The sequence below is a fragment of the Lycium barbarum genome, chromosome 6, assembly GCF_019175385.1.
Source record: "Lycium barbarum isolate Lr01 chromosome 6, ASM1917538v2, whole genome shotgun sequence".
Lineage (NCBI taxonomy): Eukaryota > Viridiplantae > Streptophyta > Magnoliopsida > Solanales > Solanaceae > Lycium > Lycium barbarum.
This window is the reverse complement of record NC_083342.1, coordinates 30,456,501-30,528,589: the sequence shown is the minus strand read 5'-3', so window position 1 is coordinate 30,528,589 and position 72,089 is coordinate 30,456,501. Positions and strand designations below refer to the sequence as shown.

Genomic DNA, 72,089 nt, shown 5'->3' with positions numbered 1-72,089 from the left:
ATGCTTTATGATCAGCATCTTTGCTAATCTGGATATTCCGTTCATTTTTTGTATCTTCTGCTTCGATTATGACTTTGTTTACTACGTTCCATGCTTTACATACTCAGTACATATTTCGTACTGACCCCCTTTCTTCGGGGGCTGCGTTTTCATGCCGCGCAGGTACAGACTACAGATTTGTTGATCCGCATGTTTAGGACTATATTCTGCCATCTTGGAGTGCTCTGTTGTTCGGAGCCTATGTTTGGTACAGTCCTTGCTATGGTACATTTGTATGTTGTTCAGGGGTATGACGGGGCCCTGTCCCGTCTTATGATTCTGATGTGTTCTGTAGAGGTCTGTAGACATACATGTGGGTTATGCATATGATTTGGGTTGGTATGATCTGTGACAGCCTGATCGGCTTCCTTGTGCTTTATCCGTTAATCTGTGATAATTAATAACGCCAATTGACTTTTACATTTAAATATTCTGCTTATATGCTGGTTTGGGTTATTGGGTAAGTTCAGGTGTCCAGCACGGACACTAGTCGCGGCCTACGGGGTTGGGTCGTGACAATATAAGGCATGGAAACAGCATATACGTAAGAATCATGAAAGGAATCTGAGACATAAGAGTTCATCTATACATATCTAAATGTATCTGTGTAACTGTATATCTGGAAGTGTCTGTATAACTCTGTATAACTGAAAGTGCCTCTGAGGGCATATGTTATGCATGCTTTCTTTCAAAAATCATAGATAATTGTAACTGTTAGTGCTGAGGAACATACAGCCCGATCCATAAATGTTAGTGTTGCGGAACGTGCAGTCCAATCCATATATCATATCAAGTCGGCCCCTCTGTGGGCATCATCATCATCATCGTATACCAGCTGATCAGGTGGTGATGCGTATATAATGTCTATCCCTTTCCCCATACCCCATATACATATAATATACGTGTATTGTTATAGCCCATATTTTGTACGTTCGGATAATTCAAGATAATTGCGAGAAGTTAAAGGCAAGACTATTTTCCAAAATTATTTTAATGAACAAGTTGTTCATAAAAATGTTTGATGTGGAAATATTAAGAAAGGCTAGGGGTAAGAAGGGAAATTCGCAAGATGACTCATAGAAATATGGAGGAAGGCTAAGGGCAAATTTGGAATTCGGAAAATAAATTTTCATGAATTACAAAACACACAAAAAAAAAAAGTGGGCTTGACTAATTTGGGCCAAGGTGGCCGGTCATGTGGAGTGGCCCAAGGCCCACATGGAGGCCTAATATATATTCATAAAAGATGACCATTTAGTCACATTTTTCATTCTCTCCACTTGGAATTTTCAAGAACCTTGAGGAAGGCCAAAAATACAAGACCATTCGGCCAAGAGGGAGGGAAAATTGGAGCCTTCAATTTGATCACAAAAAATATTTTCTTCTAGCAATCCCACTAATTCAAAGGTCCTCTTTAACGTGGTATAATTGTTGGAGCAAGAAAACCTCTTTTTGTTGCAAGTTCATAATTCTAGACAAAAGGGAAATCAAGGGGAAAATGTAAGAATTAATCTTCTTTTATATGTTATGAATGGTTTGGGTATGTTGTAGTATGTAGAAATGAATGAAAATCATGAATTTAGTGTGTTGGAGTGGTGGTCGTGTGGTGTGGAGTTTGGCCGTGTGTGTGTGTTGTGTTGTATAGGGATGATGAACTAATTTTATCTAGTATTTTGGTTGTTTTTGTAATGAATTCTATGATGAAAATGAAGGTGTAATGATTCTAGTGAAGTTGTAATGGTTGGAGAGTTGTTTTAGAAGTTAATGTGATTTGAACATAGTCTTCTTGTATTTATGGAAAATAATGTTGTTAGTGTGTGAATTGTAGGTATAATTCATGAACTTGAAAGAAGGAAATGTGTCGCTATTGTTCTTGTTGAATGTGGAAGGTTTCGGGTGAAATAATATGTTGATTGGGTTGTTGGAATATTATGTGAATTGTTAGAAGTATTCTTGAATCATGTTAGAAAGATTTTGGATTAATACTTGAATGTGGGATCATTGGTGTTAGCTTGAATATATGTGATTAAATTGGATATAAATGAAATGCCGTGAATTGTGTGACAAGAGTTGTTGATGTTAGAATATGTTTTGGGATTGATTGTTGAAGTTGTTAGTATGATTGTTGGTAATGTTGTCAATAATTTGGCCGAGTTGAATTCTCGGATTGTTGATTTGGCCGAGTTAGATTCTCGGGGATGGTGTATTTATAGGGGAAATGCTGCCGAAATTTCGGCAGATTATAAGTGAGTTTACTTGAAAGATTAAGAAAAGTGTGTGACTGTCACGACCCGTCTAGGGGCCGTGACGAGTACCCGATACTTGTACCGAGCACCCCTTGTCTATCGTTTTACCTTTACCTCTTAGCAAGCCATGTAAACAGAGCCATTTTTTTTTTTTGAACATTAACATTAACGGCGTCATTCTGAACATAGACTAATAAACTTCGTTATCACTTATACATCAACATTAACATGCCAAAACACCATATATCTAACTGTACTTAACTGACTGTACATAACTGTCTACGAGCCTCTAGACGTAGTACACTTATACATAGAAAGGGCTGAGTACTGCCGTGCCCGAATATATATACACAAAATAGTACCAAGGAAGTGAGGCTCCGGAATAACTGGAGCACTGTCAACACTGCTGGTAGAGCTTCTAAGTATCAAATCCGCCTGTCTGCTGACCTGCGCGGCATGAAACGCAGCGTCCACAAGAAGGGACGTCAGTACGAATAGTGTACCGAGTATGTAAGGCATGAATAGTAATATACAGAAAATATGAATCATGTATAATGACATAAGAGAGTTACAACACATGTCCTGGGATAGAAACATAACCTGTATATATATATATATATACCCTTGGCAGGTGCTATGCGTACTTAGCTTTCCTTTAAGAATCTTTCCTTGTTCATATACATATACATATAAAATAGGACATCTCATATTGCCGAGGCGTCGGCAGCCGATCCATTTAACCATAAATATACACATCCCGCGTCCGGGCATCCCGCGTCCGGGACAATATCATATCATGTAATGCCAACTGATCAGGTGGATATGCGTTCATAACGCTCTGCCCTTACCTCCATTTCCCCCGTATACATATGTACATATATCAACGTCTATAGCTTTCTAGCTCTTTTATCATATACATATACGTGTGTCATGTAGGTACATCAGCGTCTATAGCGCTCTGGTGCTTTTATCATATACATATACGTGTGTCATGTAGGTACATCAGCGTCTATAGCGCTCTAGCTCTTTCGTCATGTGCATATTTTAAAAATATATACGCATATCCTACATACATTTACATGTCTTATATGCATTTACGTATCCTATAAACATATATCTCATATGCACGCAGGAGAGCCCAAAGAAGTATCATGTAGTCATCGGAGTGACGTAAAGTCAGTAACCTCCGATTACATTATAGAATACTCGTGATCGCTTTGTCTCACCTTGAAGGAACGAGTATTTTAAGGTGAGACTATCAACGGAGAATAATATTAAAGTAAACGTAGAATGAAATCGGGGCATCATAGATGACAGTTCATAGACTTTGAAATCTTTTAGAAAATAAAGTCATAGCTAGGAAATATAAATAATATTCAAAAATTAGTTTATCATTTTCATGTTTACATAAGATACTTAGCTTAGTCATCTTAGTCATAGAGTCATTCCGGTAGTACGTATCATAGGCATATTCTCTTATCTAACATCATTGTTATCATTATCGTCATGGAAGTGCCCTCGTTAGAGGAGTCATAGTATTTATCATTTGGTAACGAAATCGGGATCAAAGGTTCCCTTTGGATTCACTTCAAGTAAGTCAAGCAAGACTGTAAGGAAAAATCCGAGAGTAGCGGGCCCACCTCGGGTCGGATGGGGTGACGTATATGATTTACATATATTACGTGTCATGTCATTACTTGTGAGGGTCCTAGGGTAATCGGGTCCCACTTATGCAAGTTCTAGGGGTTTAAGAGGTCTTTCCATCATTTGCACACTTTCTAGTTCAATTCTATTGAACAAAAAGTGGAAAACTTTAGGTGCGGATTCCGGGGAACCGAGTTGTCCCCGAGGCTCTTACCCAACTTATTTCAACTAAGACATGCCATAGAAAGAAGGGTGAAGCCTTACATACCTCTTTCCGCTTCTTTTGCTATTCCGAATTCACGTTGCAATCTCGTCAAAATCTGCAAATTGGTCACATTTACCCAAACTTTCATTAGGGTACTTAGAGTTAGAATCTTAAGGAACCACTTGGCTACCGAAATTTCGGCAGAACTTCCTCTGTAAATATACCATCCTCAACATTCAACATAGCCAAATTCTCATCAATCACAATCCGGGAATTCAAACCCGGCCAAACTTTTAACATAATTCAACAATCACACTAAAAATTCACATATTCCATTCAAGGTGCATTCCAACACTTCAATTAACATTCTACCTCCTTCAATACTCTCCAATTCCAATGAAACAACAATAACCTTATAATACATTTATTCCAACAACATCATAGTAATACCATTACATGTCTTCCATACAAAAACATTATTTTCAATTTACACAAACTTCCAATTGCCAATACTTCACCAAACTTATCAAGTCTTTATTTGCGATATAACATCTACAACACAACGATTAAGATATTAATTACAACTCGCTCATTATTCTTTCACAACTCACCAATATACACGACTATACATCAAGTATACACGGCCACATATACCATGCACACTCACACGGCTCCAACATGTATACACCACTACAATCTCTTCAAACTCAATCAACTTCCATTTTCCACATATCATTCACAACAATAACAACTAAACACTAATTAAAATAATTGAATCATGACTCCTACACACATATATATATACACGCCCATATACTATATTTCTCTCCTTCATGAATTTCATCCATTTTAGCATACTACAACACATATAAACCATATATAACACATAAAACAAGATCAAAACTCACCTTTCTTCTTCAACTTCTCACTTGACTACAACTTGACAACTTGTATGATTTTGAATTTTTCTTGCTCCAACAACAACTCCACCTTGTTAATCACCCTTTACTTGGTAGAAAATGATTTTTGGAGAATTTTTGCAAATTTTTCTTGTGAAAATTGCTCTTGGCCGAAATGGCCTTAAGTTTTTCTCCTCTCTCTTGTTCTTGCTTTTCTTGAAATTTCTAGAACATTATGTGGAATAAGATGACTTAGTCATCTTATTTATTGACCAAATTTTATTTAATATGGGCTTGGGCCATAACCATGGCCGGTTGGGCCTCACAAATTTTGGGCCTTATTATTTTTTTTGATTTTTTTGGGCCAACTCGGTTTGGTCCCGAGTTGGGCCTAGCCCACTGACCTTTCGACCTTAAAACGTTCATATCTCCTTGTACAGAAGTCACCTGGGCACCCACGACCTATGGTTGGAAAGCTAATTCAATTATCTACAACTTCTATATCTTGATACTTTTCTAAATTCCAAACTTATAATACCGTTTTTTCCCCTTGAAGTCAGATCACCCGAAAACGTTTTCTTAAAAATATTCGTTTGGAGGACTTCCACTTTGATTTGGCCCAAGGGTCCTTCTTGAGTTGTGTTTAACTTCTCATATGTGATTCATATGAATTTTCAGATGTCCCAAAAAAATCTCGATGTGTGGGTCCCACCTCAGCAATTAATCTGACGTTCAAAAATACGGGATATAACAGTGACAATATGTCTGATGATTATGTAAATCTCCTTGAATGTAGACTAACGAGCTTGGACGAATAAACGTAGCTAATAGGACGTGGAGCAGGTATGTAAGGCTTACCTTTTCTTTCTTTTGGCATGATCTTTATGAAACGAACAAATGACGTATATGTATGATTTCAAAGAAATTCCAATTCTTAGAGCCATTAGGGTGGCTAATATCCTTGATTTCAATAAGCTGTTTCATATGATTTTGATGCGTATCTATGATGTCCGAAGATCTATTTGATATGTTTCCGGATTGGCATTCGAAAGATAATGTCACACCCCGACCTTACTAGGGTGTGATGGGCACCCGACCCTTACTTAGGGCCGAGCGAACCCTCAGACTCTTGCTGCACGTAAGTTACGCCAATCTGTTAAATCAAATCAGATAAAATACATAGCAAATTCTTTTTTTTTTGTTTTGAAATATTCTTTTCAGAAATTTTCCTTCTCGAATCTTCCAAGCGAACAAATCTGTAGTCATACACAATTCAATATACAACACAGACCAACATATCGGCTGATGGAGCCGCTTACAGACTGACACACCATACCCATGACGCTGTCTTCAAAGTCTCTAACATCATACAGAAACCATAACACGTATACCAAGCCTGACTTGGCAGTCCTCCAGGAGCAATTGGAGTTCGCCACCATTGCTGAAATATCTTTTATAGTGTCCTTATCTCGCCTGGGAGTACCTGCGCGGCATGAAACGCAGCCCCCAAAGAACAGGGGGTCAGTACGGAATATGTACTGAGTATGTAAGGCATGGAATACAGAAAGCAGAACCATAACCGAAACCAACAGTACCAAGAGTAAGCATATTATCCAGATTACCAAATTACTTGCTTCTCAGACACAGTTCATACAGACCAATACTGATCATACAGACCGACACAGACTATACCGACCAATACAGATCATACAAGTCGTACAAATCATACAAAGCATAACAAAATCATACAGAGCATACAGAATGCCGACATACTTACTTTCCAGACACAGATCACACATACCGATACCAGATGTCAGAAGGAGTGTGGCACGTACAGAACGCACGGATAAGGTCATACGTCAAACGGAGTACAGAACGTACTGAATACTCAGATGATGTCATATATCGGACGGTATACAGAACGTACAGATTACTCAGATGGTGTCATATATCGGACGGAATACAGAACGTACAGATTACTCAGATGGTGTCATATATCGGACGGAATACAGAACGTACAGATTACTCAGATAATGTCATATATCGGACTGAATACAGAATGTACAGATTACTCAGATGATGTCAGAACATACAGAATACTCAGAATCGTATGTCACATATGCGTATAACAGAACTCGGCCCTGTGATAAGGGACGCGGTAAACAGAATCATCATATATCAAATTCATGTATCATATATGTATATATCAGAACCCGACCCTCCAGTGAGGGGTGCGGTAACAGAGCCCGGCCATCTAGTACGGGACGCGGTGAACAGACAGATCATATGCCATCCTGGCCACCACCCCATATCATCATATCATCATACCATATAACAGAGCCCGGCCCACCTATGAGGGACGCGGTGAACAATGCAGAGGAATGCGCACAATAACAGAACCTGGCCCGGGACGCAGTGAATCATATCGTAGCGGACACACGAGGACATAACAGAACCTGGCCCGGGACACAGTGAAAGATACATTGAGTCATGCACGAGCAGAGTCGTGAGAAACCACATGCATAGGAATCAAGACTCGACAGACCAGTATACTTACCGATACCTGGGGGCTCGGAACAGATTTCAGGTCAATCCGACGTAGTATGGGAAAGTTACGTGCGTTCGAAGTACAGAACGCTTTATAAGCGTTTCAGAAGCCTTTTTCGGGGAATCAGAGTCATAGTCATATCAGACACCTTCAGATGTCCTTACGAATCAGATCAAATAGAGATTTTGGAACCATACTTACGTATAAGAAAATTATAGACGTCTTGATACAGAAACCTCTTCGAACATTTCAGAGCAATCCGAGATCGTATACGGAAGTTAGGGACATTAAATCTTACAAAAGTTCTCGAACCAGAATAAACATATCAGAATGCTCTTATCAGGATACTGATTTTGGAATTCTCATATCAGGATGCTTATATCGGAATACTTATATCAGCATGCTTACATCAGAATACTTATATCAAAATACTCATATCGACACACTTATATCAGAAGACTGATATCAAAATGCTTATATCAAGACACTTATATCAAAATACTTATATCAACATACGTATATCAGAATACTTGTACCAAAAATACTTATATCAAAATACTTATATCAAATACTTATATCAAGGGATGAACTAGGATCACAAACTCAGATCAAGAAGTGAATTAGAATCATAATCAGACTCAGCATCACAGAACAGAGTTACCCCAAGGCAGCATATCACATTATACCTTACTTGGCTCTAGGACATGCCAAAGAAAGAAAGGGTAAGCCTTACATACCTGCGCCGTGACCAACTAGTTACGCTTGTGCCTCCAACTTGTTAATCTACATTCAAGAGGATTCATCCATTCATTAGATTCGTTGTCACATACTTGCCCTAATCTTTCAAACACATTCATTTATATTCTGCCGGAATTTCGGCAGCATCTCCCCTGTAAATGTACCAACCCCGAGAATATGGCTCGGCCCAATTCAGCAACAACAATCCGGGAATTCAACCCGGCCAAACCAACAACAATACCAACAACATCAATAAGAGGTTCAAAACACATTCTAACATTAGTAGCTCTTTTATATACAATTCGACAATATTCCGTTTTCATTCAAATCAACCGCATACGATCGAACCCACATCAATATTCGTACACTCAAGTACTAATCCAAAACACTTAAACAAGATTCAAAAACACTTCGGACAACCCACAAAATGTTCAAATCAGCCCATCCAATACACAAGCAAATCCGAAATCTTCCAAGTCCAAGAAAACATCAACAATACATTTCTTTTCTTCCAAATTCATCAACTACACTAACAATCCATAATTTAACAACATTAGTCTTACAAATACAAGAAACCATATTAAGATCACATCAGGTACCAAAACAGCCCACATGATTTCAACTTCACTTTGAACCATTAAGCCTTCATTTTACAACATAGAATCTACAACACAACAACCCAAACATACTAAAAAAAATTAATTCATTCCTTGACACACAAAACAGTCCATTTTCGACCAGCCCTTCAACACACAATTCCCATGGTTGTTCATTCATTCCTTCACACTACAACACATTCAAACATGCTAAATACAATTCATTCTTCATTCCTACACACTACTACATACATACGGCCAACACTTCCACATGCATAATTTCATTAATTGCTTTCATTTCCACATACCACAACATGTGCAAACCATCCATAAAACACATAAAGAAAATCAAACCTCACCTTTTTCCTTCAACCTTTCTAATCGGCTAGACTTGTTCATAACCACAACGAACGATTTTTTTGCTCCAACAACCGCTCCACGTTGATGAGGACCTTCTAATTGATATGAGATCTAGAAGGAACAATTTTTTCATGACCATTTTATGGGGCTGGTTCGGCCACCCCCCCCCCCCCCTCCTAGCCGTTTTCTCCTCTCTTTTTTTCTTTTCTTTCATATTTCTTGAAACTTCTAGGAAATGAAATGGTGAAGTGTCTTGCCCTTCATGACTTGCATATATATATATAGAATAGGCACATGGTGGTCACATGCCACTTAATCTTCCACCAAACTTTCTCAATTTTTCTAGATTATGCCCAAGAGATGAAAATAATAGAGATGACTTAAGCTTTCATCCTTTGTGTCCATATAGAGTTTTCACATGTGGCCCTATGGCCCACACCTCACACATGGCCACATATGGCCATTTTCATGAATTTAAGTTTCCATAATTTCACTTCTAGCCCTTAATTTTTCATAAAATGCCTAACTTTCCATAATTCACTTTTGACCCCAAATTTTTCTTATTCCAATTTTATCCTTAACACTCCATGCCAATGAAAAGATGAATATGCAACTTATGCATTTTTAACAAAAATCGAAAAAATTTACAACCTTATCCTTAGCTTGTCGCAATCGACTTAGAATATTCCAACGTACCAAGTACGGGATATAACAGATAAGTGGTATGATTAATGTCTTGATTTTTAAATGATAGCACGTCTGATATTCCGTTAAGTCTTTGATACATTTTGATATGTACATATGATTCCAAAAGCTCTATTTGATTTGATCCATAACGATATCCGAAAGATACTTGACATGATTATGGCTTTGATTTTCCAAAAATGACTTCTGAAACGCTTGTAGAGCGTTCTGTACTTCAAACGCTCATAACTTTCTTATACTAAGTCGGATTGACCCGAAACTTGTTTCTGAGCCTTCAGGGGTCGGTAAGTATACTTATTCATTGAGTCTTGATTTGTGTGCATATGGTTTCTCACTACTCTGCTCGTGCATACTACTATTATATCGTTCGCCGAGTCCCGGGCCGGTATATATCGTGCGCATGGTTCGCCGCGTCCCTTGCTTGAGGGTCGGGTGCCATATATGTATTCCGGAGTATGATGTGTTACGGTGTTATGATGTGTTCATGGTTCGCCGAACCATATATGTGTATATGTATATTTTGATCTTATGATGTGATATTATGATGTGTGACGGAGATTACGGAGCAAATCTTCTGGAGTATGATGTGTGTGGCGCCAAAGGCAGGGTGGCGCCACGTTCCCCGGGTCCCGTAAGGGACCGGATACCGTTCCTGGCATGCCTGATTCGTGTTTCCAGTAAGTTGTTTTTGTTATTCTGCATATTGTGCTTACTGTCTGTACTAACCTTCTGCACGTGCCACAACAATATAATATGTGTATATGGATCGGGTTGCACGTTCCGCAGCAAATACATTTGTGGATCGGGCCGAACGTTCCTCAGCACTAATATGTTATATATATGGATCGGGCCGTACATTCCTCGGCACTATTATGTTACATATGAATCAGTTATGTGTGCATGTATATGATGACATACGATGTTGGCACGCACGGTCTGTGTTTGGAAAGTAAGCATTTTGGCACTTTGGATGATCCACTTATTTTCTGTACTTCTTCTGACGTATGACATCGGTATACACGATTTGCATTCTGGAAAATAAGCATTTTGGTATTCTGAAAATGTACTTACTTTTGTACTGTTTGTTTCGATTATGGTTCTGTTTTCTGTATTCCATGCTTTACATACTCAGTACATATTTCGTACTGACCCCCTTTTCTTCGGGGGCTGCATTTCATGCCACGCAGGTACACCCAGATGCGTAAAGGACATTGCTAGAAGATGCTTCAGCTGGATTGGCAACTCCATTTGCTCCTGGAGTGTTGCCGAGTCAGAGTATATGTGCTATGATGTTTTGTTCGAAGTTAGAGACTTTGCAGACAGAGTCGTGGGTATAGGATGTCATTTTTGTAAGTGGCTCCATCAGCCGATGTGTCATTTTATGTTATGTTACAAATTCCGTGTGATTACAGATTTGACTTGTTTCTGAAAGTTTCCAAAAGCATTTATTATGTTTGTCATTTTCACTGATTAACAGAATCAAACGATAAAAGAAAGATTTTGAAAGCTTACTATGTATTTCACTTTTATTTGATTTTAGAGTCCGAAGAGATTATGTATGTAATAAGAGTCTGTGGGTTCGCTCGGCTCCGAATATGGGGTTGGGTGCCCATCACACCCTAGGGAGATTAGGGTGTGACACGTATATAACGCCTTCTGGTCATGGGTCAATGTGCATATGTATAAATGAATGCAATGCATAAATAAGATGAATAAATGAAGCTCTCGGAGTGACATAAAGTCGTGTTGCCTCTGATAAACATCTTTGAGCTAATATCATCAATATACGTACAATCAAGACCCATGAACAGAAGGAGTAATCATAAAAATTGTACAGGAACATCAAAGATTAGAGCACTCCTAATGCTTCTAAGAATAGAGTGATATGGAAGTTCGTTCATTCGTCCGTTCGTTCATATCATAAGGATCATGCCAAAATGAAAGGAAGGATAGCCTTAACATACCTATCACTTGTTCGGCAACTCAAAGAGCTCAACTCGAGCAGCACTTTAATCTACAACAATAATAACGACGCTATCGTTAAACTACGAACGAGTCCATTTTCATATATCGAAAATTAAACTTAAACGGGAAGCATTTCCCCTGTTTCTTCAACATTCTTCCTGTTCGGCCAACAAACAACAATAACCTCATCAAGTTTAACAATCTTAGGCATCAACAATTTAGAACAGCTACCAAACAACCCATATGCCAACAAAAACACAAAATACGATTTCTGACATATTCTCCATACTTTCTAATTTAGCAACTGCGTTATTATCTAGATTGACCCAAATTCATGTAGAGAAGGAGTGTTCTTACCTTGCATCACTTCGAATAGTGCCCGAATTCAACAACACGATAAAAGCAAATAACGAGCTTGAAGCGGTGAGCGAAACCCATAACAAAATTGAATAATGTTGCTTCATCTTGATCTGTTGGTTCACCTAAAACATTCGTATCAATTCTTCCAAAATACTTTTTGCTGCTGACGAACTTGTTTCTTAAGAAAATCCATCTAACTAATAGCAAAATAAGGACTCCATTTATGTTGATAGCTCACGTTGCTACCACTACGTATAGAAATTAACTTGCTGCATAAGTTTCTGTAAAGTACGTTTAATAAGGTAACCCCAATTCAAAGATATGACTTGAAGAATTATCTTTACTAAGTAATGTGGGCAACCAATTTAAGTCTTAATGTAATGACTTGGCTTAATAAGAAGCCACCAAGCTGCATATAATTTGATAAGGCCCAAAACTTGTTTCTTTGCAAATTGGCCACGTCGATCCACCTTGTCCACATAGTACTTATCCCCTAACTCATTATTTAATCCTTATCTTACACAAATTCCAGCATTTAATCACTTTCCTGGATAATTAATATCGTACCTGGCCATACTTGATTTGCATGCTTGAATATGACTGAATCTTCCGAGCTCGGGTAAATTTATTCATGTTGGACGGTTCAATTTCCTAGTCCAAAAATACGGGGTATTATAGCTTGGACTGTATTTCATTCAAATAAATGTTGAACCTCGACGAAACTTATTTTATCCGATTCATTTAATTTCTAATCCTTTCAATGCTTACAATACATAAACTTAGCAACTCATATACAAGGGTTAAACATGTCCGACATCCCATAACTTAGAAGACGAACCTCAAAACTCAAGGCCAAAATGATTAATGTACCATAAACTAAAGACGTACCGAAATGAGAGATGTAACAGTGTAGGTCGTGGTTTTTATCGCTCTTGTGAGCCAGGTGGTTTCCACGAAAAAACCATTGTGTCCTTTACTTTCCTGTTCATTATTATTGTGCAAACATGTACGTAGAACAGGTCGAGAAACGTGTTCTACCCTTAGACGAAAGTCAGGTATTGATCAGGACAAACATTTAGGTCGTGCAACTCTAACAAAAATATACAAGAAGTTCCCGCCCTCTGTTTTGTGACATTGTGAAAGATTCTTGAATTATCTTATTTACGATATATAAGTAACTTAGCAGTTTACCTTAAGATTTTCCTCGGGAACCTCTTAACAGTTAAAACGCCTTTTCTTTTGATCTATATGCTTTGTTGTAATTCATCCTTATTCCGTACAGATTTCTCATGTCTTCCGTGATTTTTGCTGAAGTGTATGTTGATTTCAGACTGGCAAACTTATTCTTCACAATTTTGCAATGGTTAATGAAGTAGTATAACATTCTGAAAACATTTTATACAACAGCGATATATTTTTCATACATTAAATATAGGAACCATAAACTAAAATCTATGAACCATAAACTAAAATCTCTCTTGTATTGCATAGTCACTCGTTCCACTAGTTATTATGTCTTTATTCCAATACAATTGATCTTCTGCAATTTCTTTATGAGGTGGATCCTTTATTATACAGTTTTCCTCCATTGTTATGTCCTGAAAATCATATTTTTTCTGTAATCAACCATAACAACATCAACAATTTCTTTTTTTTTTTCTATAGCCATTGGAGGAATCTGAATTTCCTTTATTACATTGTATAATAGTTGAAGTTGTTGCCAGCAAGCTACAATTTGAACATTCACCAGTTGTACATGCAAATTTCAACGCTATGCATAATGGATATTCATTGATATCTAGGTCTTTTTCTTCATCTCCATATGCAATCAGACACTCATATCATTGTATATAGGCATTGCTTGACATCCAGCCCTAACCATATACTTTATCTCGATCACAGTTGTAGTTGAAGCCCTACCTAATTGCTTACATATTTCATAAACAAAATACACATAACTATAGTCCGAATTGGACAACACTCCATTAATACTGAAATTATCAAATTTACTATTGCTTACCCATTGACTGCCATGTTGTATCAAAATCGAAACAAAAATTGGAATCACATTAGCAACAAAAGACATGATTTTGCATCAATTTCGCAATTTCAGAACGAAATCAACTCTATGTACCTGATTGTGGACCACAATTTGCGTGAAAATCTTTCCAGATCCGTACTTTTCGTGGAGTTCTACACTGATTTTACTCCTCAGAAACCCTACGTTTGCAAATTGAATTTTCGGGCGTGGTTTATGCGTTTTATAGGTTGAAGTTCCCATTCTCAAAGTGTGATTGCACGAATTTGAAGTTGTGTAGAACTTTCAGCTGAGAGTTTTTCGCGCGTTTAGTTTGAGTTTAAGTGTGCTTGTAATGTGGGTTAACAGTTGGAATCAGCTTATACATGCTACAAAATGTATATTGATTTTATCTGGCCATCCAGTTATAAATATTTTCACCCGAGTGACTAGTTATGTACTTGTCCCTACTAAAAAAAATTCAAATTAATTTTTTTGGTTATAATACATAGGAAGATAAAGTGTTTGATCATCTATTGACTTCGAATGGGTCTCTTTGGAACAACTAGAACTGTCAGTATTGGAGCAAAATAGTATGCTTTTGTCGATGTTCATCATTACTCAAGATTCAGCAGTCTGTCGTTTTGGGTCACAATGATGAAGCTCTACCATAGTGTCAACCAACTCATATTTTACTTGTGGTTACCCCTTTTTCCACAGGTTTAATATGGATTGAGCCCATATTTGACCTGTTGTTAAATATCACTGACCCAACGTAAAATTATGTGTGCTAATCGCTTGTTGGAACAGTATTCGAAGTATAACCACAGTTTGAAATATAATTTTAAAAAGTAGCCATTTTTTCATGTAGAAATAAAATTTGGACAAAAATACCCCTAGCCAAAACACAGAAAAACTCAAGTTAATGTTCTATTGTTCTAAAACTTCTCCTTCGTGTGAAACGATAGAGTTTCAGATTTTTACATGTGGAAATCCAAGACACCGTGATGGAGTTCGAAAACTCCCTTTATGCGAACTCCATTACAGTGTAATGTAGGTTCAAACTTTAACATGTAAAATATCAGCACACTCTGCCAGTTTGAGCAGTCGCTTTATGTGAAACTCCAACAACGTGATGGTGCTTCGAACTTTTACATGTGATTCTCTATCAAGTATGATGGAGATTCGAAAAATTTTACAAGTGAAACTCCAGCACACTTTACTGAAGTTCTATGATTTTACCTTTTATTTTTTATTTTCTATCTACGATTATGACCTAATGCGCAATCTTGGATGACATAGTCATTTATAGTAATTACCCGGAGGAGCACATGGAGCATCTACGTAATGTCTTCCAACTACTCAATTTTACACCAAGAAAGAGAAGTGCCCGTTCATCAAGGAGGAGGTAGACTTCTTGGGGCATGTCATAAGCCAAATCAAGATGGACGAGGCCAAGGTGTCTTCCATAAGGGAGTGTGAGGTACCTACTTCCGTGACGGAGTTGATGTCATTTCTGGGGTTCTTGAACTACTATCACCGATTTAGAAAGGGGTATTCCGCCATTGCTGCAACTGAAGAAGAACCGTCCTTGGGAGTGGACAAAGAGCCTTTGAAGAGTTGAAGGCCGCCTCTATGTGCCAAAAGTTCGGTAATTTTTCTAAATTTTTATTCAACATACAAGTATAAACCAATACACAATACTGAATAACCTAAAAGATTTCAGCAAAATAACCAAGTTATTCGGTATAAAATCGGAATTTAAATTGAGCCAGAGTAATATTTAGAACAAACAGATAAAAAGATACCGTTTAAAAATGAGAGTTTCTTAGCAGGCTGTGAGCAAAGGAATGGAAGTGATGAAGGTTTTAGAAGCTGAACTTGAGATTATAGGTGGGGAAATGGACAAATAAAGACAGGCAGGTGAGATTTGTGAAGTTGATGCTGGTGAAGATTATCAAGATTGAATAATCAATGTTTGTCACGAAACCAAAACTTTACACTAGGTATTTCAAATAACTGCATGACTCCACTGTGGTTGCTGGGCAGTCTTCTGGCCTTTAAAGTAATACTCTTAAGGATGGTGATTATGTTTCTAGGATAATTTTCTCTTCCTGATGTTAGCAAGATTCTCCTCAAAAAGGAATTTAGCTCTCACTGAGATTTGAAGGTAACAGGTAGAGCATGGGTGTCCAGGTCAAGAAGACGAGAAGGGGGATGGGGCTAGAGTAGCCAAACTTGGAACCGATTAAAAGAGACCTCAAATTGGGGCAAAAACAGAGACCTCAAGTTACATCACTGTTTGAAGAAGAATTTGACAAAAAATAATCTTCATCTTTTATTCTTTGAATAAACCGATGACTTTTCTTGTTTTCAGATGCGACTATAAAAATCTAACTGAATTTATCTTCTTTTTTGGATAGGTGAATAAAATCTAGCTAACGCCCAGTCCCATAAACTCGACTATGTACAATATATGATCACTAAGAAATCTTCAATTTTTATGCCAATTTCCTATCATGCTCGTGTCTCGTCCTTAGTCAAACATCAATAATGCAACCGTCAAAAATTTGAATCAAGAAAAGGATGGCAGTCTTAAGCCAGGACCTGTAGCAGAACCAGCTGAGCACCCTAAGTTTGCTGAGAGATCTCGTCTGTATCACTTTTCAAGTTAGCTGGAAATGCATTCTCCATATCAGCCTCCTCAAACAGTTGTTCTCCATTTTCTAGAGCATGAGATGGATGGCTCTCGTCATCATCAGATGACTGATCAGCTGCAGCCAAACTGCAACTTTTACCCCTTAAATCCTGTGTTGTGTCATTTATTCTGGTTGGCAGCGTGGGTGTCCCATTCTGGACAAAGTCTGCAACTCTTACCTAATAAAAATGTTATCCAACTTCGTTAATAGCCATATTTTATGCAGCTTAAGCATCTGAGAATAATCAGCAATAGAATAAAGAACTTATAGCAGCTCGATCGGAATTGTAAGCATAATCAATGGAAACAAATAAGCTTATGTCCCAACTCCCAACTCCTTCAACTGTGAAGCCAGCAGAAGCCTTTTACTTTCACGAACTCTTGTGTGTCTGTCCCATTTTACACGACCAAGTGAAGTTGTTTAGGAAAATAGACAAATTAGAACCCGTTTTGGACATTGACTAATTCATCCTTTAACTGATATGGTATAGGTTTAGAAACAATTAAAAGATATACATTACATGTGAGATTTAGAATATAAAAAGTCCTGTCAAATATTTACCCCTGAAATGGTGGTAAAGTTAAAGTAGGGTTGACGTGCCAAGGAGTTAAAAGACTATCATCTTTAGAAACTACTACAAGTTTAGAAGAGCCTTCTCTATTGAGCAAAAAACAAATTTTGAGCATTAAACCTACTGAGCAGATATTTGGAATCAATTGATCAGCCATCTTTCTCATGCAATTTCAGAAAGAACAAAAAGATAAAAAGGGAAAAGGCTCAATCTAGCAACCCCTTTACAGTGAAAAGTTCAGTCAACACATATGCTCTCCTCAGTTTGTGTGTCTTAACACTTCCCCCGTTTCACATATTAGTTTAAATTAAAATTATTTGATAGAGAATTAATTTTAAAAAATATCTACTTTTTGTTCTTTTCCCTTTGTTTAACACTTCAAATTTGAACTTGAAGAGTTCTAATCTCTTAACTTATAATTCCTGAGAAGCAAGTGATAGAGTGCCAATATGTTTATTTGAACCAGAAACTTTTAGAAGCGGTTCTAGAAATGTGTACAAAAGAGAGAGAGCATTCTAAAATATGCTCTTTCTTTGTTTCATAGAGAATATACTTTTTGTTTTTATCTTTTATCAAGGACTCTTCTTAGTTTGTCAAATATGTCTATATCACTACCTGTCTCACTAAGTTCCCTTTGTCTTAATTTATTGAGCATAGCGGTTATGTGATAGTATTATTGTTGAATTGACAGTTGACTTCACAGGTCGGAGCCCTTGTATGCAACAAGTAGAGCCAACCTAAAACGTGACCTGGTTGTGGTAATTATCAAGTAAAATGGATCAGCAATGAAAGGAGGGAAGCTTGAGAAAGATTAACACCAAATCTCTCTGGATGCTTATGGAAAGAAATATACAGTTGTTCCACAATAATGAGAATGATGTAGAAGGTATTAAAAGATCTATCTTATATCAGTTGGAAAATTTCAATATGCTAGTGGATGACTCGTTTTAGTGACATGTAGTACGTACTTTGAGACTTTTGGTATTTATTAATGAAAATTTGACTTCAAGAAAACTCCCTTGTGTGTTTATGACTGAATCTTCCACTAGAAATTAGGCATCTTTTGCATTTAGAGTGTGAGTTGTAGAAGACGCTTTGAGCATGAAGTTTACAAGCAGTTTTTGGATAACTGTTGTACTAGTTGTGCGACTAGTAGACGTTAAGGTTCAAATTTTAGTTAACCGGCGTGGCAATGTTGAAGGAGACATGCCTGGCAAGGCACTAGTTTGTGTAACTTCACAGTCATTCTTAAATGAGCACGTTAAGGTTCACCAGTACGAGAATCCTAACATTCATGGGATCAGAGATCATATTTAGAGGCAGGACTACCTCTTCTTATGGTGGACAATGACGAAGTGTTACTGGCTAAATAGCTGATTGTGTATGCCAGCCACGGGTGACCTGAGAAAGCTTGTGCCTGACGAGGCACGTAGTTTGCAGTACGCAACACGTGAAATCTACTATAGTAAGATATCTCCCTTGGGGATTCTGTGGTGTAGGAGTGTGAAAAGGAGGTAATAGGCCTTGTTTCTTAGTGTTTGAACTACCAACGGGTTAAGTAAGAACATCAAAGACTCAACGGAAGTATTCGGTGTATCCGAGTTCCACGAAATTGTATCAGGTCTTGTGTAACTTGTGTTGATGGTGGAACTTGACAGGACGTGTTACAAGATATTGTTCCTCGGTACTTGCCCCATAATCGCATATACACCGCTATGCTATCTTATTCACATTGGTGACTCATAGAGGGAGGATCCATTCCATACGCATAATTGGAACATGTCTAGCACACCCAAATATAATCTCAAATTGGCATTATCAATCTCAATAACAGGAACGTGAATCCACACACCCTAAATAGATCCCACATATCATAATGTGATTGAAGGGGAGCCTAGGAGCATTGATAAAGTTGTTTCTGTGTGACATATAGGCTACGGGTTCGAGCCGTGGAAGAAGCCACTAATGCTTGCATTAGGGTAGGCCTGTATACATCACACCTTTTGGGGTGCGGCCCTTCTCCGACCCTGCTAACGCGGGATGCTTTGTACACCGGGCTCCCTTTTTTATATCATAATGTGGTTCATATATGTGAATGAAGTACATGTATATGCACAGTGCATGACAAAACAACTCAAGCATGTAAATCAACCTGCATAAATCCTATAATGATATTCTAGCATATAATGGATTCATATACCATTATACTAGCATTTTAGGAATGCACAAATAATCATATCACAGGTAAATAACGTCTTGCACAGATCAAGTAACAACATATAACCCATATGTGACACCGATATCCACATATATGCTCGTCACATCATGCATACAGTACCACCATATACATAGTATATGATAGATTGTTCTAGTTTGGCAAAATTATCTATCGAGGCCAAAGTCTTTACTTACCTCGGTTCAAACTAAGTTTTAATCTTCAAAATAGCTCACAGCATCCGGAATCCAGCAACCCCAATTTATTCAAAAACAATACTCAATGGTATCAAGCAAAACTATAGAACCCAATTCCACAATTTAAGACCCCATCAAAGCCAAAGTCCCCCACAAACTCAACCTTAAGTCAACTCAGTCAAACCGCGAAACCAATTATAAATCCGGATTACCTATAACCCGCGAGTCCAAATCTATTAGATTTTCATCTGGAGTCCATCTAGACGATTCTAAGGTTTATGTATAAAATAAAAAATAAAATAAAAAATATCAATTTCACTCATCAAATTCCATGTTTAAATGATGAATCTTAAGGTAAATTCATGATATAAACTCAAAACATGTTTAGATCACTTGCACCAAGCTTGTAAATGAAATCCTCGCTCAAAACTTCTCAAAATCGAGATCCTAAGCTCCCAAAATGATGAAGAATGAAACAAGATTACAAAACTAAGCTATTTATTCTTTTCCACTTTTGAGCTTGTCTTGTGAGGCATGCATCGCGCGCCCATTGTTTAGGGACCTTGTGCTATGGGTCGTGTGTCATTCAAGCCTTGGCACAGGGAAATTTTTGAAAGACGAGGTTTCTAAACAGAACTTCGATAAGCGAGAGGGTCAAGCATTGCGAGGTGTGAAGAGATCTCGTGTTAAACGAAACGATAGCTTTTTTGTAATCATATTAATGAGATAGCTTGGTATCTTGATCCTTATTGTGTACATAAAAAGTTAGGTGGGTCTAGGCCATAGGGTATATAACAAAAACGTTTCCTCGGTCATAAAATTAAAAAAAAAAAAAAAAAAAAAAAAAAAAGCAGACGGGGACAGTTTGATTCTTTAAATGAGCAAGTTTTGGCTTCATTTTTTGGCACCCTAATTGTGCTGTTGGCTTTGAGACCATCAAATACAATAGAGAAAAAGATCTTCAAGAAAATGCAACCGTTACTCCATTTTGTGCATTGGCCGTGCCTCCCACAAGCCATGGTACAGGTGATTTTGTTTTGTGTTTAGCGTGCCTCGCATGCAACCGAGCACAAGTCTGCAAATTTCAGAATTTTTCAACTTGGCTCTAATAGTATCGAAACCCACCTGAACCCCCTAGGTCCTGACTAAAACCATATCAACAAGTCCCAAAACATACAACCAACCTATCCAAGGCCTCAAAGCATAAATTGAACCACAAATACTCAAAACAAGAGGTTGGATTGTCACATCCTCCCCACTTGAACCAATGTTCATGTTCGAACGTGCCTAGAACTATACCGGAACTTTTGAACAGCTGAATACACTCGTTACACGTGTCTTTCTAGGACTCTCATGTAACCTTTTCTTCTATCGATAGCCCTGATGTAAAACTTTAACAGAATATTTCAACCTTAGAGCATAAGCGTATAAAATTATCATTAGCACCCAGAAGTATAAGCGTATAAATCTATCGTTAGCACCCAGAACTTTCTCAAAAGCCAGATTCTCGTTTATATGCACTGTCTGAGCTTGAATGACTTGGGTTGGGTCATAAATATACTTCTGAAACATAGTCACTTGATATATAAAATGTCTCTGGTAGCATGGCACGTCTCTTAGCTACGACAACAGTCTGTTGCCAAATCCATACCGGCTATAAGCTACGATTCTAATGTATCGTTCTTCCAAGATCTTACGACACCGCTAATAGTAAAAGAAACCTCTAAACACATAGTCACCCGCCATAACTCTAAGTCAGGGATTTCCTCTTATCCGAAAAGGACCTTCGCCTACACCATGCAGTCTTTAAGAGGTTTTGTTCCAACTCTACCTCATCCAAGGCCTAGTGGGCTAATTCCAAATCTGTTAGCTTCTTTTTTCTTGAGTTCATACTACTCAACTAGAGAACGACACCGATATTCATATAAAATCTCAAATGACACGATCTGCACACTAGACTAGCAATTGTCTCTATGTGCCAACTCTGTTGAAAGTAACCGATCATTCGAATGACTCCTCAGGCCAATGTTATATATTCTCAACAAGTTTTGGAGTATCTATATAACCCACAAAGACTGTCCATTAGGTAGCGGATGGTAAGGTTATTCACAACTCAACCCATATATGCAAAGCATCCAGTACAACTGTCATACTTGCTATATGAGTTGTCACTATCAAATCTGTTGATTGATTGATTGATTTCTTAGCTTAATCATAGGAGTAGAAAAATATTGTATTAAATGTAACTGATTAGTAATTGATTTTGTAATATTGTCTTTCCTTATTTAGTCTTAGGACTCATTCTATAAGTAATCATTCTCACGGGATGTAAATTCATCAAGAAATACAAAGAAGCTTTTTCAACCTTCATGGTATTAGAGCCATTCCTGCCTTTTTGAGGTGGGTTATCTCCCTCTACAACACTAGGATTTCAATATTGTCAAAGAGGTTGAGTTTTCTCACTCATAGTGGTTATCCGCAACACTCTTTCCGTTAAGTTTATTCAAAAAATAACACCACCACAATGTCTCTCTGTTCCCGGTGACCAAAACCTAGGAAACCTCTCTAGCAGACTCATCTCCACACGCCGCCACAGGCCTCCAGAAGCTCTGGCGTCGGCGATGCATCGGATTCACGCACCGGCGAGTGGACAATTTTGTGGCGATTCTTTTGAGATTTATTTGCTTCGCTGGGGTCGCCTGCCTTTACCAAGCCTACCCATACCATTTTTGTCATTTCTCGAGCACCGAAAGTGATATTTCCGGCGTGACAGCCACTGTTCCGGCAAGATCTACAGGTTTCTTCAGTAACTTTTTTCCAGATCTGCACCTTCAGCATTGTTTTGAGGCTCTAGCAACTATTATAGTAAACTTTTGTGTGCTAGAGGCTGGTTGGAAGACACATTTTATCTCTCACGCTAGACCAGACATAGCCTATTCAGTCAGCTTGGTGAATTAGTTCATGCATGATCCCCGAGATCCTCATATACAATCTGTCTTTCGCATTTTGCGGTATCTGAAGTCCGGTCCAGGAAAAGGTCTACTTTTCTCCAAACATGATCACCTCCAAATAGAAGCCTCTACAGACGCGTATTGGGCTAGATCTCTAGATTACAGAGGATTTACATCCGGTTATTGTACACTCGTAAGAGGAAACCTGGTAACTTGGAGAAGCAAGAAGCAAAGTGTAGTTGCTAGATAGTTACCAGTTTCAAAAAAAAAAAAAAAGTGTAGTTGCTAGATCAAGCGCGAAGGCAGAATCTAGAGCTATGGCTCAGGGTGTTTGTGAATTTTTGTGATTACAAAAGTTATTAGAGGGAATTGAGATTGTCTGAAAAAAGAAAAATTTCCTTGTATTGTGACAACAAGGCCGCAACAGTATAGCTCATAATCTAGTCCCGCATGACCGAATAAAGCATGTTGAAATTGATCGACACTTCATCAAAGAAAAAGTTACGAGTGGTGTTTTGAGTTTGTTCCATGTGTCATTAGAAAAGCAACTAGCTGATTTATTTATCAAAGGCCTCAACAAACGGACTTTCCATATACTAGTTTGCAAGTTGGGCATGTGTGACATCTTTACACCAACTTGAGGAGAAGTGTTGATTGATATCGATTTCCTAGCATAATTATAGGAGTAAATAATATAGAAAGATATTGTATTGATTGTAATTGATTGTGTGATATTTTCTTTCCTTATTTAGTCGTCGGACTTATAGTATAAGTACCCATTCTCATGAGATGTAAATCATCAAGAAATACAAAGAAGATTTTTCTTCTTCTTGAAATCTTTAGGTCATCACTAGCATAATGTCTCATCATATAGCTCACCCATCACTTTGGCAGGTACTTGCACAGATTGCTGCTAATCCCTTGATGGAGCATGTCCACAGGGAGAAAAATTGGGTAGCAGCTCAACGTTAACTCCATTATTTTGTTTTAAGACCCTTCACTTTTTGTCAAAGACACATTGCGGGACGACATCAATGGGTAACAATATCTGCGTCAAGGAATAGACAACCCCCAACCTTTTCCCCCATGTAACGACATTTCACAAAGTCGCCCCTCCCATATCCCTTTCTGTACGGACTTGCGTACGAGTCCCCCTATCACATAACGCTCCCTGTACTTTAGGTAGTTAACTAATATAATCTAATCATTGGACCAAATTAGCCAATAAACTCAAAGATTTCGGCCTCCTTACCTGATAGCATCCACGGTGGCATACCTCCGTTAAAGATGGATGGGCTTCAAAGGGAAATCAAGAAGATAATTATCGTAGAAGAAAATCCCAAGAATTGTGGCGACGACGTGGCTAGATGCCACACATATTTTATGGTCCAAGTCCAAACTCAAAAGGAGGATGATTTGGACCCACATGAAGCCCAAAAGAGTTGCACATAGCGGCCCAAAGGATAGTGATAAGAGCTGCCACATGGAAGGACTAAAGGAGCCCAAAAGAGTTGACTCTACAAGCCCCAACAAGGACTGTTTTGCACGTGCAATTAGGCCCAACAAAGGGCTGGTTCTCACGCCCAAATGTGCAGAAAATAGGCGTGTATTTTTGGTGTTATTTGGTCTAACTTCCTTCGATTTTGTTAGCTAATTTTTAGGAAGAATTTTGGTATTATTTTTACATGCTTTCCTAGTTTAATCCTAGTTAGGTTTTATTATTTATTATTTCCATAAGAGTAGAATTCGAATCCCATTCTATTTGGGATAGGTTTTCCCTATATATAGTGTTGGATTTTGTTATTTTCATTAGACAAATATTATTATTGTTGAGAGTTTCTCTACTTTACACCTTTGTGTGTGGCTACTTTGAATTTATCTTGCAACCTTATAAGAACGATTCTTTTTAAGAGGCAAGATTAATTCGTACTTGATATCTTTGGTTCTTATTCGTAAATTAAAGAAGGTAATTAGTCTTATATTAATTATTGTCTCTAATTTCTTCGAAATAGGGGTCTAGATCACCTTTTGATATAAGTTCTTGAATTGACTCTATTAGTATCTTAATTAGTCTTAATCCGCTAATTTTGAATACTAAGACCAATTAGGGTTCTTATCACTTAATCTTGAAATTTGGGGATTTTATTCTTGAATTTCGCCTATCTTTATATTCTTGTCTTTAATCTTCATATTTTCGCTTCCGCATTATAATCTTGTTTTGTTCAAGTAACCCGATTCTTATCACTACCCCACAAAGGTAGGGGTAAGGTCTGCGTACATCCTACCCTCCCCAAACCTGTGGGAATACACTGGGTATGTTTATGTTGTTGTTGTAACTCAAGATTCAGACCATGAAAATCTAGTTCACCTCACCCAAAAGTCAACTAGTGGTAGACCACCAGTACTTGAAGGAATGTCACATACAAGCAAACTTAATGTTCCAACACCAGTAAATTCATAATTAATATTAATTCAATCATGTGGAAATAAAGGTTAGTCGTCCAGCTTACCGAGAAAATGACCTTAGATAGGAGGTTATGGAGGACACGGACTAGGGTAGAAGGTTAGTAGGTAGTTGAGCATTGTCCTACTTATCCTTTCATACTAGTAGTCGTAGTATTTTTCTTGTAGTTTCTTGTCATTCGATTTCTGCTACTATATGATGTTTCTTGTACTTCGATTATCGTATTAATTTGTGGTAGTTACGACTCGTTTTTTTTTAGACATCTTTATCAAACTTTTTATAGTATTTTGCCATGACTTTTTATACTACTTTAAATTGCTTGTCCTTGTGCCAAAGGTCTACCGTAAACAGCCTCTCTACGTCCCAAGATAGGGGTAAGGTCTACGTACACTCCACCCTCCTCAGACCCCCTGGGTATGTTGTTGTATGTTGCAATAAAAGCATGTACTTGTATTCTTTAATGATTAGTACCTGCAATGGTTTCATAACTTTAGATACTTGATCATCAGATTTATCAACAACCTCTTGCGCTTGCAGCTCCATAGAATCTCTAACAAGTTGACTTAGAAAAGTTACATCATCAGACATGACACCAAACCCTTTTAGAAGTTTAGAGCCAAGCTGTAAACTTGTCTGCAGGGATATATAGGGCCTGATCAGAATTCACATAAAGTGAACCAACGAAAAAAGAGCAGTTTCCATGGCTTTACCTCCGCACTTTCAAGAATGGCATCCGTTGCTCCTACTTTCTTCAGATCTAATAAATGCATCACATCCTGAGCTCTTGCATATATTGGTACCTGTAAAATTGATATTCAGCTAGAAATAGCTAAAGGTCAGAATTAAAGTGGTGATAGACCCCGAGCCTGACACTATGATGAGTCAGCTGCATCCAACGCCAGCGATGCACAAGTACTAGTTACAGCTTTGTACTTTGCTGCTATGTAAACTTTTTTATCCATTTTGCACTGGATTATCCTCACTTCAATTTGTAAAATTGAATTTTTTTCTTCAACTTTTCTATTTCAGCCCACAATACACAAGAGGGCGGGGGGAAGGGGGCAAAATACCGCTGGAAAGGCTAGTCGAAGTCTTTGAACTGCTTTTGTGGTCCTTTCTTTTCCTCTGTACATGACCATGACTGCTTTTGGAGAAGATATACCAGCAGACTGCAAGACTGCAGGACTTGAACCGTCACCATAGAGAACAGGAAAACCAAGTTTTGTAGATGCCTGTTGCAGTGTCATGGGCAAAATATCACTAACCAGTTCCTTTGGTTTTCCGACAAGAGCACACAATGTTGCAATAGCACACAGCTTAATCTATGAAATAAAGTAACCTTTACAACAGAAGGATCTAGATCAAAAGCAACGTATCGCCACTCTTCCCCGTCACTCGAAGCTAGTGGTGCTGATAACAAATTGGCAAGGACCTGTATGGAGAGAGAAAAACAAACCATTAGGAAGATGAAGCAGAGCTTCTTCCTAAGGAACAGCGATCCACAATTGCATTACCTGACCCATTTGGCCAAATCCAAGGATAACTACTGGTTCTCTCACATCAAAGTTTGCCATTTCAGCAGTTCTCTGAGATGATCATGAATTTTGTTAACATAAGTAGTTATAAGAACAATTAACTTCTAATTCATGTTGGTCAGTGACTCAGAGAGTACGAGGACCTTAGATAATAACTCTGCTCTATTTCAATAACCTCAAGAGAAAGGGACAACAAAAGCATCTTCTTCTTTTTTCTAGAATAAACTCAATCTTCATATGTGAAATTTCAAGATTCAAAGAGATGAAGCAATGAGATACTCCCTCTGTCCCAATTTATGTGGCATACTTTCCTTTTTAGTCTGTACCAAAAAGAATGTCACCTTTTTTTATACAACAACAACAACAACCCAATGAAATCCCACAACGTGGGGTCTGGGGAGTGTAGGGTGTACGCAAACCTTACTCCTACCAAGGTAGGACGGCTGTTTCCGAAAGACCCTCGACTTAATAAAAAGCATAAAAAGAGGTGGCTAAGAAATTCAAAGCGATATGGAAATGCAAATAACGAAAGCGACACAGTTGAAATAGAATAATCAAAGTACAGGAAAAAACAGATAATAGCAGAAATCAAAGCACAAGAAATTATACTGCGATAATGCGCCTACTAATAAGGAAGGATAACGAGACTATTTACTAGCCTTCTACCCTAATGTGGGTCCTCCAAACCCTCATATCTAAGGTCATGTCCTCGATAAGCTGTAAGGCCTCATTTGTTTTCGTTAAGATTAAGACGTCTGAATCTGAATGCACGTCTGAATGATTAAGATGTTCTCTAGATCTGAACACTGAATGATTAAGACCGTTTGTTTTTTAACATCAGAATGTGCATAACATATTTATTTAAACATAATAGTTATACAATTCAAATAAAAAAGTAACTAACTATTTGAAAATAATATCAAATTTAATGAAATAAAAATAATATTTGACAAAAAAATAAAACATTTATGTTCTCTAGTAACGTTGGAGATGCTTTGTAGTGAGTGGTTTGGGGGGGGGGGGGGGGGATTGGTGCTGGTGGGTCTAGGGGTAGGGTGGGGGTTGGTGGTGAGTGGGAGGGAGGGGGTAGGGGATAGGGTGGGGGTTGGGTGGTGGCGGTGGGTGGGTATTGGTGGTGGTGTGTAGGGGAGGGTGGGGTTAGGGTGGTGGTGGGTAGGTGGAGTGTGGGGTTAGGGTGGTGTTGGTGGTGAGGAGGGGTAGGGTGGCGGCGGTGGGTGGGTTGTTGGGGTGGGTAGTGGTGGGGGGTTGGGGTGGTGTTGGTGGTGAGTGCAGGGTAGTGTAGGGGTTGGGTGGTGGCGATAGGGTGAAGGGTGAGTAGTGGTGGTGGGTAGGTGAGGGTGGGTAGCGGTGGTGGGTGGCGGGGTGTTGGTATTGGGGGTGGAGGGTTGGGTTGGTGGTGGGTGTGGGGTGGGGGTGGGGGTGGGGTGGAGCTGGTGATAAAAAATATTTATACAAAATACCTCTTAATGATATTCAGACTTTGTTCAAGATCTTAATGATTAAGACCTATTCAGACCAAATAAGTGGTTAGATCTTAATGTAAACAAATGCACTTAATGGCTTAAGGTCTGAACCATTCAGATCCAGACCTCCATTAAGTGCAAACAAATGAGGCCTAACTGCGCCATGCCCTGTCTAATCACCTCTCCCCAATATTTCTTCGACCTACCCCTATCTCTTCTGAAACCATCCATGGCCAACCTCTCACACCTCCGCACTGGGGCATCTGTGACTCTCCTCTTCACATGCCCAAACCATCTCAGTCTCACTTCCCGCATCTTGTCTTCCACCGAGGCCACTCCCACCTTGTCCCGAATAGCCTCATTCCTAATCCTATCACTCCTGGTGTGCCCACACATCCATCTCAACATTCTCATCTCGACAACTTTCATCTTTTGAATGTGAGAGATCTTAACTGGCCAACACTCCGCCCCATACAACATAGTCGGTCTAACCACCACTTTGTAGAACTTGCCCTTAAGTTGTGGTGACACCTTCTTATCACATAGCACTCCGAAAGCGAGCCTCCATTTCATCCACCCTGCCCCAATACGATGTGTGACATCATCGTCAATCTCCCTGCTGCCTTGCATGATAGACCCAAGATACTTGAAACTACTTTTCTTCTGGATGGCCTGGGTACCAAGCCTAACTTCCACGCCAACCTCCTGAGGTACTTCACTGAACTTGCACTCTAAGTACTCTGTCTTGGTCCTACTTAGCTTAAACCCTTTAGACTCCAAGGTATGTCTCCAACCCTCCAGCTTAGCGTTAACTCCGCTACGAGTCTCGTCGATCAGGACTATGTCATCCGCGAAAAACATACACCATGGCACCTCACCTTGAATTTGTCACGTCAATCCATCCATCACCAAGGCAAATAAAAACGGACTAAGAGCTAATCCTTGATGCAACCCCATCACCTTTTTTTTATAGTTAGAAACAATTTAACTTTATGAGATGATTTACAACCACACAAATATCTAAGTCTTGTTTTGAACCACAAATTTCATAAGTCTTCCTTCTTTCTTAAACTCCGTGCCTAGTCAAATGGTTCCACATAAATTGGGACGGAGGGACTAATATTCAATGAGACAGAGATATTGCTAATGGAGAAATCAATCTCATTACATTCCTCATATTCCAGGACTGGTAAAAGACTTACATCCTCATTGTCAAACTTCTCGCCAATAAACTCAGAAGCTTTTCGTCCAATTTCATTGAGTAGTGGAGTCAGTGCCATAGACAGTACAACAACAATGATAAGTAATTTATTCAGCTCGAGTGGCAGCACCCCTAGCCTACAGTAAAATGGTTTTCTTTATCAGTTAGAAGAAAATTATTCTATTTCACAGAACTTCAGATGAAACTCACCTGTTCGCTAAGGAAAAGACCACAAATCCAAATTCTCCTCCTTGAGAAAGAAGAAATCCAATTCTCACACTCTCCTGAAGGGATAGTCCGACTCGGGGACCTATGACGGTTATGATCAATGTCTTGATAACAATCAGACCAGCCAAGAGGGAAAGCACATTTGGCCACTCCCGGAAAAGAAGCTGGCATGAGGTTAAGAATTATGTGAAATTAGATAAAGAATTAAAGAGCCACAAAGAGTGGATACTACACTACATAATAAAGGTCATACTTATGAGAAAATACCTGCATATCAATAGAAGTTCCGGTAGTCACAAAAAATAAACCAAGAAGTAATCCTCTAAATGGCCTTATATCCGCTTCAATCTGGGTACGGAAATTTGTTTCTGCTAGCAGAGCCCCAGCTAAAAAGGCTCCAAGCTGCACCATGGGATAAATATCAAATGATGAACTCAACTGCTATCTGGGTCAATTGGTATTACTTGTTTGAGAGGGGTATATCTGACCGTGTCACTAAAGCCCAACTTCTGCGTTAATAGTGATGTTCCTGCAACAGTCAAAAGGCACAGTGCAACAAAAGCTTCCGAACTTCTCGTTTCTGCAACAACCTATTACCGACAAACACGATCTATTGTTTCAGCTGTAAAAATACAAGTGTATTTATTCACTGTTCCTATATTCTCCCCTGGTTTACATGTTATTCTTGGCCAAGAAACAAGGATGAGCACCTCAAAAACTCGCCTCCATATGTACTTCCCTCCAAGAGAAAGCAACCCCAGTCCACCTAAAGCCTTCAGACTTTCTTTTACAAGCATTGGCAAAATACTTTCTTCTATCAGATTCTGCAGAGATTTGAAGATTAAAAATAAAATACTCATAACAGTCACAGACACATTCAGCAGCAATGATAGGAACAAGAAATGGCATGTCCATTAGCTTGATCCCACATCTGTGTAAAATATAAGGAAAGTTACCTTATGTACCCCACACAAGGACATTTTGAGTAAGTTGGGACTAATTTTCCTAATAGAGATTCATTGATAACTGTTGCAATTTAACATATCGTTCATGATGATAATTTTACCTCTCATACTTAAAGGGAAATACTTTTTTTTTTTTTTGAAAGGGAAATACTTATCTAAGTAGTTAACATAATGATGCTTACAGATAATTTTTAAGCATAATATTTGCCGACTAACTGCATCAAAGAAAATTATAGATATCCGAAGTTTCCAAGCTCCACGTACCTGAGTCTCCAGCACTGGTAGAATGACTAAAAGAGGCACAACAGCAATGTCCTGCGTATATCAAGAAGCACAGAACAAATGAGGAAAGATTAATGGGCAACATGCTCCCTGGCTACTCACACCATTGTCCTTGGACAGAATACAGAAAGGGGAAAAGACCTTATCGCCATTGGAAATGTAAGTGAGGTATCCTAAAAGTTCTAGCTCCCTGTTTACTAGTCGAACTTGTAGACCTATTAAGACTATCAAAGTTCTAGATCCCTGTTTAATAGTTTTCCATTTTTCGTTCTCTTTCTTCCTCCCCCTTATAAGGGAGGGGTTGTATATATTGTCACAAAGGTGGAATGAGTCTGATCAGATGTATGAATATTCGGTGGTACAGAATTTTGATATCCATGGCAGATTCATAATCATTATTGTGAAACAAGGAGTTCGGAGTAGTAATATCATCCCAAATCTCTCACACAAAGTGGCCTGGGTTGATGTTGCAAAAAGATTCAGTGTTTCACAGAAAAGGCCAGACTACTACAGGGTAACCAACCAGGGAGTTATTCAGAGGCAGCCAAACCAAAGGGGTGGTCGGAAGAAGACCTGGGGTCAAAAGCACTCAATAAATTATATGACTCCAACACTACTAGACGGAGGTCGGAATCTCTTCAATATTGTTCGGTAGGTGTAAAGAGTCCCACATTGGTAGTAAAAAGGATGAGTGGTTTCTTTATATGGCTTGGGCAATCCTCACCTCTTGAGCTAACTTCTGAGGTCGTTAGGCCCAAAGTTCATTTCTTTCACATGGTATAAGAGCCAGACTCATCCTAATTCTCATTTTCCGACGTTGGGCCCCCAAGTAAAATTGCCCTTGCTCCGGATGTCCAGCCCCGGACGTGAGGGGGGTGTCAAGAGTCACATCGGTAGTAAATAGCATGAGTGGTCACCTTATGTGGCAAGGAAATCCTCACCTCTTGAGCTAGTTGTTGGGTTAGGTTAGGCCCAAAGTCCATTTCTTTCACATGGTATCAGAGCTAGGTCCATCTCAATTCTCGTTCACCATGTTGGGAACGGGTGGTCTCTTTATATGGCTTGGGCCATCCTCACCTCTTGAGCTAGCTTTTGGGGCTGTGTTAGGCCCAAGATCCATTTCTTTACAGTAGAGAACTTTGTAGATCTCACAATGAGATCCCAACATGCTCAGACGTAAGAAGATGGGTACAGAATATTTGGGAAGTATCTGGAGGGGTCAATGTATTTGAAATGAATGAGTTCAAGTTCCTATTGAAATTCCCATCAAAAGAGGAAGCACAAAGAGTCAAAATGGGTAAATGGTGCTCGAAAAAATTGGAACGGAACCTTCAATGGTGGTTATTGGACACAGGCTGTTTTCAGAAAATTTTGAACCGGAATGGGTATGGATCAGATTACTAGGGACGCCTCTAAATCTGTGGTCTGATAAGATGTTTAAAGAGATTGGGGAGAAGTATGGTGGGTGGTTAGAAACTAAGGAAGAAACACCTTTGAGAAACCATCTCCGGGTTGACTAGATTGAGAGTCGAAGAGCCATTGGATTTTATTCCGTCATCGATAGAAGCAGAATCAGAGGAATTGTTCTTCAAGATTCCTATATGGGTGGAAAGAATCATAGAACAACAATAGTTTACAGAAATAGCCGGAAGGAATGGCAGCGCCGGCGACGATGTGACTCTCAGGTGGTTAGTCAGGTCCTCTAGAAAAGATGAAAGACCGTCGGGTAATGGGGGTCCTTCGGTTGGACAGACTGATAACTTGCAGTTGGAGGAGAACTTGGGGAATGGGGAAAACCTTATGGCTAAAGGGATTACACAAATTGGTCTAAAAGGACATGTGGAGCAAAGTGAAAATTCTTGGGTCAGAATCTAAATCCCATGTTAAAGGCACGTGGGGCATAAAAGTTGTTATTACTAGGGAAACTGTTGCTCAGAACAGGAACAGATCCTCGATGGAACTTCTTCCTCTTCCTCACTGTACTGTTTCGCATCAGGTAGATGTCATATAAAGGTCACACCATGCAAAACACTCGGCGGCTGAACATTTACTGAATTCAACCTCAGTGCAACTTCTCCTATCAGTACCGCTGGACAAGTTCTTCACCTTGAATGGTATCATGAAGGTCAGGATCAAAAACCTCAGTCTCAATCAACAAAGGTTGAATCTACAACTTGGGTGCGAAAATTTTTTCTTCAGGGGAGTAAATTGATGGAATAGAGAATTGAAAGACTTTAGACCTATTGGTCTAATTGGTAGTTTCTACAAGATTCTCACTAAAATTTACACTGAGACGTAAAGGATGGTGATGCCTAAATTAGTGTCAAGTAATCAAATGACATTCTTGAAAGGGAGGCAAATCATGGATGTAGCTCTAATCGCTAACGAATACCTCGACAATAGGCTGAGAAGAAGCTACCATGCATAATGTGCAAACTTTTGAGAAGGCATATGATCATGTGATTTGGAAATTCTTGCTGAAGGTCCTTATAGGATTAGGCTTTGACATTCTTGAAAGGGAGGCAAATCATGGATGTAGCTCTAATCGCTAACGAATGCCTCGACAATAGGCTGAGAAGAAGCTACCATGCATAATGTGCAAACTTTTGAGAAGGCATATGATCATGTGATTTGGAAATTCTTGCTGAAGGTCCTTATAGGTTTAGGCTTTGGCAGGAAGTGGTTCAATTGGATTTGGAATTGTATCAGCACTGTCAGGTTCTTTTTGTACTAATAAATGGATCCCCACAGGGTTTCTTTGCTTTCCAATGAGGTCTCAGACAAGGAGATCCCATTTCTCATTTCTTGTTCTTGTTGGTCACGGAAAGACTTGGTAGTATGATTAATTTTGTAGTTTTTGGATTTCTGCAAGCTGGATAAGTGGTTTTAGAGCTATGTTACTCGAACTCTTCAAAAAATGGACACGGGTGCGTGTCGGATCCTCCAAAAATAGTGCATTTTTTAAGGATCCGACACGGGTGTGGCATCATTTTTGGAGAGTCCGAGCAACATAGTTTTAGAGTAAAATGCAGGATAATGGCCTTTCTATTTAACACCTTCTCTAAGCAGATGGCTGTGACTCGTGAAGCTGACGTGGAAGTGAGGTTGGATCCTGAAATCATATCCAAAAGAGGGAGTTTCAAGTAACTTGGGGCTATTATCCAAGGTAATGGGGAGATTGACGAGGATGTGACACATCGCATTGGAGCGGGGTGGTTGAAATGATAAGAAGGTGCCACCAATACTTAAATTTAAGTTCTACAGAGTAGTGGTTTGAGCGACTTTGTTGTATGGGGTAGAGTGTTGGCCAGTGAAGAACTCTCATGTCCAGAAGATGAAAGTTGCATAAATGAGTATGTGTGAGATGGATTTGTGGGCTTACTAGGAAAGATATGGTCAGAAATGAATATATTCGGGACAAGGTGGAAGTGGCCTCCGTGGAGGACCAGATGCGAGAGGTGAGGCCGAGATAATTTTGGGCATGTCAAGAGGAGATGCACAGACGCCCCAGTGAAGAAGTGCAAAAGGCTGGCATAGGAGGGCCTGAGGAGAGATAGTGGTAGGCCGAAGAAGTTTTGGGACGAGATGATCAAGCAAGACATGGCAAGTCTACCGAGGAGATGACCCTTGATAGAAGGGTGTAGAGGTTGAGGATTAGGGTACAAGGATAGTAACAGGTAGTTTCGCGTTTTGCTTTTCCTTACCAACAGTATTAATCTTATTTTCAGTATTTTTATTATTTTACTATTTTCGTATTTCTCATTCTTAGTTTGCTATTACTTAAGTTGTGTGGACTCTTCGTTTTTTATGCCGCACCCGTCTCGACACGGGACTGGAGCGGGTGCGGGATACGTCTCGGATACGTCAACCAACTTCAGATACTTGGACCGGAGTCCATGGACAAATTTGGGAGGAAAATTGAGATTTTGATTTCTCAAAATGAAAGATAAAACATATTTGGGAAGTGGCATACCTTCAATATTATAGTCCTTTTGTTTCATATTCGTCACTTCATGTTTCAGGCCAAATAGAGAGAAACCAAGAATTCAAGGGGTCGTGTTCTTTGTAGCTCTATTTTTATAATTTTGAATTTTCTTAGCCGAATCCCCGCACCTGTATGCATACCTAGATCCGCACCCCCGAATCTTAAAATTTAGATTTTTCCGAATTCGACACTCGGATCCGTACCCGTATCGGATACCCGGCACGAGTCCCATCTTTTGTAGCTTGAACAGACTCAGATGTCCCAATCGTTTATGGATCAAGTCTGGAGGATCTGTAACGGAGCATGCTGTGGAGGAATTAGGAGAGGTAAGTGTTAGATAGTAGAGGCCTTGTGATTCATATCCTGCACCAATCAACTGTCCTGTACTGCGGCTCTGCATAACAAAAGAATCATCAAAAAAAAAATAATGGCACAATTTAGGGCACGTGTCAAACGACTGACAGATGCAAGATTAAAAGGACAACCAGGGACATAAAGAACAGAGTTTAGAGTAACAGAAGATAGGGGATTAGCTTGTCCAACCCCTTTTGGTTTTGTTTGGATCCCATTGGCTAAAGTAACAGCGAGAAGAGACGGTGAATAATCAATATCCGACAAAAGCGATTTATCACCAGAAATATGATAAGAAGCGTCGGAGTCTACAACCCATGATCCAACGGTATTAGAATGTGCGACAGAGGCTACTTGTGGAGATGTCTGCTTACTTGCTCGATATGTACTCATTATATTCTTCTTCGGATAAACAAACCCGTTGATTACCTGTGGTGGCAGTCTGAGCAACATGAGCATTCTCGGGTGGTCGACCATGCAGAGAATAGCATACTTCACGAGTGTGTCCAAACCTATTACAGTAACTACACTTAGGTCGAAATCTTCCAAAACGACCTCTTCTTCGTCGGTTCTTCATGGACTATGATGTTCGGTTTTCTAATCTCCTTATTAAGGGTTCTGAAGCAATCATAGGACTTGAATTTCCAATTCTCAAATTTTTGGAATTAGAAATATTAAACCCGAAAGACATGTTGAATTGAAGAGAGATCACTGGCTGAAATCAGTGATAAAAGCTGCAGAAACAATACTGAACTGCCGGAAAATACTGTTCCGGTGACTGTTTTCTGGCAAAATCCCTGTGGGTGGGGTCAGACTAGGCAGGCGACCACGGTAGAATAAGGATCTGTCTCTAAACACGTCGGAAAAAGACGATCTGACACGCCGGAAAACTGACAGAGGTCGTCGGATTAGGGTTCCGACGATCGGAATCTGGTAAAAAATCAAAGTTGCAGCCGGAATCCAGGGAACTGTTCAATCAGGAATTACTGTTTACGCCAGCAAGTACTGTTCACGTCGTAAAAATACTGTTTGCGCCGGACCTCTTTTTCTTCTTTTTTTTTTTTTTTTTTTTTTTTTTGTATTCTTGTTCCCGGAGTTGCTGGTATTTTGCACAGCGATAGATCTCTCACGAAAGCTCTGATACTATGTGAGAAAATAAAGGGGAGAATATTATTATTGAATTGTGTATCCACATTATTACATTGAGCCTTTTCCATGTAGGATACTATAAACAAATTCTATTCCTATTCCTATTCTAACAATGTCAACTGAACAAGAGCCGAATAATTCCAGGGAACACAATTCAAGATTGCAGAATGTGCAGTTTTAGGGTGCCAAACAGAGTTTCTTCCTGCCACTTACCTGGGATTGCCTCGGGGGGGAAAAGCAAAATCTGAATTTATTTGGCAAGGAGTGATGGATAGATGTGAAAAGGATTGGCTAAATGGAAGAAACAATACCTTTCTTTTGAGGGGAGATTAATATTTATTAACAGCATATTGGATTGAATTCCCACATATACCATGTTTCACTCATGCCATCCAAAGTGGAGAAGAAAACAGACAAGCTAAGAAGAAGATTTATGGCAAGGTAATAAACAAAACAAAGGGATTAACCTTGGCAAATGAAGAGTAATAGCTGACACCTTGTAGAGGAGAGTAATAGCAGAGAAATTCGTTTTTTAAAATGTATGGTGCACCAACAGAGGTCCCTCTTCACGAGGAATTAGTTTCTGGAGGAATATATGCTCCTTATAGCATGCTTTCTCACAGCATATTGACTCCGCGATAGGACATAGGTTATGGAAGCAAAATTTCTTTCTCGCAAGATAAATGGTTGGGACATCTACCCCTCAGAGAACTTTTCCCTGTACAATTTATATTTGTACTTGAAAAAGATTCACCATAGTACAGTGTTGGGAAGGCAACAGTTGGAATATAAAATTCAGAAGAGACATAAACGATTGGGAGCTGAATGAGGTTGCTGAATTCTTCAATATATTACCTACGTTTGTAAGCCTAACTACTAATCAAGATTATTTCATAGAGAGAGGCCACAACAAAGGGATATATACTGTCAAAGCATAACGCATTCATGAAGGAAGTGAATCAGTTTCTTATTGGTCCCTGGAAGCAAACCTGGAAGTTGAAAGCTCCTATGAAAATTAGTTGTTTTGAATGGTTGGCAGCTAAAAAAACACTTGTTTGAATCAGGAAATTTTACAAAGCAGGGGATTCCAAATAGTTACCAGGTGTTATATGTGTTAATAAGAGGCAGAAATTATCGATCATCTGTTCCTGCATTGCAAAGCTGTTGCACAGTTGTGGCAATTATTCTCGAACAGTTTGGGAATTAAACAGGTGATGCCAAGCTCTACCACTGAGCTACTGTCATGCTGGAATAGGAAGGGACTATCAAAACAAATGAAAAAGGCCTGGAATACAATACCACCAACTTTTTGATGGTGCATATGGAAAGAGAGGAATAGGAGATGCTTTGAAGTTTGAAGGACAAGAGAATTCATTCTTGAAGTTCAAATCAGACTGCATTTTGTTGATATCTTTTTGGTGTAAACAGGATAGGATAGAGGATAGTGAAACCCTGCTATGATTCTTGGAATCTTTTGTACAGACACACAGGGTTTTCTTGTTTTTTGCTTTTCTTTTATTTTCTGGGATGTGACCACAGAGCTCTCGTAGTGCTGGTTTTTTTATATCTATAATACCTTACCGTTTCGAAAAGAAAATATTGTCATGAATGTAAAGATGCAAATAGAACCTGAAGAAGAAGTATTCCCAATGTAGCCGAGCCAAATCTAGTTGGAAGCTCACCCTTCTCTGCAAGAATCTAAAATTATGCCAAACTGAGCACAGAACCCATAGATCCATCCACAAGCAATAATTTCAAGTTGTGTTAACATAGGTTAAAACCCCACATTAATTCAGCAATTTTCATGAAAGGAAATTGTACTCAAAAAGGCTAAAGAGATTAGAGAAAAACAAGAAACCAGAGGTAAGAACGAGAATACATAGGCAAAAAACACATGAAACTTCTCTACGAACATCAATAAGAACATTCCAATTTTTATGTATATCTATCATATAAAGCTACAAAAATAATAAACTAGAACTGCTCTGGATTACAGGGAAATTTTTTGATATTAAGGAAAAAGTTCTATTGACAAGTACCAAGAGGGTACTCTAATCGTACAAGACAGGTTCTTACTCCTCTAAATTGAAGGAGTACATAAGATAAAACAAGGAAGCAAAAGCAATAACCATTTTATTTTTACACCAAAAGAAAAGACTCTTAAGACATTTTATTTTAAAGAGGACATGTGTTCTTTCTTTCCACAAAAGCGTCTACTATTTTTCCCGAGCCAAATGCTCCAAAACATTGAAATAGGAACTGCTCTCCAAAGTAGGCTGTTACTCTTGTCATCTGCCCATCCCAGCTGCTTAGAGCTTGCTGAATACTCCCAAGCATAACCCATTTTACTCAAAGGATTTTGAAAGTCGCGGGGGCACATTACTTTTAATATAGCATGTCACAATTGATTAAAGGGTGTACATTCAGTCGGTCCAGTCGATTTCGGGTTAATTGGGTTTGATTACTAGATTCTTATCCATATTGGGTTCAGTTATGTCTTTTCCTCTCTTCAACAGAGTTCTGTTGAATAAAATTTTTGAAAAATAGAAAGAGAAAATCCAATAAATCTGAAAATGCCTATCCAAAGTCATCTAGATGATTTATCAAAAAATAGCTCAAATTCGATATATTTTTCGTTTGATAAAATCTATTTACCTTTTAACTTCTTGTGATATTTTCCCATATCAATTGTAAAGTTTGATAACATTCAATTCAATAGAAAAATATTTTGAATTCAATTTGCATAATTCAACTCAAGCATATGTAATAAGGAAGGAAACTGAAACTTTTAAAAGGCAAGAAGAACTTATAAATGTAAATTACCTTAACATAACTCTCAAGTGGGAAAATAACAAAGACGGAATGATTTTTTTTTTTTTTTGATGAAGTAATTGATTCTATTCAAGGCATCCAGAAGATGCAAAGTAGTTACAAAAGATTGAGCACAAGAATGTCAGCTCTAGTACATAACTAAAGAGCAAACAAAATCTAAAAGGCTATCAGGGGAATCTATTGGGGATAAAAAGGCCCAACTATGTAAATAAAAAAGACATTTAGCTTTGAGCATAGTTTGACTAGTTGAAAGACCATCAAAACATCTACTATTCCTTTCATTCCATATAGCCCAAAAGATGGCAGCTGGTATCATCTTCCAAATCTTCTTGATGGTGCTGTCAACTTTCCATTGGCTCCAGCTTTCAAAAACATCCCTGATAGTGTTTGGCATTACCCATTTGAGTCCAAAAAAGGTGAGGAACATATGCCATAAATCTGCTGCAGCTGAGCACTGCAGGAAAAGATGGCTATGGTTTTCTGATTCTCTATTACACATGTAGCACCTGTTCACCATCTTAAATGTCCTCCTTGCCAGATTGTCCTGTGTTAGGCAGGCTTCATATACTGCTGTCCAACTGAAGCAAACAACTTTGAGTGGGAGTTTGACCTTCCAGATTAGCTTCCAAGGCCAGTTGTCAGTGATGGGATTCTGCATCATTTCCAACTTGTAAGCTGCCTTCACTGTGAACTTGCCCCCATCTAAGTGACCCCACCAAAACTGATCTGTTGCATTGTCATTGCTTGTGAATCCATTGAGAGTTTGTAAGAGTGTGAACAAATCCTCTAATTCCCAGTCTTGTAAGTTTCTTCTGAAGGTTAGATTCCACAAATTTCCATCTCTATATTGTTGTACTGTTGCATCTGGCTCCCTAGCTATTTGGAACAAGGCAGGGAACTCACTCTTTGGAGGGGTGTTTCCCAGCCACCTGTCCTTCCAAAACTTGACATGTTGGCCATGCCCTACAACCAGATGATGATTCTATGAGAATTCACCCCAAAGTCTGCTTATGCTCTTCCACACTCCTACTCCATGTGTGCCAGTTACCTGTTTCGTACACCAATGATTTTGGAATCCATGTTTAGCCCTGACCACTTCTTTCCATAGACTCTGGCCCTCTTGTGTGTATCTCCACAACCACTTCATTAGTAGGCATTTATTGTGCTTTGCCAGGTCCCTGATGCCTAATCCTCCTTGGTGTTTTGGCAGCATCACAGTATCCCAATTGACTAGATGAAATTTGTCCTCAGTGTTGTTTCCCTCCCAAAGAAAATTCCTTTTGATTTGATCTAGTTGCTCCAGAACTTTACTTGGTATAGGAAAAAGTGACATGGAATAGGTTGGAATGCTGCTAAGCACACTATTGATTAGGGTCAGCCTACCACCCATTGAAAGGTAATTCATTTGCCAGGATGCAAGCTTCTTCTCAAACTTTTCTATGATTCCACTCCAAATGTTAGAGGATTTGAATTTAGCCCGAAGAAGAAGACCTAGGTAGGTGATTGGGAAAGATCCAATACTGCAACCTGGATCGCTGCCATTTCCTCCAAATTGTTCACCACATTAACAGGGTAAATGACATTTTTCAACATGTTAATGTGGAGACCTGAAAGAGCTTCAAAAATAAACAGAGTTAGATTCAAAAAGAGCACCTGATTCCTGTCTGCCCCACAGAAAATCAGAGTGTCATCTGCATAGAGCAAATGAGAGATGTTAACAGGATTGACTCTTCCCACATCAAAACCATTGATCCATTGCAATTGCTTGGCCTTGTCAAGCATTCTACTCAACCTCTCCATTGCTAAAATAAAGAGGAAAGGTGAGAGTGGATCTCCCTGCCTTAGTCCTCTTTGAGATGAGAAAAAACCAACTGGACTTCTATTTATGAGAATGGAATACTTCACCGTTGAGATATTGAACTTGATCCATTTTATCCATCTTTTACCAAAACCCATCTGCCTGAGGATAGAAATGAGATAGGACCAGTTCAGTTTATCAAAAGCTTTTTCAACATCCAGTTTCCATAGTAAACCAGCACCTCCTTGTTTCATCTGCCAGTCAAGTACTTCATTTGCAATTAAAGATGCATCAGTGATTTGCCTGCCTTTGATGAAGGCATTCTGTTGATTTGAAACAAGCTTCTCCATAACCTTCTTTAACCTTTCTGCCAGAACCTTTGCTATAATTTTGTAAACACTTCCAATCAAGCTGATTGGCCTGTAATCCCTGAGTTCCACTGCCCCATTCTTTTTAGGGATTAGAGCAATGAAAGATGCATTGAAAGATCTCACCATCCAACAGTGTTGGTGATAATGGTTCACGGCTGCAATGAAGTCCAGCTTGATGAAATCCCATGCCTTCTGAAAGAATGTCGTTGTATATCCATCAGGACCAGGTGCTTTGTCAGGAGCACTAGAGTCAATGGCTGCTTTGATTTCTTCCTCCCCAAAAGGTTGTTCCAAATCTTCCTTTTCCTCTTCAGAATTGGTGTTAATGTTCTCAAGGCTAACAGTTGGTCTCCAACCTTCATGTTCTGTGTACAAGTTCTCAAAGAAGTCCGGTGTCTCCTTTTTTATTTGCTCCTTGTCTTCTATGATGACATTGTCCACCATAAGCCTGTCCATACAGTTGCTTCTCCTGTTTGAGTTAGCAATCTTGTGAAAGAATTTAGTATTCTTATCTCCTTCTTTAAGCCAAAGGCATCTTGACTTCTGCCCCCATGAAATCTCCTCTGCTTTTGCCAATTGTTGGATTTCTATCCTCAAATTAATCATTTCGTTAGCCTCTGTAAGATTCATTTGCCTTCCTTCTGTGGACTGCTCAAGCGCTGTTAAATCTTCTAAAGCTTTGGACTTTCTAGTTTCCACCTTACCAAACTCCAATTTGTTCCAGTTGGTAATATCTTTTTTCAGGCTCTTTAGCTTCTGCATTAGTATAAAATCAGCCCTGCCATTGAAGCTATAACTTTGCCACCAGTTCTTCATTTTTTCTATAAATACATCAGCTTGCAGCCACATATTCTCAAATTTGAAGTATGAAGGAGTTGCATCCCAGTCCCCATTCTCCAATAGTATTGGCCTGTGATCAGAAATCACCCTAGGCATTGCTATTTGCTTCACTACTCCGAATGTGTCATTCCATTCTTGTGAGATTAGGAATCTGTCAATCCTGGAAGCTTGTAATCTGTTCTCCCCTCTTGACCAGGTGTATTGGGCACCTTGGAGAGGAAGATCAATAATATCCAGGTCTTGAATCATCTCTGACAGTTCTAACATGGCCCTTGACCTTCTATTGCAGTTCAGCCTCTCACTTTCAAATTTGCATACATTGAGATCACCTCCCAAGATCCAGTGTCCCTCCCACAGTCCCCTTACCCCTGCAATTTCACTCCACATCTCTTCCCTTTCCGGATTGGTATGTGGCCCATAGATACCAGTAAAACACCATCTAAATTCTTCTTGAGTGCTTTCAAGCACAGTGGAGATGGAATAGATTCCTTGGTGAAAATCTATTTTGTTCCATCTTCTCTTATCCCATATCATAACAATCCCACCCCTGGTACCGCTTGCTTTTAACTCCACCCATTCTACCCATCTGCTGCCCCATATCTGCTTTATTATACTATTAAAACAATCCTGCATTTTGATCTCTTGCAAACATAATATATCCACCCTCCACTTCTGAATGAGAGTTTTTATAGTGCTCATTTTCCCACCCTCATTCATCCCCTGCACATTCCAGCTCAATACTTTTAGCTTCATGTGGAAGCTGAGTTGTATTGCCTGCCCCTGCTCCCACTGCCTTCCGTTTTATTCCGGTCGTAGTTAATCCCACACTCCAATCTCTTTAATTCACCTGCTCCTTTGTTTTTTTCTCTTTGCCCCAGAATTTTGTTTTTTGGCTTGCTGTTGAATTTGAATTCTCTTCCTCTGTTCCATTCTGAGAATCATGTCAAGTAATTCGTGTTCGAATCCCATTGCATTAACCCCAAAAGCCTTGTATGCCTTAGCCATGAAGATTTTTGTCCATTGCGAAGTCTCGACTAGTGTTGGCTTGTCAACCATTTGCGCAGTTGGACCACCTTTGCACCATGTCAGTGGGAGTGCATCACAGGTTGCTAGAGAAGAGAAATCTATCTCGAAGTCAAGCGGAGCTGGAACCAACTCGTTGCTGTTGAAAAACCTGGGAACTCTTTGTTTTGTATCACCTTCATCGTCTGCCTCTGAAGAAGATGCTTCAGAGTTTTCCTTGTTACTGTTTGTGTCAAGTTGATTGAGGATTCTTTGGTCTGTTGAAGCACTTGGAGTAATTACTGCGTGTTCTGCTCTTGGGTTGGGCTTGTGATCAACTACTCTCCAAACAGACTTCTTATTTAGAAGTCTTGTCTCCTTAGATCTATTGGAATGGGCTCTTTTAAATTTTGGGCCTCTCCTTTGGTAGGTCTTGTAGTACTCTTTTTCAGCAATTGGGCCCAAATTTACTTCTAAATTGGAAGGCCCACTTCCTCCCTTCTGATATAACCCTAACCCCCTGCCCTTCAAGCTATTATCTATTGTGCAAAGCGATGGACCATTTTTCAAATTAAAGCTGCAAGTTGGCAGACCCTTCAAGCTATTATCCATTGTGCAAAGCGGTGGACCATTTTTCAAATTAAAGCTGCAAGTTGGCAGGCTAGCCATGTGCTCCACTGGCTCCTTTCTTTGCTTTGACATTTCAGCAACTTCTGGCGCTTTTAGAGTTCCGGCCACCAAAGATTTGTCAGCTGGTCTTATTTTTGTGTGCACATCCTCCAAAATATTAACGTCGAAGCTCCAGTCATCACAAATCAAGTCAATATTCTTGGAAAGATCTCTATTGCTGTTTACAACACAAATACGAGCCCGGAAGAAGTGAACCCTATGTTTTGTATCTTCATCTATTCCGACAAAACCACCGCATTTATCCCCATTAAATTTGAACGTTTCTGTAGTCCATTCGTGTATGGGGATTCCCACTGCTCTAATCCATCTTTCTTTTGATTTTGCCGGCGTTAACTTCGTTCCCTGTTTCCGGCGACCACCATTCCAATGTAAGTCTCCTTCCATTCCAAAACCATTCCCCTGCCTTGACCCTGTTTGCTTCTGATGTTGAAGGAAGTTCGAACAGAAATTGGTTATGACAGATTGGAGTGACTTTCATTCCAGCAGAAATTTGCCATCTACCTAGGAACCACTTTTGTTTCACCTCAGACTTAGGGCTGAAGTGGAAAGAGTCGTTGAAGCTTCCAATGAGGCATTTGGACAGAAAATGCTCATTCTCTACCTTGGATTCCTTCACCCCTATACCAGCTACCTTCCGAGACTCATTTAGAGATGGCCATTGTGAGATGTTTGCAGCTTCTACGTACGACTTGGATTCATCCGTGCGAAGAAGAAATCTTGGGTCAACAAATTCTCCTAAAAAGCCCTGAATCTTCTTAGCTATTTCACCCCAAACTCTATTGTAACTGCCTTCTGGAATAATGATGGCACATTTCTTGTCCCTTAGGATTGTTTCAATTCTGGTGAATCTACCATAGCTATTAAAGTTTTGTATTACCCTGAATATGTAACTTTGTACTTTCCTGCACCATCTTCTGCATTTATTGCCTGGTTGAAGTGAAGCCTGCTTCAAAGCTTCAACTACCCACTGTAGATTGCATTTATTGATATTAATCTTGCTCCTAAACCTCCTGCTGGATTCTGTAAGGGAAAACCAGTGCTCACCTTCATTGCTAATATCAATTAAATGGAACGATTTCCCACTTGAAACAAACGAGACCCTGCGCTCCATCATTAGGCTTTAATAGGATAAGCATCGGAAAATAGTACGTCGGAAACTGGAAGAGAGAGGAAGGGAGAGAGAGTGAAAGCTCGTTTCCCAAGAGAGCATTTTTCTTCTGTTGCTTACAACGAAAAAGGCATAAATACTTGGAAGTAGACCCAGAATGATTTATAACTTCAACCAATTGAAATCTCTTGACATCTGAAAAAATAGAAATTCTTGTTTATTTCGGTTAAGTAACAATTTTATTAATGTTCCGGAAAAAACATGTATGTATTACAAGAGGTATACCAAAAATAGAAAAACCTACAAAAAGAGATGGTTTTCTATCGGTGACACCCAATCTTCTACACCTAAAGCAACCTTAAAGGTGTACCAAAAAGAAACAAGGGACAAAAGACTACTTAATGTGACAAAACTCATTTCTACACCCTCAAAAGCTCTTATATTTCTTTCCCTCCAAACGACCCACATAAGAGCTAGTGGTGTAAGCTTCCACCCCCAGTGTCTTCTCCTTTTACCATAATTCCAGCTGAACACTACCTCTTTCACCATGCCTAGCATCGCCCCCAAAACGGTCCCAAACCATCTAAGAATTATCCACCATAATATCGATGCTACTGGTCGACATCTTCACCTGAACCCTTGCACACAAACCACCAATTGCTTCACTTTTGGTGTAGAGAAGGTTTTGTAGATGATGTAAAGTCCCTGTTAAACATCATTGGGACCCTGTAGGTAGTTCATAGTGCTAGTTTTTTGTCTAAACTTTTACATTGTTACTATGATGTCCTCTTAAGTACCAGGATGGTTTTTATAAAATATGTTAACTTTCTCAAAAAAGTGTTATTACATCGGATCCATGCCAAATGTCTTCCTACTAAAGTTCAACCTACAATGCTGCAGCTTTGTACCAGAATTGTCATTAATAAGGGATGCCAAAGAGTTCCCCGAGAAATGAATCTATAACAGAAAGAAGACTTTGTAAAATAAGCCTTTAACAAGTAGAATGCATTTGCTTGTTGCATCCCTCCTTTTCATCTCATAAAGTAGAAGGCATTTGCAGTGTTTCATTCACATATCAGGCAATTGTTGCATAATAAGAAATTACCTGCAGAACAAAAGCTGAAGAAGACAATGAGAGAGCGGCACCAATCACTACAGCCTCATCAACACTTCTAATATTCACCTGCATCCTCCTAAATAAGTTATTGATGAAGGAGCAAAAAGAGGATAAAGGAGAGTGTAGACATTGTGTAAGTAAGTGCCTAGCGAATTGCTATACAACAACAACAACATACCCAGTGTAATCCCACAAGGTGGTCTGGGGAGGGTAGAGTGTACGCAGACCTTATCCCTACTTTGGCAGGTAGAGAGGCTATTTCCGATAGACCCTCGGCTCAAGTAAGGCAGAAATAAGAGAATAGCTATACCAAAATATAAAAGAAGATGAAGAGGAGAAGAATATTATTTAATATCTATAAGAAAAAGAAAAAAAAAAAAGAATCGCATCCATCCAATAAGTTACTGATGGCGCAGAAAGGGGATAAAGGAAAGTGTAGATGGTGTATATGTAAGCACCTACTCAATATCTATATCTTATAAACTAATATGAAAAAGAAAAAGGATGAAGCCTGGCATCCTTCCTTATAATGCCTTGCCTTCTAGGACCACCGGCTGATGGGAGATTCAAAAGATTGTTTGTACAAGCTCCAGATTTGACTTGCACGATCTGCCTGCTATAGCAGTTATTTTCTGTAGTTCTTACAGATGTAGGACATGCATTCCTTTCACACCCAACGAAACCCTGAATCAGCCAAGCTGTAGAGCTTTGGAGTAGATAAGCCTAACCATTAGCTCAAGATACTCAGTTACTTACAATTGTTTTACTAAGTAAATTTACTTGAGGCACATGTACAAATATTGAATCGTTTGACTACCGCATCTCAAAGTTTAAGCCGTTGGAGATGGAATTCTTTCATTATATTTCAACTCTTTGACCCACCTCTTCACGTGTGACCATTGGCCTTTCTCTTGGGTTTTGTTGATGTGTGGCTGTTACACCCCGTAGTTTCTGTACGTTGAGATTCGTTAGGTATTAGCTATTCAATTGCAGATATCGGAGTTATTATCGAGAAGATGCAAGATCGTAGGTGCTCATGTTACGATTATAAGAGTCCGAGTTCGCGTAACAGGTTATAGGAGGATTGGAAAACCAGTAAACTAAGGAGATTAAGCTTCCGAGGCTTTGAAGGAAAGTTGGGCAAGGTTGGTACGGAAATTTTGGTTTAAATGGAAGAAAGAATATGTTTTAGTATATTAAGAGTTTTGAAGTGAAACAAAAGTCTAAAGTGAAGTTCGGGAAGTCTAGTTTCCAACGCAACAAACCGCTTCTCAATAGGACATCGGGGTAAGGAGATATAGATGTTACAAGTCGGGCTGGCAGACCACCAAAATGGTCTGCGCGAACGCGCCAGGGAGTGGCGCGAACGCGCAGAAGGCCAAGGGCCAATACAGCGCGGACGCGCCACCACGAGGCGCGAACGCGCTGAGCAATTTTGAGGCCCGGGTTCGCGATGAAGGTTATATTACAAGAGTGTAATAATAACATATATATGACATTTGGAGACCATATGGTGTGAATTGGTTCATATGTCACTAGACGAAAAGCCTCGTTGCTATACGCTAAGTGGGGCCCACACGTCGAAGTTTTATAAAGGACATATGAAGAGACATATGAGTAGTACATGGAAAGTTGAGCAAGTCCTAAGAAGGACCCATAAGCCAAATATGGGCATAAGCCCTCCAAAAGGACGATTTAAGGAAACATTTTTCGGATGATCTGACTTGGAGGGGCCAAAACGATATTATAAGTTTGAAATTTGGAAAAACACAAAGAATGAAAATTGTAGATAATTGAATTAGCTTTCCAACCATAGGTCGTGGGCCCTCACACGATATCGGGATCAAGAGTTATGATCTTTTTACTGAACGAAGGTGCAGTCAGAAAAAATAAGTCAGCGCGAACGCGCTGAAGGAAATTTAAGTCGGTCCAGGCAGAACCTGGACCGCTATTTAAAGGGGGAGACCCCCTCATTTTTGTCCCAAACACACCAAAAACCCCTCAAATATTCCAGAAAATTCCCTAACTTTCCACCACCAACTTTTTAGCCCAAACCAGGTATAATTTCCAAATTCCGGTCCAGACAGCGTATAGTTGCGACTACAAAATTGTGTATTGAGGCGTTGTGGCTTAAGTTCAAGGTGGAGGAGTGAAGATATAGCATTATTATCGAGGTAAAGGTACGAATCTCTTTCTATTTCTGTTAATACTGGTTTATTTACGAAGAAAGCGTGGTTAAATAATTGTATACTGAGTTGATTAGTTATGGAGGTTGGAAAACAGCGTGTGGGCTGTTCTATGAAGTATTTTGGAGTTGGAAATATTATGGTTAATGTTGGTATTGTTGTGATTGTTGTTGGTTGTTGAATTGAGAATTCGGGCTAGGCATATAAACAGGGGAAATGCTGCCCGATTTTCGGCAGAATATAAAATAGTATAATTTGAAACTTGGAATAAGTGTGCGATAAAGAGGCTAACGTTAGTGTAAATCCTCTTAAATGTAGACTTGCGAGCTCGGATGCATAAGCGTAGCCAATAGGAGGTTGAACAGGTATGTTAAGGTTCGTCCCTTTCTTTCAAAGGCATGATTCCTATGTTACGATTTCATAAATGCTTCCATGGCTTCCTTGTTTTCAAAAGTTAGAAGTCTATGATTCCAACGCATTATTCCTTTCCCGATAACCCGTAAATGTTTTCCAAAATGCCCGTATTTTCCAAACCAAAGGTCTATGATTATATGAGTCCTTATGACAACAACGATGAACATGTTTTTACAACGATGATGGTGATATCAAATATGGTAACATTTTCTATCATGTTATGATGATGATGGTTTTATGGTTACACTGATAATGATGATTTGATGTTCAATGTTCCAAGCCCTTGGTTTCTATGTGAATATGAGAATGATGAACCATTTCTTGACCCTCGATTTTATTCATTGAATGACTCCATTTTCTAGAGACTCCAAAGTATATGGATTGACGCCTTATGAGATTTATGACCTTATTTTATGTTTTCTCTTGATGTTATTTTTCATTGACAGTCTGACCTCATAATGCTAGTTCCTCCAAGGTGAGACATGAAGATGATGATTATTCCATAGTATAATCGGAGGTTACCGACCTTACGTCACTCCGATAGAGACATAACTTTCCTTGGGCTCTCCTGCATGCTGCTTATATGATATATGTATATGTAAATGGGGAATATGGGAAAAAGGGCCAGAGCGTTATAGACGCGAAACCACCTGATCAGTTGGTATAATATGATATCATCCCGGACGCGGGATGCCTGGACGCGGGACATATGTGGTTACATGAATCGGAGCCGACATTCCTCGGCAATATGATATGTTCTATTTTCTGTATACATGAACAAGAAATGTTTTTCAAAGAAAGCTAAGCATGCATGGCATCCGCCCTAAGAGGTACTCATATGTACAGGTTACCCTTTTATCTTACGATATGCTTTATATTTCCATTCTGTTATTATTCATGCTTTGTACCCCTTATATGTTATTATTCATGCCTTACATACTCGGTACATTACTCGTACTGACGTCCCTTCTTGTGGACGCTGCGTTCATGCCCGCAGGATCTGGTAGCCAGCCAGACGATCCACATCAGTAGGACCTCCCCTCAGCGGCAGGCAGTACGCTCCATTGATCCGGAGCTGCAGTCCTTCGGTATACTATTCTGTTGTGTACACGTATGGGCATGGCAGGGCCTTGTCCTATCCTTTCTACAGTCTGTTTTCCATAGAGGTCTGTAGACAGTGATATGTAGCCATGATGTTATGCAGCCTCGTCGGCGTGTATTTTGTTGTACAGTATATATGTAGCGGCCAAATCGGCTTGCGCTGTTACTCTCAGTGCTTATATTTATATGTATGCATTGGCTGTGAGTTCCCAGTACGGTGTCTCTTATGTTGGTTGTTCGGGAGACAGTATAGCACAGTTACAGATTGTATATGGGCCCAGGACAGTCAGTGAGAAGTAAATGCAAGCACAGGAATGCTTGGCCAGTAGTGGTCGGGCACTTGTTACGGCCCATCGGTTTGGGTCGTGACAGTGGTGTTGCCACTAAAACTCAAACACTGCTCTAACACTATGTTGAACTATGTAATGTCTCATCCAAAAGTTTAAGCCGTTAGAAACAGAATACTTTCAGTCTTCGACACTCCTATTCTTAAATAATTCTGGATCATTATTGATATAACAATGTCTTCCCAATACAGGTTAATTGAAAGTTGAACATTTCTAATTTCCATAACTCTCTCTCTCTCTCTCTCTCTCTCTCTCTCTCTCTCTCTCTCTCTCTCTCTTGATGGATGGTGGTGACAATTGAACTCAAAATTTTACATGCTCTAGTACCATATTGAATTTTGAAATGTCTCATCTGAAGTTTCAGCCGTAGAAATCGAATGCTTTAATGTATTAACTAAGGTTCTCGACAAGCCTATCAAAAAAAAAGTAATTGTGAGTAGTTATGGATCTGTCAATATCTTCCAATACAAGCTAATTGGAAGTTTGGATAGTTCAAATCTCCAAGCTGCTCAATTACAATAGAGCATTTAGAGAAACAATAGAAATGGGCTAAAATAGAGCAGAATATCTGAGGATTCATATAAATAAGCTGAAAGAAGGCAAAACAGTGTGAAGTCACTTCCAACTCTCTCTATAACTGATTTTCTCAACAAATACATGATTGAGAAACATTATTGCACTTTAGCAAGGAGCATAATTCTTTTATTTTTTTTATGTAGGAGAGAGAAAGGGAAAGGACTAGGGACTTATGAACAGAATAATATAACAAACAAAACATGGTGAAAGAAGAAGAACAAACAAGAGTAAATGAAGGGAAAGACTGATATACTACTTACTCATATCTGATTAACTACTTACCGACTTGGGTATCTTGCTTTTAACTGGTATACCAACACACTGCCTGTATCTACATGCATTTCTAGCCTTCATAAAAGCTCCTCTATTTGCTATAGGAGTTGTTTCAGTACAATTGTTTCCTAAAGGATGATACTTACCAGATCAGGCCTTGAGTGAAAAAGAAACTCCAGAATCCTTGTCCCAATAGCATCATTAGGTGGAAGCTCGAAAGATGTAAATGCTAGAGTTGATAATACAACCTTCAACATAATAAACAAGAAATAATAAGGCAAATTTTAGAACGACCACATGGTATCTAGGTACAAATATCCTAAAGGAAATCATCAGATAGATCAAACTTCAGGTATTCCATTATGCTACAGCATCAAACAATAGCACATGCTTGACTTTCATAAAAACCTTTAACAAACAGATGTTAAGGACCTCAGTACCTAAGGACAAATATCCTAAAGGAAATCAACAAACAGGTCAAACTTCAAGCATCCTTTCATGCTGTATTAAGCAATAGCACACTGTGAAAACTAATTTCACCAGCAGAAGGTTGTATTCTAATTTTCCTTACTTCTCTAAGGCTTCGACAGGTTCATTTAGCCTAGGCACTTACATCATGTTGTAAGCATTCAAATGCAGAGGAGAAGTAAAAGTAGGGCCAGACATAATTGTTGCTGCATAAGAGGCAACTTTTCCTTATCAGTTTCTATCAATATTGCCTATTGATTATTCAAGAATAGCATAAATAATGTAAAAAATGTAAAACTAAAGCACAGACAAGTAATCTTATCAGTACTAATGCAAATGATTTCTCTTGACGAAGTCGAAGAAGTAAGTGAAAGTATAACAATAAACTCTCTTCCCATGTCAACTTGCTCTTCAGCCCCTTGTCCTTAATTTTTATTAAGCAATTTTGTGCTCAAAACGCAGTTCAGCCAGATTTAAGTTTAGCATTTTTTATGACAAGGTAAATATTTTATTAAAGAAGTACCATCAAGGTACTGAGAGATTACATCAGAAAAGCAGGCATCCTTATATAGGTTGAAGAAGTGTAGAAGGTCTATCAAAGACAATGAGTCAAAATCAGATACAATATTCTACCCACAAATAGAGACTTTTTAAACGTCTAGATTTTACAAGTGAAACGTTATCCTTCCTATCATTAAAACACCTATTGTTTCTTTCCAACCAGGTATTCCAGAATATGCAAGTAGGAACAGCATTCCAGAACAGTCTGCTTCCTTTGGGTAAGGACTATTTACACTAGCATCATAGAACAGGTTTAATACTTCCTGGCAATGACCCATTCAACTCCAAAAATGTCTAAAAACATTGACCAAATGTTCCTTGTGGAGGTGTGATGAAGCAGTACATGATTAGCATGTCATTGCAAAGATATTACCTGCAAAAGTATAACCTTCTCCAGAAATCACTAAAACAAATAAGTAGTACAATAACAAGTACTAACAGGTTCCAACTTAAACTCAACCCTGTAAGAGAAGAAGCACTTGGGGTATCATGATTGTTAAGTCTAACAACTTGAATAGAACCGGATGTGTCAACAAGATAGAGAAGGGTGAGACCTCTGGCTTGAGAAACTTTTAATTGAAAAAAAATGGCATAAAAACAAACAGCATGTCTGTAGCAAGCAGGGGACTGTCTCCACCTGGTAAGGAGGAGAGAGCTGCCCTCGCTCCATCATGCTAATGGCAGACGAAGTAACATAAGCTACCTCTCTTGAGACATGGCAGCGAAGGTTCACAGCTTATACACAGAGTTAGCTTTGATATTCATTACTGTAAATCAATAAAACAGTAAGAAAGTCTAAAACAGGATTGGAGATGCTCTTAATCAAAGTTACTATGGCATAATTTTGCACCAATAGTAAGTACCATTATCATGTATAGGATGAATTTGGTGCTAGAAGGAATCACCTCCTTCCATCCTAAAAGAGAAGTGGAAGAGTAATTACTTAAATATCCGGCTCAAGTGGTACCAAAAAAGTAAATTGGTAGTCTAGCAACACCAGAGTGTAAGCCTCTATGTATAAACCCCACTAGACATGCTACAAGGATTAGAGGAGAGGGCAAACTGATGTAATAAATAGCCCAGGAAGATGAGGTGAGGACTGCCTTGCTGAAAGCGGCTAATTCCAACGCACACACAAATGGTGTCTGTCAATATATATCCTTTTATTTTTATCTGGAGATTTAGTTATGCATTACATATTATCCATGAGCCACAAACCATTATAATAAGATAGAAAAGGAGGATAGGGTAATGACTAACATATTTACTGGTAACTCCACAGACAGCAAGACCCAAAACCCAGCTAGTCAACGCAATGGAGTCCGAACACCGGAAGGCCAGGAAATGGTTCCAAAAGCTGAGAATCAACTTTTACTCTATGTACAACCATATCCCACATAATAATTACTAAAATCTCAGAAAATAACAGTAATAAATATCTCATTGTCTTCAAGCACAAGCCTGCCAGTCTTACATTTATCTAAAAAGCATAATGAAGCACCGTTGCAACTTCTTAACAGGAATTTAATATAAAATGTCTCTTGCTGAAATGATAGAAGGTATTTTTCCATGGAATGTGGAATTTTAGTAATCTATTAAATGAGGCGATTCAATTTTTTTACGAGAAAATACCTGAGTCAGTCCCATGCCAAAAGCGAACTTTGCAAGAGCTTTCAAGCGTGCAAGTGAAAGCTCCAATCCCATTTCAAAAAGCTGTAAAAAGATATTTCCTTGAGTTAAATTCAGCCTTGCAACATTCTTAACAAACAAAACCAAGGATACAAGAGAAGAAATGTCTGATATAAAATTAAATGCTTGATCAATGGGAAAATAGGGCATCAAAACAGATTAAGATCATGATTCTCCAAATAAGACTACCTAGAAATTTACAGAAATGCAACAATCCACCAAGCATATTGTCCTTTCAGCTTCTTAGGTACTCCTTATCTCCTAATCATCATTATATTTCTTTATGAAACTAATCACATTATATGTTGTTGGATCAGAGGATTCCAGTTACTGACAAGCACATCTCTAGTTAGGAAGTATCCTCTAAATAAACAGCGGATCCAGCTAGAAAGATAAAGAGGGAATCCATGACAGCATATGACAAAAACAGGAGGTGAAGAGAGATTTTTTAACAACAAATTGAATCTGTTATCCAGTGATGTGAAAGAAATGAAGGGAGCAATATTTTCATTCTACCAGATGGAACAGCAGAGCATATTTCCCCATTTAAGATATAGCAAGTTTGAAGTAACATAACAAGGAAAAGTGTAAAGAAACCTAAAACCTTCTGAAATATCAATTACTAGGGTTTTGTTCCCATTGACATACTGCTTTTAATTATAAGCTAAGTTCTAAGCATATGCCTTCCTTATCCTGCAAAATATTTCCAATTTAGTAAACAATTGTTGATATCAGTCTTTACATTTCATGATTAAGTTGCGTATAAAACATGTTTCTGTTACTAGATTTCAGTCCTACTGAACGCTAAAATAGACTTTGAAAGATTAACCGTCAATAGCTTGGAAAGGTGTAAAGAAACCTAGAACCTTCCGAAATATCATTTACTTTAGTTTTGTTTTCATTGAAATACTGCTCTTAATTAAAAGCTAAGTTCTAAGCATAAAGCTTTCTCTTATTCTTTTACCTTACTTACCCTGAAAAATATTCCTACTTTAGCAAACCATTGCAATATCAGCCTTTCATTTTCATGATTAAGTTACGTATAGAACAATCTCCCGGGCCAGTGGCGCACAGTTCGAAACTCAGTGGATACTGGGGTCACCCCTCCACCCTTCTCCAGGCTTTTGTATACAGCTGAGTTTAAACCTCTGACGTGAGCTTGACATCACAAGTTGCGCTCTTACTACTAGACAAAAGCTAGTAACTTATCATTTTAGGTGCAAATGCAGGAATTAACTACTTCTTCACCCCACAAGAAAATCAATGCACACAAAAAAGTTTAAGGCAAATAGCACAAATATATGCTATAACTTCCATCCCCCCCACCAAGTCATCACTAATCTTAACTAAAATGGCTTTGCTTGTAGGCATACATTTAACTGATTGTTCGTCATTGATCTTTCTATACGAGAACACATAATACAAGTTTTTTCCAGATAAGTAAAGATGCAAGCAATGGGAAAGATGAATTAAACATCAGATACTACCATATACACCATATATCGCAAGTCTATCAATAGATTACTCACAAGCCTATCCTATAAGTAATTGTGAGTAGTCATGGATCTGTCAACGTCTTCCTAATACAGATTAATTGGAAGTTTGGACAGTTCAAATTTCCAAGCGGCTCAATAAAGCATTTAGGCAAACAATAGAAATGGGCCAGAATAGCGCAGAATATCTAAGGATTCATATCGCCTGCCCCAACTAGTTTGAGATTCAAGCATAGTTGATTGATTGATTTAGATAACCAATAAGTGCTTCCTATTCTAATAAATAGCATTTGCGAAAAGTCAGAAAATCAAATTTGAAAGTAAATAACATAAATATTGGTTGACCTTTACAATATGAAATATCTTTTTTTATAATTGCGGTGACCTCAACTAATTCCACGGGGTACCTGTTACCTCCCACCAGCACAGGTACGCGAAATTATGTATAAACCAATAATATTCACGCCTATGCTATTCTGCCATGGACAACATTGTCAAATACACTAGCATATATAAATAAGCTGAAAGAAGGCGAAACAGTGTGAAGTCACCTCTGACTTTCCCTGTAGCTGATTCCCTCAACAAATACATGATTAAAAAACATGATTGCACTTAGTAAAGGGCGCCATTCTTTTTGTTTTATTTAAGAGAGTGAAAGGGAAAGGATTAGGGATTTATGACCAGAACAATAACAAACAAAACATGGTGAAATGAAGAAGAACGAACAAGGGTAAATGAAGGGAAAGACTAACAAACTACTTACTCGTATCTGATTAACTATTTACCGACTTGGGTTTCTTGCTTTTAAGTGGTATACCAACACACTACATGAACGGTCAAACCCTCAAAATGGGATAAACAGCAACCAATGAGCTTACCAAGAAAAGAATCCCCCACTCTGAAAGAACTTTAACATCTGTGATGTTTCTGATCAGCCCAAATTGATTGAGCACAACTCCAGCAAAGAAAAAACCAAGTATCTGAAACCAACAAATAGATTAGCACCATATGACTACAACAGATCAGTACTACACAATCTCGCAATTTTGATGCGACTCCAACAAATGACTGGTTTATGAATTCATACCATGCTTTCACGTATAAACCATTATATGCATAGTCAAACAATTGTTGGCAAATATGGGTGGAAAATTGTTTCATGGAATTTTTCACGCATCTTAAAAGTTGATCATTCTAGGAACCTACATGATTTTGTCAAGGATGCCAAAGAGTCATTCAGAGAGAACAGACACTAGATTGTTTTAATGCAGATGTGCTATAAGAGCCTTGAGCTATACTTGAAATGTCAATTATCAGTGAAAGGCATTAAATCGCCCTCGTAGAGAGGTAAAATACAACAAAGACTTCAAGGTGATGTAAAGTTTTACTCAAATGCCAGTGCAAGTACTAAAAATGGCTGGTAGTTGGTACCATAATAAAGTACTAAGGTTTTCACTTAATTGATATTTTATGTTGAAACACTAACAACTGAGTTCCATAAATAAACTCAGTGTAACATTTATAGAAAATATCAAAAATAGACAATTCCAAGTTTCTTTTACCAAGTCAAAAAGCAGCTTTATTCTCTTTATCAAAAAAAAAAAAAAAAAAAAAAAAAAAAAAAAAAACAGCTTTATTCTTTCTCACTGGAAAAAAACAAGTTCAGGCAAGTACGTCTTTGGGTTGAACTAGGGTGTACGATGGATATTCAGGACCGACATGTTTTAAGGTTAACTTAGGAGAGAATCCAAGATACAATGTGAGCTAAGATTGATTACATCAGCTTTTGACAATATGGATCAAATAAAGGCATATACTTCCCTCAGATCAACATTGACATGATGTAGGAGAAATTAATAAGTCTACAAAAACTATCATGTGCATATTCCTGGATATCCTCATTTTGAAAGGCATTTTAGAAACTAATATTACGTACATGGCTGCTTTGACCCTAAAATTCATCAGAAAATTTTACTTCACTAAAACAAAGAGATGCTTCAGTCTTCTCTGTTTTTGCCTAAAGTATCAAATAACAAAAGGAGAGTAGCACTTGATTCGAAAAGCGAAAATCGTTCATGATAAAGTACTTATATGTTGACACAGACATGCATAACTAATAAGATAAAGATAACAAAAAGGAAGGACTTGAATAATGTATTCAACTCACAGGGCTAGTTTTTATGGTCTTTAAGGCAGGAACAACCAGTACAGTCACAGCTAAGAATGTCAAAGTGTCCAACCCGAGGTCATTGATAACATCAACAGCACTTGCAACATCAACTGATGCATATATCTGAAACCTACACCTCAAAGACTTCCGGTGCTTTAAGATACAAATTCCTTTTCCACTGCAAGAAGATGAAAAAGGTGTACTTTTGCAGAAACCATTTGTTCCAGAAGATGGATGGTTTATCTTGTGATGCAAAGAAACTGATGAAATATGAATGGATTTGTTATAGGCATATGATACATTAGAATAATGTCGATGCAAATAAGATGCAGAAAAGGTGGACCAGGTAGACCTCGTTTGAGCTCTTACAATATATCCCTGCAAGGTAAACATCGGGATGAAAAAAGGTTAACTTCCAAACACATTGCACTTTGAAAGTACAATTAGTTCTCATTTATTTGTTTATATGATCACTGGACAATTTTAAACAGATGCAGAGAGAGTGAGAGACTATAAAAGAAAAGGGGATATTCAGATGAAAGCAGCACTAGGACAAAGTTAAGTAAGTTTATAGTCGCATTTATGCACCGCAGAATTCAATCATCTGGCTAGGTAATTGCACTTTTGCTCCTTTTAAATTGTGGATGTAAAAGAAAGCTGTAGTCTCGACATAATGGGGACGGTAGATACAAAAGCGGATCACATCATGGCTGTAACCTTTTTCGTATTTTAGTACAATCGATCAAGTCCAGAACAAGTGTTGCAAATCACAAAAATAGTAAATTCCAATTTTACTTTCAGTTAAGAGTAGTATTAATGTGAGGATCAAGAGAATATATGCATGCTCCATATCTGATGCCATATGAGACTATCCAAACTTCAATCTCATCTGCCTTGGCTTGCTCGGTTTATTTGGCACTTGACCTCTATTAATTTGAGCTACTTCACTGTTTAAAACTGAAAATCCAGAAGTCATTAAGAAAAATGACTGGGACTGTTCTTAAACAGCTACTCTATATAAAAAATGACTGGGACTGTTCTTAAACAGCTACTCTATATAACAACATACCACTCGCTGATAACTGTAGACTCCAAACAACTTTTGGCCCAGATAAAGGAGGAGGGTACCGTAAAAATACTCAGAATTATAATGAATAGCTGATTGGTGGACTGGTCTATTTGCTTTTAATAAGATAATGATTTCAAGGCATAAACTGGTAAGAAATACTTTGATTAAATGTGCTAGGATTAGAGGCTAAGCAGTCAGGATTAGATGATAAGGTCTTGCTTACATAGTTTGCATATATGTACTACCAAAAGTATTAGAATGATATAGAGTTTTATTTGCAAAACCTAAATCATTTCTAGATTATATCGGGCAAAGAATAACTTGTCATATGGATAAGGAGTGTTATTGTGCAGGTTGACAGAATGACAGCCAGCATAAAAATTGGAACTATGATGAATTTTGTTCCCCTGAAACCCAGTGAATGGAATTCATGTACATAGAAATTAAGGCATACCTTGGGACCTGGAGAGTGAAGGACCAAGTGACACATAGTATTATCTACTTTGAAGACAAGCTTTATGAAAGACACTAAGCATTGAGCAATGGATTTTAGAATAGAACATCAAGGCTTAACTCGATTTCTTTTTATTTTGAGTCTATTGAGAATGTGAATGGTTATGCTAAGAGCCAAAAAGGAATGAAGAGGGTGACGAGTGGCCACGCTGTTTAGAGAGAGAGAGACACGGCTTTCAAGGAGAAACAGACAGATTTCTGTTGAAGCAACAGTTCATGGACCAAAATGGATTTTGGAGATTACGTGGCCTCCCTGCTTATGCTGATAAAATTCTGCTTTTCCATTATTTTTTGGATGTCCCTCACGCCACATCACTTTATCCCAACCCAAAATCCCCAAAATGTGATTGGCTGCCAGCCTCGCCATAATGACCAACATACTTTTTATGTTTTTCACGTGAGCCTATTTGATTAGATACAAAGTTTAACAAAAAACAGAAAACTTTTAAATTGATTGAGCATAAAGTTTAAAAAAAAATAGAAAATTTTTAAATTTGTGGTGCTAAATGAGTTACATATGTTGGGATCGAAATAACATGACGTCATGTGGAAGCTTATAATTACAAACCTTGAATGGCAATGAATCATACAACAATGAAAAAATTATAAAAAGGACTTTGATAATATGATATGGGTTTGGTCAATTGACATACACATGATAAAACTAATATAAAAAATTATTCTAAACCTATTGAGTGAATAAATCTCCCCTCAAGCGAAACTCTTTATAGGACTACATTGTGGATGCTTTTCTATGTGTTCTATTGTATGAGAGGAATTCTTCAATATATAGAGGTCCAAAACCTTTTCCTCAAAAAAAAGGACTAGCCAAATATGGAATAATATTATATTTTGCTTTCAGAAAAAAGTAAATCAATTATGGTTATGCTTTGACTTTCTTTCAAGAGAAAAGTAAAACTCAAATATGGTAAGAAAATCAGGGCAAAACCCTAACAAATCTCCCCTTTTGGCCTGAATTTTCTTGACAAAAGTTGATTCGTCTTCTTCACATAATCTTCATTACTGCTGCTTGTTATGACTAAAAGTAAGCATGGGTTAAATTTTTGAGCCTTGTGCGTTAAAAGTGAGCATAGATTAAAAGTGGAGCCCATGCGTTAAAAGTGAACATGGGTTAAAATTAGCCCAAGCATTCAAAGTAAGCAAGGGTTGAAAATTTGAGCTCATACGTTAAAAGTAAGCATGAGTCGAATTTTACTTTTTTGGCACACAAACTCTGTAACACTCATTATTCAAAGTTGTAAGCTATATACCGTTACACCTCGGAAAATCTTTGTGTTAATCATATGGTAAACAAGTGTTACACCTCGGAAATTCTGAATTTGTTGTCTTGTGAATACACTAACGTGAGCTTAAGATGATTATGAAACCCTTGCGAGATCAGGGGAAGTATTAGATAGCTTAAAGTGCATACTATAAGATTTTGAAGTCATATGAATATGTGAGATTTAGTTTGTTGAAGGAAGTGAAATGTAAGTCGTGTTCGGAAAGGTTTTTGCTATAATTGAGCTAATACGTATTTAGTAATGTCTTGAGGGGCTGTTATAGGGCCTAGTTTATGATTAATGAAGTGTTATGTAAGTTCCAAGAAGGTTCCACAAGGATTGGAAGTCAAGCGAATCAACGAGAGAAAGTTTCGGATAACTGTAAGTTATACGACCACTTATACGGTCTGTATAACTTTATACGGTCCGTATAAGGGGGTCCGTATAACATGACCTTTACAAAAAAGGGATATTTTTGTGGTGGTGTTATACGGTCCACTTATACGGACCGTATAAGTCCATCGGGCAGCTTTTTAATTTTTGTATAAATAGATGACCCTTGTTCTTTTATTTCATTTCCCACATTTCCACAAGTCTTGATAGCTCCAAAGCCCTTCTCCAAGCATATTCCACTCCAACCCAAGAGAAAACAAAGATCAAGAGGCAAGAATCAAGATATCCATGTGTTAGAAGTCTTGCTAGGGTTAGTAGACTTCAAGATCTACTTGGGTATTGTTGCTAGGGTTTTGCACAAGTTGATATATTGCTCTAAAGCTCATTTCTATGAGATAAAAGGTTAGTTTTCATGCATATTTCATGTTATCAAGAATGTTTAGTTGTTGAACAACTTGGGTAAAAGAAGAAAGTAGAAAATGAGGTCTAAATGTAGCCTTTATGATGTTTTTGAGTAGTAAGCTAACTTGAGTCATGATTCTTATCTTGTTATAGAAGGTAATAATGGTGATGAGGAAGTGTTGTATGAAAATGTGTAAAAGGTTGGTGTGAAGTTGTTAGTATAAGTTGAACATGAGAATGAATTTTGAAGACTTAATGGAATGTGATTACTTGATTATGGTATTGTGGATGTTATTATGGATGTTTGGGAGTTGTTTTGTAATATGGGGGAAGTTGACGAAATAGGGGAAATGCTGCCCAATTTTCATTAGATCGTGAATTATTCTAGTTTGAATTTAAGAGTATCATTAAGGCTTAACCATGACATGAATCCTTCTAAATGTAGATTGTCCAAGCTTCGACGGTGAACGTTAAGTACTTAAGAAGACAAAGAGGTATGTAAGGCTAACCCTTCTTTCATTAAGGCATGATTCCTTTGCTATATACCCTTTCATGAGTTCCATAATGTCTTCCAAATGACTCTATCTCTAAAATTACTAAAGCTCACGATCCTCGATACTTTCACGATTATTACGTCCAGTATTTTTATACATTGGGACAACCCGAATTTAACTATGATAACTTAAGGCCAAGACTGTTCCGGGATTTGAAGTCGGGACTTTTGACCATTTGATTTTATTTTGAGACATAAGTTGTATATAAAATTGTTGGCATTGTACACTTAGGAAAAATTGGGACCACAATTCACAAAATGGGAATTTAAAAATCTTGCAAAATAAGGCCATGGTGGTCGTGTATATGAAGTGATCCCACACAATTGTGTGACCAATTTTAAATGGTCCAACACATTGTGTGGGCCAAAGATTTGTAGAGATATTTGTGGACATAAAAGATGAAGAACCAAGTCATCTTTATTCATTTTTCCCACACTTAGAACAAATAGCAAGAAGGAGAAAAACCCCTCCAACCTCACGGCTTGGACCATGGAAAATCAAGTCCAAATTTTGCCTCTCCAAAATTAATTCTTTGGTACAAACCCACTAATTAGAGGTCCCTAAGTAACGTGGAAGTGTCGTTGGATCGATCAAGCCATCAAATTTGTGGATTTCAAACCCTAGCCTAATGGTGGAGTAAAGAAGAAAGGTAAAAAAAATTCTCTTGTTTTATGAGTTGTGAATGTTTTGTGCACAATGTAGTATGTTAATATGGGTGAAAATCATGAGATATAATATGTTGGAAGTGGGTTATGTTATAGGTGTGTGAGCCGTGTGTGGGGTATATGTGGGTGTGTATATGGGTGTGGAAAATGGAATTGATGAATTAATTCTTGTATCATGTAAATTGTTGTAGAGTGAAGAAATAAATTAGAACCATCTAAATGTGTATATGTATATATATGTGGGTGTGGCCGTATATATATATGGTCCCAAATGTTTGGCAAAGAATGAATTAATATTGCTTAGCGTCGAAATGGTTATTGTGATGACTTCTACGTAGGAAATGAGAATTAATGTCCCGAATTGATATAGTAAGCGTTGCGAACTGATTTGGAGAAATTTGTGCATTTAATGTAATCTTTATATATGAGGACCATTAACATATGTATATGGGTAGTGTGGACGAATGTGAGTCCTATAATGTGTCGAAGATCGCATCACTGTCGCTTAGTATTTTAGTTATCGTCGATATGAACTCTAGTTGGAAATGAGCATCTAATGACTTAAGATTGATGTTGAGATTGCGCGGTCTGTTTTGAGGCTTATTGTGCGTTGATGTAATTTGTATATTTAATGAAAATGATATCGTTATATTGTGGATTGTGATACAAAACATGACGTGAAAATGAGGAATGTTTAAAGGGGGCAGTTCACGGTTTTAGGGGCTGTTTCGGCCAGATTTGGAAAAAAAAGTTGGATCGTTGGAAATATTATGTGAATCGTTTAGAATGTCCTTGAATATTGTTGGTAAAGATTTGGGTTGATAATTGAATGTATGAGCTATATTGTGGCTGGAATGTAAGCCGTTGAAACAAATATTATGAATGTTGTCGAATGATGTAAAAGAGAGTATTAATGCAATATTGCCTTTCGGATTGATTGTCGATGTTGCTAGTTTGGTTGTTGTTGTTGTTGTTGTTGTTGATTTTGAGCGAGTTAAATTCTCGGGATGGCCTATTTACAGGGGAAATGCTGCCGAATTTTCTGTAGAATTTAATGATTAGTTGGAATAAATGGCTTAAGTGCCTATGTTTAATATTGGATATTCGTTGGCATATTTGTAGACCTTGGGGAGCCCGAGGCGTAGATTGGGATTGACTTTAGGTTGGCTATCTTGGAGTGCGTACAAGGTATGTAAAGTAACCTCCTTTCTTTTTGGCATGTCTTAGTTTTACATAGGCTAGATTAGAGCCTTAAGGAAATTCCCAATTCGAAATCCGAGCATGTTATGATCCGTATATGTTCCTTGGCACTCTTATGTATGATTTGATGAAATATGAACCCTTATGTCTTTGAAATAATCGCTTTCCGAATTTTGCATAAAAGGGTTCACTTTAAAGAAGTTCGTAATTTTTGGAATGCCATATCTTGCACAAATATGCTCGGATTACTCCAATATTTTTGTAGAAGTCTATATGACATATGATATGTATGTTTTTCATAGGCGGGCCCGACTCGGGTAAATAACCACCCGTGGGTCCCGCGACTTTCTTTTATGAAATTTGGAAACTTTTGAAAGAATTTGTTAAGACTATTATTTCGATTTTCAAATATGATCATTTTACTTATGTTTAAATTTGTGATAATGATTTTTTTTTGCATATGACTACTCACGACTCTACTCGTGCATTCTGTTATTCCTTTCGCCGAGTCCCGGGCTGGTTCTGTTGTCGTGCGCACTTTGTTATACTCCGGAGTTATGTTGTGTTATGGTTCACCGAGCTACTCGCAAAAGAGGGTCGGGTTCCGCTTATATTTGGTGTTATGCTGTGTATGGCGTTATGTGGTGATGTGATATGTGACGGGGATACGGAGATTTGAAACTTTCTGGTGTTATGCTGTGTTATGGCGCCATCGACGGGCGGGCGACCATATTCTTCTGTACCCTATGCATAACTTACATGTTTGAAACTAAACATTTTGATATGATTGGATTTGCACTTATGTTCGGCACTTCTGTTTCGTTTATGTCTCAGGTTTGATTTTTGTATATTCTGCTTTGCATACTCAGTACATATTTCGTACTGACCCCCGTTCTTCGGGGGCTGCGTTTCATGCCCGCAGGTACAGATGCACAGTTTGGTGATCCACCAGTTTAGGACACTTTTCTGCTGTTTGGAGTGCTCTTCTCATTTCAGAGCACACATTTTGGTATATATTTGTTCGCTACGTATATATGTATTTTTTCAGGGGTACGGAGGGGCCCTGTCCCGCCATATGTTTCGGTTTGTCTGTTTAGAGGTCTGTAGACGTATTTGTGGGTGTGTGTGCATACTTCTGTACAGATGAGTTTATATGACCCTATTCGCTATGGCAGCCTTGTCGACATGCATTTGTATATGTTTTGGGCCGTTGTGCCAATTGATAACCTTGTCGGCTTTTGACATATTTGACAGCCTTGTCGGCTTTTGACACATTTGATAGCCTTGCCGGCTTTTTGATATATATGCATATGTTCGGCGATGTATATTCCGCCGCCTCTTCTGATTCTGGTATAATGTTTTGTACGCGCAATCGTGCAAGATAATATTCGTTCTCAACTCTGTTTAAAAAAAATGATGAATATGAAATCCGTATTAAGCTTTGCTATGATGATTTAGTTTGTATGTCCGTATGGGTGCCCAAGTAGGGCACCAGTCGCGGCCCACGGGGCTGGGTCGTGACAACGATGCTATTACCTCCCTTATATAATAGTTGATTCTCTAAGGATAGATGTAACGAAAACGATGATGGTAATGATGTTGATGATACTTATGGACTCTTATGTATACGTGTCTAAGTATGTATGACTATTATGTAACACCGAGCTTATATGGTTGGGTATGATACCTATCGCGCGCACACCACTGCAGTTGGTTACGGATGACACTGAGCCTTGGTAGGACCAGGTACGTATAATACCGAACCTTATCATAGTCGGGTATGTAAGACACCGAACCTCTATGGTCGGGTATGATACTTCTGAATGTATGAATGTATGAACTGGAAGTTTCCCATTAGAAAGAGGGTAAGTAAATATGACGAACGTCGCTAGAGGTATACATAGCTCTTTCATTCCATGACTTCTCTTATGTTATTTCTTATGCTTCTATTATGATGTTGATTATGATTTACATACTCAGTACATTATTCGTGTTGACGTCCTTTTGTTTGTGGACACTGCGTTATGCCCGCAGGTGGACAGGGAGATAGACTTGATCCTTAGGCTGCTTATCCAAAGATTGCCTAGAGGAGCTCCATTTGATCTGGAGTTGCAACTTGGGTACTATTCTTTCATGTACATACATATGGGCGTGGCGGGGTCCTGTCCCGTCTATATGATGTTACATACTCTCCTTAGAAGCTTGTAGACAGTTGTGTATTGTTAGATGTCTTTTAGCCTTGTCGGCTTATATTCTGTATATCATTTTGTTAGCCTCGTCGACTTGTGTATATGGTTATGGGCATAGTTGTTGATGATGATATAAATGTGTCATAGTTGTTGATCATGCGTAGGCCATGTGGCTCACCTAGATGTGAATATAAATGTACGATAAGAGGTGCCGAGTAGGTTAGCACCAGGTGCCCGTCATGGCCTCCAGTTAGAACAGGTGAATTGATTTTATTTAGTATTTTGATTGTTGTCATTGTGGATTATGGAAGAAGTTAGTGTGACCTTAGTATGGTTTCTTATATTTGTAGGAATGATTTATGCATGTTATAGTATTGGGAAATAAATGAAATTCATGAAATATGTATGTGTGTGCCATGGCCGAATGAGAGTGATGATGGTAGGATGTGATGAATTGAATTTTAGTTAGTAGTTTGATTGTTGTTGCTGTGGGTTTCATGAAGAGAATAAAGGTTTGATGACTTGAAATGAATTTGTAGTTGTTGTGGGATTATTGAATGAGTTAAAGTGACACTCGTATGGTTTCTTACATTTGTATGAGTGATATTGCTAAAGTATAGATTGTTGGTGTAGTTTATGAATTTGGAAGTGAGACATTTGTTTGGAAGATTGTAAGTTGGGTTGTTGTGATTGAATTTGAAAGAAGGAAATAGGTTGTTATTGTTCTTGTTGAATTTGGAAGGTGTCGGGTGAAGTAGTGTGTTGATTGAGTCGTTTTGAATGTTATTTGAATTGAATTGAATATAAATGAAATGTCGTTAAATTGTATGACAAAGGTTGTTAATGTTAGAATGCGTCTTGAATTGATTGTTGATGTTGTTGGTATGATTGATGATATTGTTGTTGATAGTTTGGCCGAGTTGAATTCTCGGATTGTTGATTGATGATTTGGGCCGAGTTAGATTCTCGGGGATGGTGTATATACAGGGGAGATGCTGCCGAAATTTCGGCAGATCATAAGTGAATTTACTTGAAAGATTAAGACAAGTATATGGTGATGAATCTAATGATTGCGTCAATCTTCTTGAATGTAGACTAGCGATAGCGAGCTTGGACAATTAAGCGTAGCTAATAGGACATGGAGCAGGTATGTTAAGGCTCGTCCCTTTCATTCAAAGGCATGATTCCTACGTTACGAAATTTATAAATGTTTCCATATCTTCCTTGTCTTCAAAAGTTAGAAGGCTATGGTCCCAAGGCAATGATTGTGTTCCCGATAACCCGTCAATGTGTTCCAAAATGTCCGTATCTTTTCAAAACAAAGGTTTATGGTATTGTAAGCTTTTATGACAAAAACGATGGATATGTTTTACAATGACATTGATGATGTCGAGCATGGGAATATTTCTATGGTGACTATGATAAGAATGATTTCATGTTCGAAAGGTATTTGATGTGATTATTGCTTTGATTTTCCAAAATAGCTTCTGAAACGTTCGTGGAAGGTTCTGTACTTCAAACGCTCATAACTTTCTTATACTAAATCGGATCGACCCGAAACTTGTTTCTGAGTCTTCAGGTGTCGGTTTATGTACGTTGTTATTCGTTGCCAGTCTCATCTTATAATAATTGTTCCTTCAAGGTGAGACAAAGCGACCACGCTTATTCCATAATGTAATCGGAGGTTACCGACCTTACGTCACTCCGATGGATACATGATTTTCTTTGGGCTCTCATGCATGCTGTTATATGATATATGTATATGACACATGGACATGACATGTGTATATGTATATGGGGAATATGGGGAAAAGGGACATATGTATATGTATATGGGGAATATGGGGAAAAGGGACATATGTTGCACTATAGACGCGTTGCCACCTGGTCAGCTGGCGTAATTTATCATCCCGGACGCGGGATGCCCGGACGCGGGATATATGTGGGGGAGCCGACGTTGTTCGGCGCTATGTGGGGGAGCCAACGTTGTTCAGCGCTATGACATGTTCTATTTTCTATGTATATGAAAAAGAAATGTTTTCAAAGGAAAGATAAGCATGCATGCCATCCGCCCTAAAAGGCACTCAGATGTATAGGTTACTCTTTTATCTCATGATATGTTCTATATTTCCATTCTGTTACTATTCATATTTATATTCCTTACTATGTTACTATTTATGCCTTACATACTCAGTACATTGCTCGTACTGACCCCCTTTTCTTCGGGGGCTGCGTTTCATGCCGCGCAGGTACACCCAGATGAGTAGAAGCTATTATAGAAGATGTTCCAGCGGAGTTGTCAAGCTCCATTTGCTCTGGGGTGTTGCCGGGTCAGAGTACTATGCTATGAGGTCTTGTTCGAAGTTAGAGACTTTGCAGACAGAGTCGTGGGTATAGAGTGTCGGTATTGTAAACAGCTCCACCAGCCGATGTGTCATCTTATGTTATGTTATAAAGTCCATGTGATTACAGATTCCATTTGATTTGAGTACGAGGGAAAAGAAAGATTCTGAAACCTTACTATGTATTTCATTCTTATTCGATTTAAGAGTCCAAAGATATTATGCATGTAATAAGAGTCAGCGGGTTCGCTCGGCTCCGAATATGGGGTCGGGTGCCCATCACACCCTAGTAAAGTCGGGGTGTGACAAGTTCACCCAGTCTTCCATGTATCGATGCTTCGTAAGTGCATCGGAGATCCTTCCAGGGTTGTACCAGTAGATGATGTCCAAGTTACCAAACAATTGTCTTATGAAGAAGTTCCCATTGCCATTCTAGATAGGCAAGTACGGAAGCTCAGAACCAAAGATATAGCTTCGGTTAAAGTTTTATGGAGAAATAAAAATAGAGAGGTAATGACTTGGGAAGCAAAAGAAGACATGAAGTTCAGGTACCCGCATTTGTTTCCACCTCCAGATGAGACTCAGGCAGAGACACGATTGTCCTCAGGTATGTAGTGCTTTCCTTGATGCTTCCTTGGTCGTGTGTGGCCATGGTTATTGATGCTAACCCTCGTTTAATGAACTCACTTAGGGATAAGATGAGTTCTACTTGGCATATTTAATTGATCTTACTTGCAACTTTTCTACATTTGGGAAAATCATGAAAAGAAATACTTTCTAACTATTGGAAAATATTAGGAAGTGCATTAGAGATTAAGTGCATACAAAACCCCGACCCATTAGAAATATATCATATTGATACCCATAACATAACATCTAATCACAGCGGGGACACAACTTTGGTTCTTTCAATCCAAACAAATTCCAAATGCTTCAAAATAGCGAATACAAACCAAACCTCTCCTCTATACTATTTGGAATAAAATTAAAGTTTCTAGAGATTAGTTACCTAAATAATTAGTATGTTTTTCTCTCCATATTCCCTGTGGGATTCAACCCCAACCTTGTTTGGGTTACTATATTTGACAACGTCCGCTTTACACCATTAATAGGTGTAATTTGAGCGTATCAAATTTTGGCGCCATTGCCGGGGAATACGGTTTTGAAATTACTGATTGTTGTGTACTTTTCTTTAAAACTTTTTCTATTCCATCACACCTTGTTTGCTATTTTGGTGAACCAGGTGAACATGGCAGGAAGACATAATCGAAATCAAGGAAACCAAGGTGGGCTCCAAGTGAACCCACCTGCACCAAAAGAGGATGAAGATGATAATATATTTGCAGAATTCATCAATGAAGCTGATTATGCTTCTGCAGTGGTCCCTCCTAGGACTGGAAATGCTACTTTCAAAATTGATAGTTCTATCTATCAGCTGCTGAAACTTGAAGGTTATTTTCAAAATTCCTCGGAGGACTGTCCACTCCGACACTTGAAAAACTTCCTGCACGTGTGTGCTCAACAATCCTAAGGTGTTATTTCTGTTGATGCACTTCGGTTACTGGTCTTTAAATATTCCTTGGCTGGCCAAGCAAGGGAATGGTATGAAAAGCTTCCTAGGAATTCTATTCACACTTGGAGCGAGTTAGCCAATACATTTTTGAAGAAGTGGTTTCCACCGAGCAAAAAGGCTGAACTTCGAGATAAGATCTTTGAGTTCAAACAGCTTCCGGGGGAACAATTATATTCAGCATGGGAGCGTTTCAAGTACTATCTAGCTCAATCTCCAACTCATGGGTTTCCGGATGCTATTCTCACCGAGAAGTTCTACAAGGGGTTAGATACAATGAATCAGATTGCCGTCAATACTGCCGTTGGGGGATGCTTCATGGAAAAGTCATTTGTTAACATCACCCGGTTGCTCGATAAGCTCACCACCCACAATCAATCTTGGCACTCAAATGATAGTGAAATCTTGTCATATGGTAGTCCCTCTGTTGCCGTGGTGGCCAAAGAAAATCATGAACGAGATCATGCTTTTGCTCAATTGCAAACCACCGTGGATTTGTTGTCAAAAAGGCTTGCGGAGAAAGAAGCTAAGAGTGTGAATGTTGTTAAAGAAATGCCATCTCATGCTCCCGGAATGTATCAAGTCTCGGAGGAAACTTATCTAGAGGGGCAGCTATAATGTGAGGACGCTAACTATATAGATAACTCTCAAGGGGGTTATCAAAAGAAAAGGAGACCCCAACAACAAAGCACTCAATATGGCTGAAATGAATATGGTGGTTCGGACAAGAGGGATTACAACAACAACAATTATGGTAATCGGAATTCCAATGCCTATGTTCCACCAAAGGGCCGTTCTTCTAACTCTCAAAATTGGCGAGAGGGTCCTTCCAATGATCAAGGGACCTCTCGAATGGAATCTATGCTTGAAAAGATCTTGGAACCAAAATAAGAGTGACAAGAAGATGGAAAATTTGACCGAAGTGGTAGGCTCTCACACCGCTTCGATTGAAAAACTTGAGTCACAAATGTGAGATCTTTCTCGTGAGTAACATCCACCACAAAGAGGAAGCCTTCGTAGCGACACAATTCCGAACCCAAGGGGTAGTGGAGGTGATCACATTGCCTCATGTAAAGCTATTTCTACTAGAAGTGGGACGATCCTTAATGCGGTGAATGAGAGAGTGGTTGAACCTATCATTCTTGAGCCGATTGTTGATGAAGTTGTTGAGGAAGAAATTGAAGAAGAACTGGAGGCACCAATTGAAGTGCCTATTATTGTTGAGAAATAGAAGGAGGCACACCCTATTGCTCTTGAGGGTGATGAGGTGTCAAGTGTTGAAAAAACTACCGGGGGTAGCGCTCAAAAGAGCAAGGTCACGGGGGGAATTAAACCCTTGACTCAAACATATAAATCTCCTTCCCCGTTCCCACAAAGATTGATGAAAAGAACGGAGGATGTCAAGTGCCAACGCTTCTACGACCAATTGAAAGGGTTGTCAATGAATATACCATTTCTTGATGCATTCCAAGAAATGCCGGGATTTGCTAAATACTTGAAGGGCTTGTTGACGAAAAAAAGACCAATCAAGCATGATACTGTGGGAGTCACCCACCTTGTGAGCGCTATTATTTCGTCATCAAAGGTTGAGAAGAAGGGAGATCCCGGGGCTTTCACTGTCCCTTGCACCATCGGTCACTATGATTTTGCTCGTGTTTTATGTGATAATGAGGCTAGCATTAATTTGATGCCACTAGCCATCTATAAACAATCCGGTTTGGGAACACCTAGACCAATGAGCATGCATCTCCAAATGACCGATAGAACCATCAAAAGACCGGTAGGGGTTGTTGATGACGTCCTTGGTAGAGTGGGAGGATTCTTATTGCCGGCGAATTTTGTCATCCTTGATTGTGCGGTTGACAAAGAAGTCCCAATTATTTTGGGAAGACCATTTCTTGCCACCGAGAGAGCTCTAATGGACTCAGAAAAGAATGAAATAAAATTCCGGGTCAATGATGAAGAGGTAACTTTCCAAGCTAGCAAGGGGTTAAAACTGCCTAGTGCTTATGAGAGCATTTCGGTCACTGATTCTTTCGATGTGGTAGACAAAGCGGTGGAACATAAGTTAGAGGAGGAGCACTTTGACGAAACACTTTTGGCTATTTTAGCGAATTTCGAGGTGGATGACATGGAGGGGTATATTGAAACGGTAAATTCTCTTATTGGCCGGGGTTCGTATTCTTATGAACCAAAGAAATTATCGCTTGATCTTCATAAAAGAACCACTCCTTCAGCTAAGCCTTCGATTATTGAGCCTCCAAAACTTGAGCT

General features: G+C 38.7%; 1 protein-coding gene and 1 non-coding gene across 3 annotated transcripts; both read right to left on the bottom strand.

Moving 5' to 3' along the window:
* Positions 1–16,635: 16,635 nt before the first annotated feature.
* On the bottom strand, positions 16,636–59,439 carry LOC132643693 (K(+) efflux antiporter 3, chloroplastic). Of its 2 annotated transcripts, XM_060360213.1 has the most exons (19): positions 59,159–59,436; positions 57,633–58,013; positions 56,344–56,445; positions 53,916–53,996; positions 51,401–51,502; positions 46,346–46,423; positions 38,229–38,297; positions 31,097–31,147; positions 30,578–30,691; positions 30,356–30,457; positions 30,135–30,269; positions 29,850–30,031; positions 29,641–29,776; positions 26,934–27,005; positions 26,759–26,851; positions 26,490–26,651; positions 26,130–26,219; positions 25,891–26,052; positions 16,636–17,199 (listed from the first exon to the last, which is right to left on the bottom strand). In XM_060360213.1, the coding sequence occupies exons 1-19, from the start codon at positions 59,192–59,194 to the stop codon at positions 16,954–16,956; spliced, it is 2,394 nt and encodes a 797-aa protein (XP_060216196.1). In that variant the 5' UTR covers positions 59,195–59,436; the 3' UTR covers positions 16,636–16,953. The 2 variants fall into 2 exon arrangements, with proteins under 2 accessions (XP_060216196.1, XP_060216197.1); XM_060360214.1 differs by lacking the exons at positions 29,641–29,776; positions 29,850–30,031 and having other exon boundaries at positions 59,159–59,439.
* A 10,499-nt stretch (positions 59,440–69,938) lies between these two features.
* On the bottom strand, positions 69,939–70,045 carry LOC132600954 (small nucleolar RNA R71). The gene has a single exon (XR_009567408.1). It is a non-coding gene; the product is annotated as a small nucleolar RNA R71 (small nucleolar RNA).
* Positions 70,046–72,089: the final 2,044 nt, after the last annotated feature.

What these genes read in the sequence shown, in the direction of transcription:
- LOC132643693 (XM_060360213.1), bottom strand. Translation starts at nt 59,194, where the DNA reads ATGTGTCACTTGGTCCTTCACTCTCCAGGTCCCAAG. An exon ending in GATTTGGCCAAATGGGTCAG is followed by an intron (nt 26,852 to 26,933) that starts GTAATGCAATTG and finishes CTCTCCATACAG; the next exon opens with GTCCTTGCCAATTTGTTATC. An exon ending in TTCGACTAGCCTTTCCAGCG is followed by an intron (nt 26,220 to 26,489) that starts GTATTTTGCCCC and finishes TCAATTTTACAG; the next exon opens with GTACCAATATATGCAAGAGC.